This window comes from Lactuca serriola, chromosome 2 (assembly GCF_051521515.1).
Source record: "Lactuca serriola cultivar US96UC23 chromosome 2, Lser_US96UC23_V15, whole genome shotgun sequence".
Lineage (NCBI taxonomy): Eukaryota > Viridiplantae > Streptophyta > Magnoliopsida > Asterales > Asteraceae > Lactuca > Lactuca serriola.
Window position 1 is genome coordinate 205,715,524 of NC_136409.1, and position 72,089 is coordinate 205,787,612.

At 32.6% G+C, this 72,089-nt stretch overlaps 1 long non-coding RNA gene and 2 pseudogenes across 1 annotated transcript; 1 reads left to right on the forward strand and 2 right to left on the reverse strand.

Annotated features, from left to right (window-relative positions):
• Positions 1–35,207: 35,207 nt before the first annotated feature.
• LOC145089996 (agamous-like MADS-box protein AGL62 pseudogene) lies at positions 35,208–35,684 on the reverse strand (annotated as a pseudogene).
• A 2,584-nt stretch (positions 35,685–38,268) lies between these two features.
• LOC145090749 (uncharacterized) lies at positions 38,269–41,379 on the forward strand. The gene is made up of 3 exons (XR_013701744.1): positions 38,269–38,573; positions 39,463–39,537; positions 41,219–41,379. It is a non-coding gene; the product is annotated as an uncharacterized LOC145090749 (long non-coding RNA).
• Positions 41,380–50,418: 9,039 nt separating this feature from the next.
• Positions 50,419–51,003, reverse strand: LOC145089997 (agamous-like MADS-box protein AGL62 pseudogene; annotated as a pseudogene).
• Between the last annotated feature and the right edge of the window lie 21,086 nt (positions 51,004–72,089).

The following is a 72,089-nucleotide window of genomic DNA, read 5'->3' on the forward strand; positions in this document are numbered from 1 at the left end:
GGGGTTCAAGAAAAATTGATCACCAATGGAAGAACAATCTTGTACGTGTGATTCAGATCTTTGATGGCTTTTAAGAAAATTGATCAAAGGGTAGGTGGATACGACCAAGAAAGAACCAAGAATGTAGGTAGCATGGCTCTAAAAGAAAACAATGATGGTGCTTAACGGCCAAGAAAAAACGATCAACTCATAACGACCAAGGAAACACGATCAACTCGAAACGGCCAATGTCGATCACATACAAAATTTGGATATTTAAACACACTGATACCACTTGGTATAAATAGATCAACTATTACTGTGGAAAATCACGATAGAACAACCACACGAACAACACGATATAAAGTGGAAAACCTAAATCGGGGAAAACCACTATGAAATGACACTCTTATTAAGAGATTAGATTGTTGATAGATCTCCAAGGAGACGAGAGGAAAAAGACGCTAGAATTAATAAATAAGACATCTAGATTGCTTTATATAATAGCCCTACAAAGTGTCCTAAATAAACTCTAAAACCCTTATAAATAAGAAGGGTTGCACTGTTAGAAAAAACTCATTTCTGAAGACAGTTTCCATCACAAAATCGTTAATAAACCCACGAAGTTACACTTAATTCACAATTACCAGACTTTGTGATGAATTATCAACGGATTCGTGATAGATTTGTGACATATTTTGAGTAATTTTCACCAAATTTACATTTGACGGTAGATTTGTGACATATTTTCACGAATTTTCACCAAATTTACATTTGATGGAAAAATTTGAGAGGTAGCCCATGTTACCCGGTGCAACACAGTAAATTCGCCCATGATATTATGTAACACCCATAAAAATCAAGTCAATTTAAAACTTTATCAACCAATTAAATCCATTAATTATTACAAAGTGTTTTCAAAATAGGTTCATGTCAGAGTATCCTAGAAATCAAAATCATAAAATGTGAGGAGTTGTACGATCACGCCTTCGCCTTCCAGCGATCATCCGAAGTACCTGAAACCAAAACTGAAACTGTAAGCCTGAAGCTTAGTGAGTTCCCCCAAAATACCCATACATACAACAATATACACATAATCACAAATATCATACTATGGGTCTAATCAACCATCAGGTTGGAATACCCCAGGCCCTCAACCATCGGGTTGGAATGCCAACAAACTATGGGTCCAGTCATCCTTGGGATGGAATACCCTTGACCCACAACCATCATGTTGGAATGCCCACATACTAAGAGTCTAATCATCCTCGGGATGGAATACTCACGACCCACAACCATCGGGTTGGAATGCCCAGGTCTGTTGGCTCTCGCACAAAGCAGATAAGCCTTAACCACCAATCAAACATGTGCACATATATCATATAATTACATAATAGTCTATAGACAGACAAACCGATCTAACATATCATAATAGCATAATCGCATCCTATCTACCACGATACCGATCTAACAGATCATACTAGCATAACATCATCCTATCTACCAGGATACTGATCCAACAGATCATAACAACATAATAACATCCTATCTACCATAATACTGATCTAACAGATCATACTAGCATAACATATCGGGATAACAATCCAAAAGGGTCGGCCTTGGTGCCTTAGACCCTTGAGTATAGTGAGGAAAACTCACCTCACAAATGTCGAACTGTAGTGATAAGGTCAAACTCACGAATCACAGCCACAAACTCCACCACCTATATTCACCATAGGACCACTCCCATAAATTCCCAATTTACTAAAATACCCCCAGAAGTCAAACTGGTCAACCCTTGGTCAAAGTCAAAGTCAACAGTCAAGGTCAACATTCCATGTTGACCCAAATCGTCGAGTGCAGTTCACTGATTTGTTGAGTCCTTCCAGAACTCGAGAAATCGTGAAAACCTTAGTTGACTCGTCGAGTTTCCAGACAACTCGTCGATTCCATGTGTGTCTAAAAGTCGGGAAAACCCTACTGATTCGTCGAGTCATCTTACTGACTCGCTGAGTTCATGCAGAAGCCAACAACGGCCAATCTTCATCGGACTCACCGAGTTGACCATGTAACTCGTCGAGTCCCTTTAGTTCATTTCCCATTCAGACATTTTTAAGCTACCCCAAAGCTCCAAATTGTGGATCTAGTTTCCTAAGGCACATATTCCACATAAAATTTCAAACTTTACGTGCGTGCAAGGTCTTAAAGGCTTAGAACACCAAAACCAATTCTAGAATGAGGTTTAGGATATGGTGAGAGGTCAATGCAAGGTAAAGTTGATAGCTTTATAAATTTGGGACCTAGAGGAGTCCAGATCTGAAGTTACCCAAAATAACTCCATTATAACCTAGAAATAGCCCTAAACCTAGCATGAAGAGATCTAGCTTAGAAAAAAGTCAAGGTAACGACTTGTTTCCTTCAAAATGATGCCAAGATGAAGTAGAGTCAGATCTACAAGCTCTTCTTTGTTCCAAACTCCTTAGACGTCAAGCCTTCTTCACAAACACCACTTTCCAAGCTTCTTAACACACAAAGATGGAGTAAAATCGTGATTTGGGTTTTCTGAGATTAAGAGGGACGGTAAGGGAAGCTGGTGGAGGCTAATGACCCTTTAAATAGGGTGCAGAACCCTGGAAATTAGGGTTTCATTTTCCAGCTCCTACTCGTCGAGTTAGGGTCCTCTGACTCGTCGAGTAGGTCCAATAATCCACGCGGGCTAACCTTCCTCTACACGACGATTTGGGGCAACCAACTCGTCGAGTAGGTCCATGAAAATGTATATAAGGCTTTAAAACTTATACCTGAGAGTCGGGGTGTTACATATTAATACTTACTTATTACCCTCAAACTTATACTAAATTCACAATTATCAGACTTTATTTATTATTTATGTATTAACATTTCCGTTATTATATAAATTAGTTTTAGGAAGATATAACCAAGTGATCATTCAACTCAATTGGTTAAGGCTTTTGTAATATAAAGGGTGTAGGTCACGAGTTCAAGCCCTTCCCCTTCCTTTTGCCAATTAATTCACTTTTTTGAACAAACTTCAAAAATGGTCCCTGTGGTTTTACCTAAAGTCACGAATCCAGTCCCTATACTTGAAAAGACAGAAATGCCCTTACAAACTCAGTCCCTAATGGCTGAATACTAACGACGTTAGTAAAAAGGGCCATCTGTGCAAGATTTGCAAACCACAAGGTCCATTTGCATAAAAAATATTAATAGGGACTGACTTTGTAAATATTGGCAAACCATAGGGACCATTTTTATAATTTTTTCTTTTATATAAATAAAACAATCATATCATCATATCATATCATACTATATTATAAAAGAAGCATTTTTCCTTTTACCACATTCATTTGAAATTCTCATTACTTTTCAATTTCTTTCTAATAATAATTATAAGTTGGTTAATAAGATAAAATAAATATCAAACATAAAGTGTAATCATATATAAACTAAATTTAAATATTAAAACAATATCTTTACTTCTACTTATAAATTTATGTTTTTTAATTTTTAGCATATTATATTTAATTTATTATTTTTAATATATTGCTGGATGTAAACCATTATCATTTTAAAGATACAATTTTGGAACAATTTGTATAAAATACTTAAATTATTAATTTAAATATAAAATTACATGATCAACTTAAATATAAATTTGAGTTTAACTTAAACAACCCAAATAATATTTTGTAAATAGTTAAAAGTGATTAATTGTAGTCTTTTTCTAATAATGATTATAAGTTTGTTAATAAGGTTAAATAAATATCAAACCTAAAGTGTAATCATAAATAAACTAAATTTCAATATTAAAATAATATCTTTACTTCTACTTATAAAGTTATGTCTTTAACTTTTAACATAATATACTTAGTTTATTAGATTTAATATGTTATTGTATGTAACCATTATCAGTTTAAAGCTACAACTTTTAACAGTTTGGACAAAATACTTAAATTATTATTTTAAATATAACATTACAGTGTCAACTTAAATATAAATTTCAATTCCACTTAAAAAACCCAAATATTTTGTGAATAGTTAAAAATGATAAATTGTAGTGTTAAATGCAAAAACTAAATTATAATATCAATTTAACTAAAATATTTCCTAAAGATATTTGTATAATCATTAAAAGTTTTCAAATAAGTAGTTTAAAATAAGTTACAATAACAATAGTTAAAAATAACTCTATATAAATGATTATATTGTTACCTTTAAAATCAAAAAACAATGTCTGATGTTTTAAATAATTATAACGATAGAAATTCAAATGTTAAGAAAATAAATTTTAAAAAATTAATTAACAATAACAAAACTATAAATAACATTAAGCCATATATTATATTTTATTTTATTCACGAATAGTTCGCGGGTAGAAGTCATTCAAACAGATGAAATTATACAGTTGTAATAGATATATATATTATCACATTATTCAAAATAATCAATATATTATATCAATTTAGTATACGAATTATTATATCAAATTTAACAACAGTGTTATTGTTATATTTAAAAAAAACATATATTTGTAAAGATTTTAACTCTAAAGGAAACATTTTTACTTTCACCACATTCGTTTGAAACTCTCATGTATTTTTTCTTTCACCATATTCATTTGTAGCTCTTATGACTTTTCAATTTCTTCCTAATAATGATTATAAGTTTGTTAATAAGGTAAAATAAATATCAAACCTAAAGTGTAATCATATATAAACTAAATTTCAATATTAAAATAATATCTGCACTTCTACTTATTAAGTGATTTTTTTTTAAGTTTTAACATATTATACTTAATTTATTAGTTTTAATATATTGTTGGATGTAACCATTATCATTTTAAAGATACAATTTTGGAACAATTTGTATAAATACTTAAATTATTAATTTGAATATAACATTACAATGTCAACTTAAATATAAATTTTAGTTTAACTTAAATAACCCAAAAAATATTTTTGTAAATAGTCAAAAGTGATTAATTGTAGTGTTTTTCTAATAATGATTATAAGTTTGTTAATAAGGTTAAATAAATATCAAACCGAAAGCGTAATTATAAATATACTAAATTTCAATTTTAAAATATTATCTTTACATCTACTTATAAAGTTGTCTTTAACTTTTAACATATTATACTTAATTTATTAGATTTAATATGTTGTTGTATATAAACCATTATCATTTTAAAGTTACAACTTTTGAACAGTTTGGACAAAATACTTAATTTGTTATTTTAAATATAACATTAAAATGTGAACTTAAATATAAATTTCAGTTCCACTTAAAAAACCAAAGAATATTTTGTAAATAGTTAAAAGTGATAAATTGTAGTGATAAATGTAAAAACTAAATTGTAATCTCAATTTAACTATAATATTTCCTAAAGATATTTTTATAATCGTTAAAAGTTTTCAAATAAGTAGCTTATAAATACTTATAATAACAATAGTTAAGAATAAATCTATATAAATGATTATATTGTTACCTTTAAAATCAAAAACAATATTTGATGTTTTAAATAATTATAATGATAAAAATTAATACGTTAAGCAAATAAATTTTAAAAAATTAATTAACAATAACAAGAACTACAAATAACATTAAACCATATATTATATTTAATTTTATTAATGTCTAACTCACAGGTAAAAGTCATTAAAGCGATTAAGATTATGCACTTATAATAGATATATATATTATCATATATTTCAAAATAATCAATATATTATATCAATTTAGTATACGAATTATTATATCAAATTTAACAACAACGTTATTGCTATATTAAAAAAACATATATTTGTAAAGACTTGAACTATATAGGTGTTTATGTGCAACGTGCGGACATTCGCCTAATGATAATATAAACAAAGCAATGGAAATGTTGACTTGTAGGCTGTTGGCAAGTTGCTTCCAGTAAAAAAAAATTATATCTTTTTCAATTACTTACTCTCAAAACACATACAAACAAAAAGAAAAAAAAAACATAAACAAAAATTTAAAGACTTGGCTGGAGTTGTTAAGGGAAATCAGAAAAAATAACATTTTGGGTGATTGGTTTGATAGAAATCAGAAATCGATTTTGGCCCTTTTCAGGCGTCAACAAACTAATCGATTTGGGACTTATTCAGATATGGAGCTAATAGTTCCACTGTTATTTTTTATTCTTTCACATGTAATGGACAATTATACCCTTCTGCATAATTATTTTGTGACAAATAAAAAGAGTTTTAGGCTATATCTCCCCCAAATAAACTCACACTCACCTTTCTTCCACACCTTTTCTAGAGACCTTCAACCCACACCCAAACCCTCGTCGGCAACCACTCCCTCCCCGCCACCTATGAAAATCGACAACCATTTTAAGAAACCCACCACACCCTCGCCATAAACCACTCCCTCTCCGCCACCTGTGAGAAAACCAACTGCATAACCATTTCAAAATCACCAGCAAAATCGACAATGTCGTCTTCAACAAAAACTACTTGTAAGTACCAAAATCAAAACCCACTTTTAAAATCCGATTTTTTGGTCCATAGGGTTTTAAGTTTTCAAGATTTGATGTAGAAGAGTTAAATATTTGATTGGTTCAAGAGTTCTTTGAGGTTTCATCTTCGGTGACGAGTACGACTTCTATCTAATGCTTTGTATCGGCCGGGGTGGGAGGGTTTTTTTGAAGACAATGGGGGCAATGGTGGGAGGGCCTTTTGGATGAGTATGGAATCGATCAGAGATGGTTGTTTCTCTAGAGTGAGAAAATGGCACCTGTGTGTACACCCACAGATGTCGTTGACAACCCTCCGCTATTCTACTACCAGTTATTATACCTTTTTGGGTCTATTCGTCATCTCCATTCCAGGTCTTTGGCCCCTCATCAAACTGTCAGTTAAATCCAAGGTTTCATCGATTCAGTGAAGCATACTGATTACTCGTATGAAATAATAGATTCCAAACAATGCTTCATCGTTAGGTGGTGCAAAAGACGTAGATGAAGAAAAGGAAGGAAAGAATAAAGGGTGGGTTAATTTACGCTTTTTATTTAGGGTGGTGCTAAAAAACCCCATTTGAGGGTTTTTATTACTTGGTTTTCCGAACAAGTCTAATCAATCAACTTTATATATATATATATATATATATATATATATATATATATATATATATATATATATATAAAATCCCATTTTAATAAAAAAAATATATAATGATGTTTATTATTTTTTAGTGGACTCCTAAAAAAATATCCATTTACTATTTATTATAACTCTTTATGGAGTGTGACTATTTTGTGTATAACTCAAAACCTTTTTCAGATTATCTATAAATTGAAAAAGAACAAAATGTCAAAAAAAAATATATATATATATATATATATATATATATATATATATATATATATATATATATATATATATATATATATATTAAGCACGTATTTGAACAAAAGATCAGGCTTTTTTAATTTATTTTATTAACATTTTTCATGCTTTTTAAATAATACAGACAAGTAGTCGTTGGATTGCTTTTATTAAAATAAAAATGAGAAACTTATATAAAAAGAGTGGGTTAATTTAAGAAAAAAGAGGAGACCAATTTAGATTTAAAAGAAACAGATGATTTACTCTGAATCGGTTTTCACCAGACTTTAGCATAAAACATGAATTTATAGTATAACAATTTAGAGATTAACCTATAAAAGACGGGTATAATTGATTCTGAACCAATCAATATATAAGGATATAAATGAAATTTTACATTATAATTAAATATGAAAAAGTCAAGGCTAATTAATTGATTCCTAAATTTTGGGATTATGAATTCGGTTACCAAAAATATCATGTTAATTGACTTTTTGTTACCAAAAAACTTGGAATGCATCGATTTATTTTATTAATTTATTAGAAATTAAGAAAACCCTCATCTTGCAATATTGTTTTTAATTTTTTTATGAGACATGAATTTACCAACAATTTGAAAATTAATAATCTAATAATTGTTTGTATATATTTATTTCAATCATTATTATAATCAAATATGAACACAGTGCTAATTTTAAATGAATTACACATAACTTACAAATAAAAAACCAATAAAATTCTAATCATATATAAATAAAAAGCAAATTACATTAATAATTAGAATACACTTTTATGCATAAAGGAATAACATAAGAAGAAAAAAAATACAATATATTACTTTGCTATTTTCCTATAATCATAAATAAATACAAAAAAAGAAATAGAATACAATAATTTACTATTATTCTAATCATAAATGAAGAAGTGGTGATCATTTCCTCTAAACAGTGTTTTCTTTCATATTCGTACTCTAACATCACATTCAAAATTCTAATGAACTCTAACATTGCATTCAAAATTCTGATTTTCTGTGTACATTTTTAAATTCAAAATAAATATCAATACCATTAACTAAATCAACAAAAATGGAAAAAAAATAAATTACATTAACATGAATAGAATAGACCTCTAATCATAAATGAAAAGTAAGCGTCTAATCTTATAAAAATTCACATGAATAAAATAAATATTACATCTAAATGCTTACGCTTGTAGTTATATTCGTAAATGAATATACATGTATCGAGTAAATTTTACAAAAAGCAACAGAAAGTTACAAAATACTACTATAAACTAAAATTAACGATCTTGTAATCATAACTTAATAAAATTTTCATTTGTCTGTTGTAAACACAATTTTGGTCATGTATCAGTTCTTATGATCATGTAAACACAGTTATGGTCTTTGAAATATGTATCGCTTCTTATGATAAGTAATCATAATTAAATATGAAGGCTCAATTGCAAATACAAAATAGCAACAATTAATAAAGAAATACTCATTTAAACTATGTTATTAGTCATTGTAGAAAAGAAAAATAACAACGATTAATGCAAAAGGCTCATATAAACAAAAATAGCAACTATTCAACAGTAAACTTGCATCACAAAGGTAATTGTACCACAAAAACAATAACTTAGTAATCATAAATGATTATAAGAAACATTATTTGTATGTCATACAAATCAATCACCAAAGAAACAATAATCAGAATACTTAATTAAAACTTCTTTGCTAATAATGAATTCAATTTTAAAGGTTGCAGAAATGTACCATACAATAATCAAAGTTCCACAGATACAAACGTGTTATGTATCTGTGTTGTTTCTGTGTTGAGGGTTAGGGCATAACGATCCAGAAGAGACACAACAAAAATTTCGACCACCAGATTTTCCCTTGGATCCTTGCGTGGCCCTAATAACGTCGTAACATAATCACATCACCATCAACATGCCTCTGGTAGCGGAATAGAAGCAACAAAGTGATTGGTTAATCTGAAGAGGGACATCAACGACACCTTTACCCTAACCATAACACTGATCTTCGCTGGACTTTCTTCTTCTGAAGCGGAAGCCGATGTCGGATCGTCAATGATTGTCGTGGAACTAGAATCCAATGTCGCTGATTTGATACGTGGATTCAAACATGAAGTTGGGGTAAGACGGCAGTGGATCGATCGATGGGAAGAGAGGGAAGAAAAGAGAACCGAATTCATTGAGAGAGGCGTTTATTTTGAAACCCTAGAGAGAGGGAGCGAGGGAGATAAAGATACGGGATTATAAAAGGAAAGAGGAGAGAGGGTGAGAAATTGTAGGAAATAGGTAAATTTGTAGTTCCTATTATGCCCTTCTGGCAATTTAAAAGTTACACTTTAATGTCCGTAATTTTAGAATTTTTCATAAATCGCCCGTTTAATAATAACCATAGATCAAAATATTTAAATGACCCAGATCTGTTCTCGTGTTTTCAACCTTTTAGGTGTTTTCATTTGATCCTACTCCTATATATATATATATATATATATATATATATATATATATATATATATATATATATATATATATATATATATATATATATATCTTAAAATAAAATAAAATTAAAAAAACATAGTTCTTAAGGATTTGATGTGAAAGATGTGACACGAGGTTTTTTTTTTTTTTTTTAAGTGTTAAGGGTTTTTTTTTTTTTAAAAAAGCCCTTTATTTATTACAAAAAAAAATTGCTTAGAGGGTCATAAATGTCCATTGACTTTAAAAGCATGTGGATGAATAAAAAATAATCGTGACATTAAAAGTATGTGGATGAATCAAAAATAGCTGTGACAATATCATTTCCCATTAAGATAAAAAGGAAACAAATAAAGAATGATATCACTCAAATCTACGATTAATTAGAAACCTGTAATGATTAATGAGAAACAAAGAAACAAAGAAATAAAAGAAATCAGATTATCAAAACTCGATATTCTCACCGGATTGAGATCAACAGATGCTATTGCTTCCAAACTCAATCACTCGATGTTACTAACTGATTTCAGAGAAATCGATTTAACAAGAAATATATTCCAGTAAACAAGAATCTTGATAGAAAAGAAAGTGTCAATGAAGATGATAGATGGATGTTATTGATTATGCAGTCCGATCTACGTTAATGATTCATTGTAAATTTGTAATCGAATGCCATAGTTGAAGAGAGGAGGACCGATGCTTTTGAAAACTCAAGTTGCTTAGGGTGTGTGAAGGGAGCAAGAGAGACTAACATCACTTTTTTTCCTTATTATTCCAGAATAATTGAGTTAAATAGATGTAAAATACATCTATGGGCCATGTGTACATATATAGTAATAGACTTTTATAATGGGCCCTAATCAATTTTGGGGTTATAGGCCATCGCCCGGCGTATCCCTATTGGGCCGAGCCTGTAAATAATGAATCATTGTTGTTGCTAAACAAATATGAGGTGTTAATATAAAACAAATATAAAAAGGTTTCAGAACATATTCAACACAGGGAAGATTTTGTTTCAGGAAGTGATCTATGACTGTTTGAACAAATGGATAGCCAAATGATAATACCATTTTAGTTGGGGAAAACACAAAAACACCTGAATTGTCTCTTGGAGAAAACAATCAACACGTTCCTCATATTATTTATTCTTTTCATCTCGATCTTCTGTTGTCCTTTGCTTGGTCGATGCAGTTGTAGAGGATTTGATGAAGTTTTTTCAAGAGGGTAACAAATCATAGCTTCTTGGATATACGTTTTTGTTTAACATGGAAAAACTAATGGATATTTACAGGACTCATCCACTCATCCAACCTTGCAAGTCTGAAATACATTAATTGATCTTAATCTTTAAATGTAGAAAAATATATTTTTAGTTTTTTTATAGCCTCAACAAGTGTTGGGAAATAATAGATTTTAATGTAACGAAAATAATGAATGTTATTAGCATTACCAATAGATATTGATCCCAAATGCTCTCCATGAGAAAACTTATTACATACCATTAGTTAGAAATAAATCAAATAAGATTCATGAACAAATGTTTATGCCATTGTTTTATACAAATGTACATGAGTGAATCCATCTATTTTAAGGTTCATGAAAAAGTATGGAGTGTACCCATTGTTTAATTTTTACAGGGAAAATGACTTAAAATGTAACGAAGTTCCAAAAATGTACAAAAAAGACCATTGTCTTTTTTTAGTATACAAAATACCATTGAACAAACTATTATAGGTAACCACTAGGTTACGTGATTTTCAAAATGTTCAAAAAATACCATTGTTGTTTTCTTATAACAAAAAATACCATTTAAAGTATATTATTTGTACACAGAATATCAGCGAAGTACACATGTGTTCAAAAAACATTGTACTTTTTGTTAACTTCATTGTTTTCGGGTTATGTAGAACACAATCACCGGAGATCATGCACCATCATATCAATTCAAAACAGTAGTGCGATATCTTTCATTCCCTCACTCGATCGTTCTTGTGGTAACATGAGAAGTAAGTGGGTAATAATCTTAGTTAAACATTCTTGCTTCTCGATTGCATTATATGCCTCAAACTAATATACATATATATATATATATATATATATATATATATATATATATATATATATATATATATATACACGTTATATAGATAAACATATTATACATCAAGGTTAACCGTTCATTAGTGTTGCGGAACAAGAGAGACATAAAGGATAAACGAGTGTGACGTTATGTCATGAGAATTCCTAAATATGGATGTAGAGAGTAGGAGTTGCGTTTAATTCTCCGAGACTAATGAGAGATGAATGATCAGGAACACTCTGCGTCATGTGGCTGATTTGATGATGATTTGTGGTCAAGTAGAGAGATAAGCATATGTGTTGGAGAGCTTGAATGACTTACATCCTAATTGATGGATTCTTAGTTATGTGTTTTTCTTTGATTGTATTCAGATACAAACTGATCAAGTGAGGGGATGAAAAAAAGTACACAACTTGTGTGAACTGGTACGACGATGAATAATATCCAATGACTGTGTTCTACATAATCTGGAAACAACAAAGTTAACAAAAGATGATATGAAAAAAACAACAATGGTATTTTTTCGAACATTTTGGAAACTTCAATGGTATTTTTGGTACTAAAATGTGTACTTCGTTTGTATTTTGTGTACAAATGGTATATTTCAGTAATATTTTTTGTACAAAAAAACAATGATATTTTTTGAATATTTTGGAAAGTTCGTTACCTTTTTAAGTCATTTTTTCGTTTACCTGAGGTAACCGGTTACCACACGATTTTATTTGAACACATGCGTAATTTGTTGGTATTCTGTGTACAAAAAATACACTGTAATGGTATTTTGTATACTAAAAAAAAGACAATGGATATTATTATTATTATTATTTTATTTTATTTTATTTTTGTATATTTTTGGAACTTCGTTACCTTTTTAAGTCATTTTTCCCTATAGTATAATATCCAATCTACATGCTTACATGATTCAACTGCAATAACTTTTTTGTCCTAAGAATCCACTTCACATAGTGAATGTAAAAAACACATCATAAAAACCATACAACTTGACATATGACTTAAACACCGAGTAATTTCTCCGTCCTAAAAAGAATCAACATAAATAATTTAATACTTGAAATTCATCCAGGCAAACCAATCAGAAAGAAAGTTTATATCATTGGATTTCACAATCGTTGATCTTAATTTTTAATGTTAGAAAAAAGTTTTTTTTTAGAACAAATGCATATATAAGAGAAAATTAGCAAGAAGCTAGTGAGAAATTACAAAAACAAAACTAGAAAAGGGTTAATAAACCAAACAACCCATCTAGCCAAAATTTTATTATTCACATTGACAAACAAATTACATGAAAAATCTATAATTTCTTCAAAGATGATATTACGCTATGAGGTTTCATATTTAAAAATAAGACCATTATGGAATCTCTAAATCCACCATAAAGTGACAAAACTAGAAAAGTGTTAGCCAATAGTTAGTTTGGATAAAGGGTATCACAATAAGTAAAAGGTCACACAGGTTGATTTGGACAAGGGGGGTGTTGAAGACGATTCCTTGTTTTTCCCGATGTGTGGAGATCAACAAGAAGATTCAAATCATTTTTCTTTTCGGTGTCCATCTTTGGTCTCAGTACGGGGGGGGGGGGGGGGGGGGGGGGGGGGTTAGAGGAGTCAATACCGATGTTTTTACACTTGGCTGATCTGTTAGGCTGGCTGATCTTTGTTCTCATATCGGCTTTCTGGCAAGGCTAAAAGTTGGTTGGAATGTGTTTTCTTTTCGCTTTGGTGTCACATTTGGAATTTCAAGAATGCATGGATTTTTGCTCATTCTGGTCCAAGGTGGCTGTTTTGTTTCATAATTTCGTTACTCAAACTTTCTATTGGTGTAAGAGTAGGGATAAGAAAAGCATAAACTGGGTAGCTATTTGCTCTTAATGTACTTTTTGATGGACTAATTTCTTGCTAATCTTTTTTTCTTAATATATTCCAACTATTCTAAAAAAAAGGGTGTTGTGCTCCAGAAGGGAGATAGTTGATACAGTCTCTACAACTTTGATGTGGGTGCTTTAGACCTATCAAAACAACATGGTGTTCTGAGGAAAGACGTATAAGAATGATATTTTGTTTGATTCGGTGGTAACACTTTCCTTTAATGGTTTTTCTTTTAGAAATTGTAAGTCTAAGAGAAATTTTACGGCGTGGTTGCGTAACCCGCTAATGAATTAGTTGTGGATGGAGGCCGCCAAAAAAGGTAATTTATATAAATTTAGGTAAACCAAACAAGTAATTTATATAAATTTAGGTAAACTAAAAAATCATGATCCCGTCATTTTTCACATCTCTAGAAATAAGGTTTGGTTGATGGAGGTCCCCATTTAATGCGGTTCCAGTGTACCTTCTTCCAATACTCTTCTCAATCTAAGTTAGATTTTATGTTGATATCAAATATGGACAATACAATTTTCATCTTCATTCGTTACGACGATCTAAGTTAGGTCATATGATTTATTAATGAACGTTTACACTTGTTACAATTTGGAAACCATGAACTACTTAGGATAGAATTAGTAGCAAAAAAAACAACATTTACTATATATTTGACATAAAGTGTAAGGACTTTGGATATTTCCAAGTTTAAGATTTGTGTCTCTAAAATCAAAATTATTAACATGCTATTCTAAATTTTGTCATATATTAATCATGGGAAACTTAACATACACTTAGTCGACTAAGTACTCACTCTACTTAGATAAAGATCCTCTTAATTTGTCATCGTAAGCATATTAGATCACTAACAACACCTAATTATGATTACAACACGTTTAGGTGCTGTTTGTTTTTTTGTAAAAAATCTCTTCAGACCTCTTATTGTCGTGCGACACAGAACACGCGCAACACTTTCATCTCGCCGCCGTTTGTTTTTTAGAAATATTCAGAGTAAAAAACCTCTACATGTGTTCTATTTGGCGCAATACTTGTATTGCCTCTTCCAACCTCTTCTTCTTTTTTTCTTATTGAAATCTTGATTATATATTGTTGAAATTTTATTGAATTCTTGTTTCATCTTTTTTTTTGGTTTATTCTTGCTAAATGATTTTTTTTTGTTTTTTTATATTGCATAATAATAATTTGTTGCTGCAATATCATTATTTTTAGTCGAAATATCATTATTTATTTATTTTTGTAGAAATAACATAATTTTTTTGTTGAAATGTTATATATTATTAAATTTTCGTCATTAAAAACTATTTTTGTTATATAAAATCAGTTTATTTTATTTTTTTAATATCTACAGCAACATGCAGATTTAAAAAAAAAAAAAAAAAAAAAAAAACCACGTTTTTTATTACAGTCTGCAACAGTTTGGTCCACTTTTCTGCTGAAGAGGGTTGCAGAGGTGGTTCGCAGACTATGAATTTTTGCTTTTAAAAAAACAAACAACACCTTAGACGTTGCAATAAAACAAATAAAGCATCTTAAAAGAAACTTTAAAACATAAAAATATGAATTCAACATGGTGGCCATGCAACTATTCTATAAGACGCCCCAGACTTAAAATTGAAGAGTGGATGTACACACCACCATCCAAGACATCCATATACAACTTTTAATGTTTATTTATGATTTTTGACAAACTTTTGCCCCAAAACTCAATAGTTTCCATCCAAAGCTAAATAGAAAAAAGTTCATAAGTCTAGGGTTAATCTTAAGAATTAGTAATAACGAGCATCTAACACCTATTTCATCAACATTTAACAATAAAACCTCAAATTCCCAATAAAATCGATGATTAATCACCCATTTAATGATTTAATTCCCAAATCCCAACAAAGGCATGCAATGGTTTCTATCAAGCTGGATGAACATAGACCATTAGAAACAATGTTCTATCATTTATAAACCATAGTTAATCCATCTAATCAAGGATTTAATGGCTATTCCCCATCTGGTCCAATTTTGAGGGTCATTAAAACATAAAGCCTAATTTAATACAAATTGTACGCGAACTTCCTTTATTTATACATTTATGCGTGTTTACTATATCTTAAACGAGTTTATACGTGGAATCGATATATTGAAATGATAGCTTAAAATAGTTTAGTAGCAATCCTTCCATAACTTCCACGTGCATGCTAGTTTCTAATGTTTTTAAAAGCACCAAGAACCAAGGTCCATCTTATATAAAAAAAACTAAACAAAAATTTTAAAGTAGAAAAAATTTGAAATTTTGAGTTTTTTTCTATTAAAAATATTATAAAAATAAGTTTTTATTTAGCAAAAACAGGTGCCAAAAAGGATAATTTCAATAAAAAAACAATTTTAGTAAAATGGAAGCTAGTATCAACTTTCAAGTGGGGTCCATGGACCCCCTTTATTACATTGTGGATCCCAATGGTGCAAACTAGTATTGTTAGATTTGATTCATGAAAAACCATTCACAACATTAAAAGAAGGTCATTTAATTTCACGTACATGCTAGTTTCTAATATTTTTTAAAGTAATAAAAATAGTGCAAACTAAGTTTTTTGATTCGTTTGTTCATGAAAAACCATTCATGACATTAAGAAAAAGTTTATTATGGAAAACGACACCAATAAATAATCAATACATGGGACGAATCACCTCGAAACTTATGGATGTATGAAAAGAAATGACATTTATGTTCAACATTTGGAATTGTTTTATGTAATTGTTAGAGAAATGTAAGTGTGTTATGTAGAATATCTTAACATTTAATGTAATTAAAATGTTGATAATATAAAAAATAACTATGCCGTTGTCGTTAACATGGAAATAATAATGCTTATATCTTATTGTTATAAAACAATTTAATTATCATAATAATATAGGATACAACAGAAAAATATTTTTTTTGCATCATCTTAATAGTCTTTACATGTGGATTCCGCATGACAATAAAAATATTTTAATATTTGATTTATGGTAATTTTTACCTATTTTGAGGGTTAATCAATTTATATAAACATCTTTTAATATCATATCATATCATTTGTTAAATAATTAAAAAACTTCATGTTTTGGAATAAAGGATAATTATAAAAATATGTAATCACACAATGTATGTGTTCTTTTTCTTTTGGTTTAGAACACAATTTTTTCCTAAAAACATTATATATTTTTCTACTTTTTTTATTTACCCTTTACATTTTTCAGTATATATATATATATATATATATATATATATATATATATATATATATATATATATATATATATATATATATATATATATATATATATATATATTCGATTTAGCCCTCTTATTTTCCAATTGTTCGCATTTAACCTCAATATTGTTTTAGTTACCCTAAAAAAAACTCTTGCATCTCTGTTTAAACCGGAAGATTACCAATAGACATGCTAAAATCGTAACATTGAAAAAAAAAATAACGGTTTTTATGTAATTAACCCTTATAATAACTTTTTGGTTATTTGTTTTTGTTAAATTGGTATTTTGATTTAAGTTTTACATTTAATATTAGTATTGTTAATCAACTTAGATATACATCTTTTAATTTAATTTTAAATGTAATTTGATTGATAATTTATTAGTTTTTATCATGATTATTATTTCAAACATAAATTATTGTTTTCAAAGTAATTTAACATTTTTTAAAAGTTTATGTTTATTATAAATGTTATTATATAGATTTAATTAATAAAAAATCTTTTTAAATAATTTTAATAATATAAAAGAATAGTTTTTTAAAAAATTTTAAATTTGGATATTTTTTAAGTTTAATTTGATCTTTTGATTTATATTTTGAATTTAATATCATATTTAAATTAATAAATAAAGTAAATTAGATTAATAATTACAAAACGGTATTATTTAAAAAAACTTCACATCCCACTTAAATTAATAATAAATTATATATATATATATATATATATATATATATATATATATATATATAAAAGTTTGAAAATTAAAAAATTAATGTATTAGTTAAAACACAAATTAAAAGGTTTGGAAAGTTTGATTAATGTACAAGCATGTCTAACAAACTTGTTACATGTCAATTAACTACTTAACATTTCTTATATATTAAATCCAGGCAGAACATGAAAGTTTAGTTAACTTCATTGAAATTACATTGTGCTACTCATTTAAATTAATCCAGTGTAACGAAAAGATAGTTCAAATCATTCATGTTTACTAGCCACAGAAAGGGTTGGACGGCCTAAGCGATCCAACTCTATAATTAATTGACCTTGATTTAAATAGTAAATAAATAAAAGACAAAAACAACATCACTCTAAAAAGATCTATGACCTAAGACCATATGAGAATTCTTGAAAAATTTGTGCCCAGTGCTCTTCAAAGTTCACACTGAAGCACCCATACCACCTACCCTAGTAGAGCCACACATGGGCAATACCTTTGTAAGGTTAGCAGCCTCGGCCATAACGATCTTCTCTGCTTGATTTATAGAGCTATTCTTCAAGTCCAACATCATCACCTTCAATTTCTCTAGTTGTTCTACTCCTAGATTCTCTATTGGAGAATCCCACCAAAAACTCTCCTGCCTAGCTTTCCTTATCGTATTAAGTTCTTCACTGTTTCGGCTTCTAATTGAGCAAGCAAGTTGGTTAGCTCCAGGTTGAGTTCTTGGGTCTTGGTATTGCGATAATGCTGCACAAGCTGAGATGTCGTTGCACTTGGTGGAAGATTTTGTTTCAGGTAGCGATCTATGATCGTTTGAACAGATGGATGCCCAAACGAGAACATCTTTTTAGTTGGAGAAAACGCAATAATTGCCATCTCCCACCCCACAAAGCGTGCACATCTCATTAGCCTTTTTAAAGACACCTGAATGTCTCTTTTGGAGAAAGCAACCAACAAGCTACTCATATTATTTATTCTTTTCATCTTGATCTTCTTTCGTCCTTTACTTGGTTAACACATTGTTGAGGATTTGATGAAGTTTTTTCAAGAGGCTAAAAATGTTAGCTTTTTGGATATATGTTTTCTAGTTTAACATTGAAAATCTATAGTGGACATTTAAAGGACTCATCTATTGGGTGCATTAATGGATTTTAATCTTTAAATGCAGAAAAAAAAAACAAAAATTTACAGCCTCAGAAAGTGTTGGGAATTAATGTTTTTCACATGTAACGGAAGTACTAAATGTTATTAGCATTAACAATATATATAGATATTGCTCCCAAAATAATTTGGTGGAAAAATCTATTAGAGTGCACTAGATGGAAATAAATTGAATAAGGAACAAATACTTTTGCCATGGTTTTATATAAATGCACATAAACTAATATTGAATAAATCTGTTTTATTTTAAGGTTTATGAAAAAGCTGTCGGGAGTTTAGCCATTGTTTAATTTTATATATACTACAATATATTTATAATATCCAATCTATGATCCTATGAAATCAAACAAAGACTTCGTATAGTGGATATAAAACAAGTCAACATAAAGTCCATGCAATTTGACATATGGGGCTTAAACACGCAGTAATTTTTTCGTCATATAAAATCAACGCACATAATTTTATACTTGGAATTTATGGAGGCAAAACTAATTGGAAAGTTTATATCATAATCGTCAATCTAATTTTTAGTGTCAACCACAACAAATAAAAGATATATATATATATATATATATATATATATATATATATATATATATATATATATATATATATATATATATATATATATATACGTAAATGTTCAAATAAGAACCACTAAATATTAAGAACCCTAATAACCACTAATTTTAACTAATCAATAAATATATATTTATCACTAGGTTATAACTCGTGGAAACCACGGGTGGTATGTTTATAATTATTATACACAAGAAAGAATATTGTTAATAACATTTAGAACATTTATATATATATATATATATATATATATATATATATATATATATATATATATATATATATATATATATATATATGTAAATGTTCAAATAAGAACCACTAAATATTAAGAACCCTAATAACCGTTAATTTTAACTAATCAATAAATGTATATTTATCACTATGTTATAACTCCTGGAAACCACGGATGGTATGTTTATAATTATTATACACAAGAAAGAATATTGTTAATAACATTTAGAACATTAAAGCATAACCAAGAGCCATCATTTTTCATAGGTCATGAAATAAACAATATTGTTACTTGAAAATCTTAATCATTAATCAAAGATTTGCAAAAAATTATTAATTTAGAAAGTTAAATGTTTTTATTTAGGTTAATACTTAAAAATCTGATTTTTTTTTTGTGTGTATTAAACAAAACTGTGATGAAGTTAAAAAATCTCACCTTTTACGTTTAGGTTAAAATTTAAAAATCTGATTTTTTTAAAATACCCATGGTTTCTAAAATACCAATGAAAAAAAAGGCCCAAAGATAACATTACCTCTGATCTTTAACACATGTAGGATAAAAAAACTACTAAGATTTACTAAATGTGTGTTGTTATTCATCGCATTTTGCCATGTACCAAATTATCATAAATTACAAATCTAAGTTATGATAACGTTCTTGCAACTCTTTATATTTGTATTGTGTAAGAAGCTATATATGAATGAATAATGCATGCATCAACTGTCTATGTTCACAAATTCAAATTCGCTTAGTTTATATGATGAATGAATGATGCAACTAAAATTGTTCCTCTTTAAGATATTAATAAAGCATATTTAAGTATGTTATCGACGATCTCTCAAAGTACCTGCATCACTACCCTAAATAGGAAATAACATTTTCATATATTTATGAAGAATTGTGTATTAATTATAATTGATAAAAATAAATAAATACATATTGATATACATGGAATCATGGTTGAAACCAACTAATGTGTAGGACATTTTTCTACACCAACTTACATCTTTGTTTACATTTTGCTCCATTTTATTTACATGTGCTCGTCACAGAGATAGACATGGGGAGTTTGAAAATACGGTGTCACAATTGGATAATATGTTATAAAAGTTAGCATATAAGTAAGAAAGATACCTTTAGTACAATGGATTTTCTCCAAAAAAAAATCTCCTCCTCTATAGGAGGTCCATCATCCATCTTTTTTGAAAAAGAATATATAATAACCTACAATTAACACTAAATACATACTAACAAATATCAATAAAATACCAACCTCCCAGCAAGTGAGCATGCTAAGGATGGCTTGATGATATTCCATCTTGGGTACTAAAAAATACCAATAACCCCAAGAAATACAAATAGATAGATTTTGAAGCAGTTATAGAAAGATACAATCCATGTAAATGTTTAAGAAACCCCAAAATCCTCAGAAATATGGCATACTCAGATCATACCAGGGCCAATGGTTTCCGGTTAAAATTCTGCCCTAAACCTAAAACACAAGATCTATATCTTAAAAATGGATCAGATTTCATCATTTACAGTTTCAAGACCCTAATAAAGCCTCTTCGTTTGTAGACGGAAAATTATAACAAAAATGTAGGTTGAGGGACGTTAAAGGCGCCACCACCATCTCTAAGAAGAGAGAGAAAGAGAGGCAGACTGGTTTTATCGTTGTCAAAAATTAGCTTAAGATGAAAGTATAATGTCATAATTGCATCTAGTCGTACACACTAATTAATGGTTCTCTTAGGCATTTTATCGAACACATGGCATCCAAAATAGATTTATCAAGAACTCAACAAATAATATATCCAAACAAACTGTTGTGAACTGTGCAATCAGAAGAGAATGAGAGAGAGAAAGGAGGGGTTTGCTCGTTACCTTTCGCAATTGTTTTCACACATTTATAATCTTAATAAGAGAATCATGATCATCTTTATGATTATGTGTTCATCTTCTTGATTTTGCCCATCAAGATTTAAATGCAATGTGATTTTTCTTTCCAATCTTTTCTGATGTTGTTTGAATCTTCCTTGATCTAGTGATATGAAGCTTCCAAATTCGAATCTAAAAATGCAGTAGTCTATTGATATGTATTCAAAAATGCATCGTTCAGTGTATATAAAATACACATGGAGTTTTCAATGGAATATATGTAGTTACCGATTTCAAATGAGAAGACTTGCTAATTTCTCATAGAATACATTGATTTGAATGGGTTGTTTCCTAAATAAATACAGGGCAACTGATATGATTCCCAAAACATCAGGTATTAAAATACTGATTAGAAAACGAAAATTATTTAGATTTCAATTTTGACTTTTTAGGTTATAGAGCGTTAATGATGCTTTGGGCAGGAAAGTAAAATTATAAAGGTCTAGAAAAACGCCACGTGGCAAAAGAATGGTGTAAAAACATGCCATGTGGCACCTTAGAGAGGTTTTTATTAGGAAGAGAGATTTCTGAAAAGATGAATGACATTATTGTAGATAAAGATAATTCGTAGCCTAGTTTTATAAACAAATATATCAGATCTAACACACCCTTCATGTTTTTTTTCGTAAGGTGCAATCTGAAATTCTCTCTTTCCCCCTCCTTTTACCACCTACAACCACCTTCCACACCTGTCATCGCCACTACCGGCGAGACCATCACCACTGTTGTCATTCTTGCTTATGTGTTCTACTATCACTCCCGCTTGTCCATTCGGTGTGTCCAAATTCGAAACCATCAGCGTTGTTCTCTCCCGCCTCCTAATTTGTCTCCACTGCCAGCACCACCGCATTCCGCCACCGGAAACCTAAACAGAGCTCAAATGGAAGCCATGTGTTTCACTCCTTATGTCAAAATCCCTAACAATGATGTCATATTGCAAAATGTCAACACAGCCAAGAGAAGGAGACCTTCCGTCTCCACTACCATTTCGAAATCAAAGGCGGATATCGATTTGTTAACAATAGAGGCTAGGTCAATGATTGCGGTGTTGTGGACCAGAGAACAACCACCGCCGGTGCTTCGAGTGTCTCTGTCTTCATTGCAGTACGAATATGTCCAGTTGGACGTTGTTGTGAACCATAAGGTGGAGGAAGGTAATGGTGCTTTGAGTTAAATGGAGTATTTGACGAATATTTTGTCTTCAAATCGATTTTACGAGTTGCAATTAAATCTCTGTTATCGCACGTCCCTAAGCTTTCAGAACGGTTACGTGTCAACATTTGGCTTAAACGAGAAGATCTTCAACATGTAAGCACACATATAAACACGATTTCACACATATTTCAATTCAAATTAGTCATAATAAACTTTCACAAACACCAAGATGTTCCTATTTATGCTATTCATCTTTGTTTCTGTTATGTTTCATGTTATTTATATTGAAAATTTCTATTTTAGCATAGTAAATCATGATTTATGTTGTTCATCAGCCAAATGTTTCGTGGAGCATACAACATGATGGCAAAACTCCCAAAAGAACAATTATCACATGGAGTTATCTCTTCATCAACAGGAAATTTTGCTCAAGGTGTTGCATTAGCAGCCAAAACACTTGGTTGTGATGCTGTGATTGTTATGCTAGTTACCATACGTCGAATCAAGGTTTGATTATGTTGTAATTTGCCAATGTTTGCTTGATTTTTTCAATCTATACTGATTCCACCATTGTTGAATGTTTGCCTAACACCAAATTTGCATATGTTTTTCTCTGATCTTCAGTGAAACCACCGGATCTTCCGCCTCCGTCGCTTTCTATCGCATCAATCTCTTCTTCTTTGATATCCGACAAAACATCTCCACTTGATATATTTCAGGTTAGATCTATGTTGCCCTCCTCGGTTCCAACGAGCATTATCGATCGATGCTACTTTATTGACGATGATGGTTTTAGATATGAATTGTTTCGGTAAAGATCTACATTCTCTGACGGTAGATCTAAGATCTCTGGTATGTCAATTTTTATATTGGTTTTTGTTATTAAGCTGTGAATTTAAGGTTTTAACCTCTATTAAAATCATGATAAAATTATCAATGATAATATAGTGATATATGTTCCAGAAAAAATAAGCAAAGAAATATAAGACACAAAAATGCATTGTATCCGCCTTAGCTCTTGGCGGCGTAATAAAAATGAAAATGCGATGTCCTTTTTTTCTTCTACTTGACGTATCTATTCCAATGCCCACACACATGACCTAATGGGCTTAATATTGGACATCTCTAATTCATTATTGGCTGCTGAAAAATCATAAATGGGTTGTTGGATTAAAACTTTGGGTTGCTAGCAAATATAATTGATTTTCTAAAAAAAGTGTATTTGTTTATTTATTTGTTTTAACTATGAACTGTAATGTTTTAATGTTTCAGTTATTGTTTAATTCTATTAAAGTTACTTTTAATTGTTATTAATAAGAAATTTAAACTTTTAAGCCATAAATGCATAATTTGTTATAAGTTTCAAATTATGAATCCAAGTTTCTTTTCTTATTTGTTATAATATTTTAATAGAATTGTTGCTCATAATTTAGGTTTTTTAGTTGTTATGTTGTGAATTGTATTTATAATATATTATTTTGTAGATGTTTTCTCAAATAATATGAATTTAGGTTTTTTTAAGTTGTGAATTGTGATGTTTTAAGGTTTCATAAATTATTTAGTTATGTTAATGTTAGTTTTAACTATTATTAATAAAAAAGTATAAGTTTTATGTTGTCAATACATGACTTTTTTTAATTAATTTTAATCTAAGAATATATTATTTTTAATAAGTTTTAAGTTGTTTTTTAAAATTGATCATCTGGATATCTTTTTATAGAGCATACAAGGTGTTTGATTAAATTGTGAATAAGAGTCTTGTAATGCTTTATTAAACTGTGAATTCTAATCTTTTTATCCAGATTTGAATTTTATACCTATAAAATAGTTGTGAATGTAGTGTATTAAAGTGTGAATATGTGTTTTTATGCATTAATTTGTGAATATGTAAGTTAAGTTGTGAATGTGTTTTTTAGTTCACTAAGTTGTGAATTAGTGTCTGAAATATTGACTTAAGTTAAGAATTAGTGTCTGAAATATTAAATTAATTTGTGAATTAATGTCTAAAATAATGAAGTAAACTGTCAATTTTGTTTTTTTTATTTAATCCTTATCTGATTTTTTAGGGAATAATGTTGGTGGTGTTGACATTGATGCTTTATGGTGGCGATGGTTGATGGCAACGAATGGTAGTTGACAGTGTTAATGGTGGTGATGGTGGTAGAGTAATGATATATTCTATTTCTCAATCATCTTCGTTGATTTCAAATAAGTTATCCTCTTTTATGATTCATGTATATATTTTTCTTTTGATGTTTGCTTATGAAGTACGGGATAACCTATGTATGTATTAAAATATAAATGAGTTTTTTATACACTAAAATAGGAGATTACTTGTAAATAAGTTGTGAATGTATTGTATTAAACTATGAATTTGTTGTGTTAAGCTGTAAATTTTTTCACAGCTTAGTATAGCAATTTCACAATTTAATAGATAAAAATGACTCTAGATATGAACATATAATTGTTAGTATTAAGTTAAATATATATATATATATATATATATATATATATATATATATATATATATATAGTCGTGTATACATATATTTTGTGTATTAAAGTATGAATTACTACATTAAGTTGTGAATTTTATGTATTAAACTATGAAATGATTGTATTAAGTTGTGAATTGGCTTTATTAAGATTTGAAATTTTTATGAATTTTGATTTTGCTTCTGAAATATGAGAAGAAAGAATCATTATATATATATATATATATATATATATATATATATATATATATATATATATATATATATAATTTTCTCTAATTTTAACAAAATTATATTAAATTTAAATTGTGAATATTATGTAAATTAAATTTTGAAAAAACACCAACCTCTAGATCTAAATGTGTAAATGTATGTTTTAAGTTAAGAATATGATATTTTTATGTATTAGAGTTTTAATTTTTTATATTAAGATTAAAATTTTATATATTAAATGATAATTGAGTATATTAAATTGTGAATTGACTGCATGTTGCTGTGATTTTTTATATAACTTCTGTAATAAAATATGAATGATTTATGTAAAAAATTTGTATTAATTTCTTGTGAATTTATTTATTTTTATTGTTGTATAAGTATGTAAAAATGCCTTAGTTTTTATAATTATTTTGCATTAAATTCAAAATGGATGAATAAATCACTTTATTAAATTATGAATGTAGTATTTAACATGTCATTGTGTGACTTTATATACAGATCTCATTTGGAAGAAAGAATTGTTGCAATGTTGGCACACATGTTTGGTGGCGGCATGTGGTGGTGGTAAAGTTTGGGTTTGATTTCAATGAATTTGAGAATTAATGTAAAATAAGTTCTGTTAAGTTGTGAATTTTAAGTATTAAACTGTAAATGGACTGTATAAAGTTGTATTTTATAAAAGTTTTGTGTTCAAATATAAATGAATGCATGCATGAAAATATTAGACTAAAAAAATTACGATTTTGCCATTTTCTTACCAAAAAGACAAAAATCAAGATTTTAACATACTTGATAATATTTACAATGTATGTATTTAGTTATTAAATGAGGTTCTTAAGGTTCTTAATCTTTTGTGGTTCTCATTTGAACCACTCCCTATATATATATATATATATATATATATATATATATATATATATATATATATATATATATATATATATATATATATATATATAGGTAGGTAGGTAGGTAGGTAGGTTGGTTCCGTTGAAATTAAAAATAAAATAGAGATCTTGAGATTTAACCTCAACCACATATTTCACATCTGCCGCTCTAACCCTTCGGCGTAGCGCGACAGGCCTGGTATAATTCTAAATGATTATTCAGTGCCACCCTTTCCTTTCTCCTCTGCCTACATCCCCACCACCAAAACCGTCACCGCCACCACCATTACCACCACCTCTGACACCAGCCGACCCCACCACTGTCACCACCGTTACTTATACAACCGCCACCTCTGTCACCACACCTCTTCTGCCACCTTTCATAATCATTTATGATTACTCCATTTGTGAACATACATATATGTATAATCATTTATGATTAACCATATACGTATAAAAATGTAATCATTTATGATTAGGCATACGCTGTTGCTGCATATAATCATTTATGATTACGCATATGTCGTTGCTGCAGGTACGTTGGAGCATTAGAGCGGCAAATGAGAAATATGTGGCTGAGGTTGAATCTCAAGATCTCTACTTTTTTTTAATCTCAAGTGAACAGTCCCTTATATATATATATATATATATATATATATATATATATATATATATATATATATATATATATATATATATATAATCAAGATCAAATAATAAGGAAAATTTTGGTAGAAACACTACAAGAAAAACGCGATTTTGCTAGGGAAGATCGCTGTGGAACGTATTTTCGTTGTTAATCTGCAATGGATCGTGTTATGGAATGTCGTCCCATAGCAATGTTGCTACCACATTGTTTACGGATTTTATTTCTGGTAGCGAGAGTGGGAGTTGCTAGGGAAAATGCTATCGATAGTTCTATGGAACAAAAATTCATAGCAATTTTCCAACGATTGTTACCAAATCACTTTCCGTTGTACTGCTGCTATAGAATTCATCATCGTGGTTACTATGCAACGGAGTTTGTGACGGAAACCAATTCCATAGTTGAATTGCTATGGAAGTACCATTCGTAGGTATTTGTTAGGGAATTCTGCTAGGGAATATGATTTCCTATGCTTGTTTTGCTATGGAACAAAACACATAGCTAATTTGTGACAGCATTTATTGGGATGTTGTATGCTTAATTAATTTTGTTATACTATGGATGAATTATTATTATGATCAATGGAATTTGTAAGATATGGTTTGAATGAAATATTTTTGAATTGGTAATATGTGGCATAAACTAATGGCTAAAAAATGTAAAAATGAATTATAAAGTAGATATTGCTAGCAAACGGACTTGAACTTAAGCTTATGCTAGAAAAGGGCGCGGTTAAGCCAGTTGTGCTAATCAAGTTGTGTATAATTTCTTAAAAACATAGTATATAATGAATAACTAACAATGAATTCATTACGAACTTATTTTTAATTACATTAACCGGGCATGTTAAAGTATATAATCTATGTAGATTTTTTTTCCTTAATAACGAATTCATTACAAACTTATTTTTAATTACATTAAGTATACTTCATCACAAAAATAACATGGGCTTTACATATACTTCAACCAAAATAAAACTATAATAGTACTATACAACTTCATATACAATAATACAATAAGAACAATAATATTCAATGTCCAATCTATTATCAACCATTAATATTTTTAAGAAATATACAAAACCTACCATACTCTACATACCAACGACAAACCGTGCAATATCTTTGTCGATCCTCATCCTATTCATGGCCTATTTCAAATGCACCTTTAACAGAATGTCGTGGGTCTTCACATTGGAATGTGATGTTATTCGTTGTAAGTCTATGAACAACATCAACAGCCCGCAACAACTCTTTGGCACTATCAACAACACCCGTGTACTCCCCATCATCCGGAACTACCCAGCCAAAATAGGTATCAAGTAATTGTAAACCTACACATTAAAATATCCATCAATTAATCCAATATATCCTTTTCAATACAACAATAAATATTATACAACACAACACAGCTAAATACTAACCCCAAACTACAAACATGCCTTTAATTAACTATATATAAGTTAATTTACATATATACCATATATACATACCTTCATCACATTGATGAGGCCGTATTGAAATGTAGATCATTCCAAGCAAATAAATTGCCTCAAGATGATCTTCATTTGCTGCTTGTCTCAACAATGGCAATCCTAAATCAAAATGGCCATAATAGATGCACTCTTCCTGTTGACAGAATAACAATATCAATATATAACATCAACGACACAAAATATTAATAAATGGTATAGATTTCATATAATTAATGAAATTACATATACAATACCCTGTCTGAACATGGCTTCAATGTTATTATGCAATGCACATGTGCGTATAAATGAATTAGCATTCATATTTTTAGGACCCATTTCAATCATGCCAATGCATGATGTTCTGAACACTTAAGGGTCACCCCCTGCTTCATACATCTTCTTTGAACTTCAAAAATATAAATACACTGTAAATAACAAATAAAGAAAGTTGTATTTCATCAAATATACATTCATTAGTTGATGTTTATTGAGAATTACCAAAGTCTCGCAGAGACGATGACTTTCGCAGATTCTGACCCTAATACTACAAATATCCAACTCAAAATCTCTAATGGAGATCATCTAACGAACGGAAACTTCTAGTAATCGACATTCTACTAACAAAATAGACATTGGAGTAGTTGATTTCGATTTCTTTTTAAAATATAAGCGTAACTTTGAAAAACAGTGTAACAAGGTATGGAAAAAAATTACTTACTTTATGTTGATCTGGTCGCGAGGTGTACAAGAGTGTCTATTATCGGAGAAAATCGATTTTAAGAACGATTACCCTACGAAAATTTGGGGGTTTTAGTGTTTCTGTAGAGATTTATCGTCTGGAATAGTTGAGACGTTCTCAATGGTTGAAGAACTGATAACGCCGGTGTGACGTTAGAGGTATGATGGCGCCTCAACTCTTTAGAGTGCAAAAAGACCAAAGTGCCCTTGAAATCATTTCAGATATGTGAATATTGAGGATATTTGTGTCAAAACACATTATTCAAATATTATAATCTTTTGTAGGTAACAGTGGAATTTTGATTGTTGAAATGGAAAAGACAAAAATAACATATATATCATAATCTCTAATGTAATACATTAGTGTGTGTGTGTGTGTCTATATATATATATATATATATATATATATATATATATATATATAAGCACAAAAGAGTTAGCAATAGAAACTTTTTGGGCATTAAGATTTTTGCCACATTTTTTTGGTAACTTTGACACTTTTGGCCATTGGAAACAAAACTTTTACATTTTGGTAAAAAAACACAATAAAAACTTTAGATTTTTGCCACAATTTTTTAGCCAGTTTGACACTTTTAGTCTTTATTATAAAAAATATACATTTGGCACAATATACACGAAAAATATTTAGGTTTTTTCCACAATTCTTTAGCCACTTTGACACTCTTGGGCTTTACAATCAATAGTTTTACATTTTGACATAAAAAACACAAAAAAAACATCCCGGGCGAAGCCCGGGCTTTCTTCCTAGTTTACATTTATGTATTGATATTAAACCAAATTACAAATTAACTTCATCTCAAAAAACATTAAACACAAAAACATATAGTCATTATCTTCTTCCTCCTCTTCTTCTTCATTGTTCGATGTACTATACTCATAACTACCCTCGCTGTCAGGAATACCATCATTGTCGTCCTCATGAATTTCACCTTCTTCATCAGTATTATTTTCATTATCTGAACCGTTGCTTGACATTTCGTGATAATCATCATAATTGTCTGTATCGGCTAGACTTGGTATAATGATTTCATTTGATTCAACTTCATCTTCTTGGAAAGCAACGTCTTTCTGAGGATGATTTTCATCGGTCTAACCATGAGGTTTAACTTTAAATACAACCCACCAGTTCGAGTTGTTTGTTTTCGAACTTGGGTAAGGAATGTGACATACTTGAGTGGCTTACATGGCTAAAACAAATGGCTCGAACTTATTGTATTTTCTTTTGACGTTTATCTCGACCAAGTTATATTGTTTGTGAACCTTAACTCCTATGTTAGGTGTTGGATCGTACCAATAACATTTGAACAAAACTATGGTTTTAATTGGGTAACCAGGGTACTCGACTTCTAAAATTTCCTCTACCTTACCATAATAATCACCTCCTTGGCTACTAACACACAATCCACTATTGGTTATTGATTTGTTCGGACTATGAGCTTCTGTGTGAAACTTGTAACCATTGACAACGTATACACTATATAATTTCACTTTTTTGAATGGCATTTTGGATATGTCAGATATAGACTTGTTGTTTATCGGGATCTTACGTGCCTATATGAATAATGGTAAAACACTTAAATAGAGTTAATTATAACCATAACAAAAAATAATAAATTTTAAAAAATACAAAAATAACACCCACATAGTTTTGAAACCATAATGCAAAGTTCTTCTCAACTTCAGTTGCAAGGACCTGCTCATCCATATCCCCCATAAGTTCATTCAAATGTTCTTCCGATATTATGTATCACCATTTCAATAACATTTTAAAGTTACTATGAATGTAATAAACAAAATTATGCATGTAAATGTTATTCAATCATAGGAATTACACAACAAATGATTATTATAATTAAAAGTGATGCATATGTTACGTACAAACTTGATGTAATGCTTGATCTTATCTTCTTTAAGGAGTATGTAAGTTTGGGCAGCATGCACTTCCTCATTAGACATCATTCTATTCGTGAATCTTCCATAATGACACCCAGGATATGAAAATATATCTAACATGTCGTTGTTAGCATCCGCTTTCTCATCTTCTCCTCCATCATCATTTCGAGGCAACTTTTTATTACGTGTGGGGACACCAGTCTCGAAATAATGAGAGCAAAATATTGATGCTTCACGTAGCAAGTACGTGTTAACAACGGACCCTTCCACTCGAGCTTTATTTTTCACATCTTTTTTCAACTGATTTAGATATGTATAGTGAAGATTGTTCAAATTAGCTTACAAAAATAGCAACATACACTATGATGTACCATACAAACCTTTCAAATGGATACATCCACCGATATTGGACAGGACCGACTATCTTCGCTTCGTATGGAAAATGTACTGGTAAATGTTCCATGGAGTTAAAAATATCAAGGACAAAGATGGTCTCTAATTTACATAATATTATTTGGATCTCGGTTTCAATCCTTTCCATGTCTTTTTTTTTGTGATTGATGTTGTTGTTAATGTTTTGAAGAAAATACTCAACTCTGTTAATGCTTCCCACACTTGTTTTGGCAACATCTCATGAATTGCAATTAGCATTAATCTTTGCATAAAAACATGACAATCGTGGCTTTTCATTCCGAACAGTCTACACCCTGTTAAATCAACACACCTCCCCAAATTAGAAACATAACCATCGGGGAAACGCAATTTTTCCACCCATTGGCATATGACTTTCTTTTGATTCTTGTCCAGAGTGTAGTATGCTCTTTCATTATCTTTGACTCGTTTTCTCTTCCTACAATAGAGCTTCAGATCTCTTATGGCTGTTACATTGTCCTTCGTCTTCCTTTTGACATCTATTACAGTGTAAAAAAAGTTTTCAAATACATTTTTAACAATATGCATAACATCAAAATTATGTCTAATGAGGTTTGTTTTCCAATATGGTAAATCTCAAAATATGCTTTTCTTTTTCCAACCATGATTGCCACATCTTTTGTTTACATCATCAGCATTTAGTTCAGTCACTTTTACCAAACCTAATTGTTCAATCTCCCTTAAAGTTTGTTCACCATTCTTACTTGGAGGAGGACCTTCTATCACTTCGAGATTCTTCTTGAACTTATTTTTATCCTTTCTATATGGGTGATTTACCTGTAGAAATCTTTTATGGCAATCAAAACATGACATCTTATTGCCATTCTTTAGTCTGAATGCTTCTGTATGCTTCCCACAATGTGGACATGCTAGCTTACCTGCTGTAGAGAAGGTGTATTTTGGAAAACGACACTAATACATAATCAATACATGGGATGATCATCTCGAAACTTACGAATGTATGAAAAGAAATGACACTTATGTTCAACATCTTATATGTGTAATTGTTTTATCTAATTGTAAGAGAAATGTATGCGTGTTGTGTATAATATCTTAATGTTTAATGTAACTAGAATGTTGACATATAAAATGTAACTATACCATTGTCGTTAACATTGAAATAATAATGCTTATATCATATTGTTATAAACCAATTTAATTATATTAATAACATATGATACAATAAATAAATATTTTTGTTGCATCATCTTGATAGTCTCTACCCATGGGGTCCACAGGACAATAAAAAAATATTTTAATATTTGATTTATTGTAATTTTTAACTATTTGAGGGTTAATCAATTTATATAAACATCTTTTTAAGATCATATCATATCAATTGTTAAATAATTAAAAATGGTTCATATTTTGGTATAAATATTAGTTATATAAAGATGTAATTACAAAAATACCCTATATGTTTTTCTTTTTTACTTTCGGTTTAGAACTCAATTTTTTCCCTAAGAACACATTATATTTTCCTAATTTTTTTATTTGGCCTTTACATTTTTTCAATATTTTCATCTGACCTTTATGTTATATATATATATATATATATATATATATATATATATATATATATATATATATATATATATATATATATATATATATATATTCGATTTAGCCCATTCATTTTCCACTTTTTCGTATTTAACCTTAGTTTTATTTTAGTTTCACTAAACAAAACTCTTGCATCTTTGTTTAAACCAAAAGATTACCAAAAACACATGTTAAAATAGCCACACTGAAAAAAATGTAAGGGTTTTTATGTAATTAACCCTTATAATAACTTTTTGGTTATTTATTTTTGTTAAATTGGTATTTTAATTTAAGTTTTACATTCAATATTATTATTGTCAATCAACTTAGATATACATCTTTCAATTTAATTTTAAATGTAATGTGATTGATAATTTTTTAGTTTTTATCATGAGTATTATTTCAAACATAAATTATTGTTTTCAAAGTAATTCAACATTTTTTAAAAGTTTATGTTTATTATGAATATTATTATAGAGTTTTAATTAATAAAAAACATGTTTAAATAATTTTAATAATATAAAAGAATAGTTTTTGGTCAAAATCTTGAAATTTGGATATTTTTTTAAGTTTAATTTGATTTTTTGATTTATACTTTGAATTTACTACCATATTTAAATTAATAAATAGAGTATATTAGATTTATAATTATAAAATATTATTTAAAAGTACTTCACATCCCACTTAAATTATTTTGAAAATTGAAAAATTAATGTATTAATTAAAACACAAGTTGAAAGGTTTTGAAAGTTTGTTATATCAAATGACTTTTAGTATAACATATATATATATATATATATATATATATATATATATATATATATATATATATATATATATATATATTTCCAAAGTGTGTTTTATGTGTTTTACTTTCCAAATAATCTTCACTTAAGACTTTGATGTACAAGCATGTCTAACAAACTTATTGTCAGTTAACTACTAAACATTTCTTATATTAAATCCAGGTAGAACAGGAAAGTTTAGTTAACGTCGTAGAAATTATTACACTGTGCTACTCATTTAAATTAATCCAATATAACAGAAAGATAGTTCAAATCATGCATGTTTAGTAGCTACAGAAAGGATTGCATGGCCTAAGCGATCCAACTCTATAATTAACTAGGTGTAAGACCCATGTATTACATAAGTTCATTTTAAAGAAAAAAATATGAAATTCTAAACATGTCAGAAGTTTGAATTTATAAGAAAAAATAGAAAAATATTGAATTATTAAAATTAGATTGTTTATTTTTCTTTTAAATTAAACAAATAATTTAGATAAATAAACAAAGGAAACTAATGAAACTTTAATTTAGAAAATTTGAAATTAGAAAAGAATTCAATTAATGAAATTGATATGTATTTATTATTACATTGATTGCGATTATTAAATTTAAATATTATGGGGAAATTAATAAAATGAAAAAAAAAACCACAAATGCCATGTGGAAAAATATTAATTGAAAATTACAACAAAATGACATGTGGCCAAATCAATGAGAGTATGACATGTGACAAAAAGTTATTTATTTATTAGAGAGGATTGACCTTGATTAAAATAGTAAATAAATAAAAGACAAAAACAACCTCACTCTAAAAAGATCTACAAGCTAAGACCATATGAGGATTTTTGAAAAATCTGTGCCCAGTGCCCTTCAAAGTTCACACCGAAGGACCCATACCACCTAACCATGTAGAGCCACACATGCACAATACCTCTGTAAGGTTAGCAGCCTCCGCCATAACGATCTTCTCTGCTTGATTTATAGAGTTATTCTTCAAGTTCAACATCATCTCCTTCAATTTCTCTAGTTGTTCTACTCCTAGATTCTCTATTGGAGAATCCTACCAAAAACTCTCCTGCCTAGCTTTCCTTATCATATTAAGTTCTTCACTGGTCTTTTTTTCAGCTTCCAACTGAGCAAGCAAGTTGGTTAGCTGCAGGTTGAGTTCTTGGGTCTTGGTATTGCAATAACGCTGCTCAAGTTGAGATGTCCTTGCACTTGGAGGAAGATTTTGTTTCAAGTAGCGATCTATGATCGTTTGAACAGACGGATGGCCAAAAACTCTCCTGCGTAGCTTTCCTTATCATATTAAGTTCTTCACTGGCCTTTTTTTCAGCTTCCAATTGAGCAAGCAAGTTGGTTAGCTGCAGGTTGAGTTCTTGGGTCTTGGTATTGCGATAATGTTGCTCAAGTTGAGATGTCCTTGCACTTGGAGGAAGATTTTGTTTCAAGTAGCGATCAATGATCGTTTGAACAGATGGATGGCCAAACAAGAACACCTTTTTAGTTGGAGAAAACACAATAATTTCCATCTCCACCCCACAAAGCGTACACATCTCACTAGCCTTTTTAAAGAGACCTGAATGACTCTTGGAGAAAGCAACCAACAAGCTGCTCATATTATTTATTCTTTTCGTCTCGATCTTCTTTCGTCCTTTGCTTGGTCGATGCATTGTTGAGGATTTGATGAAGTTTTTTCAAGAGGCTAACAAATGTTAGCTTTTTGGATATATATATTTTCTGGTTTAACATTGAAAACCTATAGTGGACATTTAAAGGACTCGTCCATTGGGTGCATTAATGGATTTTAATCTTTAAATACAGAAAAAATATATTTTACAGCCTCAGAAAGTGTTAAGAATTTATATTTTTCACATGTAACGGAAGTACTAAATGTTATTAACATTAAGAATATATAGATATTGCTCCCTAAATAATTTGGTGGAAAAATCTTTTAGAGTGCATTAGATGGAAATAAATTGAATAAGGAACAAATACTTTTGCCATGGTTTTATATAAATGTACATAAACTAATATTGAGGATTTGATGAAGTTTTTTCAAGAGGCTAACAAATGTTAGCTTTTTGGATATATGTTTTGTGGTTTAACATTGAAAATCTATAGTGGACATTTAAAGGACTCATCCATTGGGTGCATTAATGGATTTTAATCTTTAAATACATAAAAAATATATTTTACAGCCTCAGAAAGTGTTGGGAATTAATATTTTTCACATGTAACGGAAGTACTAAATGTTATTAGCATTAACAATATATAGATATTGTTCCCTAAATAATTTGGTGGAAAAATCTTTTAGAGTGCATTAGATGGAAATAAATTGAATAAGGAACAAATACTTTTGCCATGGTTTTATATAAATGTACATAAACTAATATTGAGGATTTGATGAAGTTTTTTCAAGAGGCTAACAAATGTTAGCTTTTTGGATATATCTTTTCTAGTTTAACATTGAAAACCTATAGTGGACATTTAAAGGACTCATCCATTGAGTGCATTAATGGATTTTAATCTTTAAATGCAGAAAAAAAAATATTTTACAGCCTCAGAAAGTGTTGGGAATTAATATTTTTTACATGTAACGGAAGTACTAAATGTTATTAGCATTAACAATATATATAGATATTGCTCCCAAAATAATTTGGTGGAAAAATCTATTAGAGTGCACTAGATGGAAATAAATTGAATAAGGAACAAATACTTTTGTCATGGTTTTATATAAATGCACATAAACTAATATTGAAAAATATATTTTGTTTTAAGGTTTATGAAATTAATATTGAAAAATATGTTTTGTTTTAAGGTTTATGAAAAAGTTGTCGGGAGTTTAGCCATTGTTTAATTTTATATATACTACAATATAATTATAATATCCAATCTATGATCCTATGAACTCAAACAAAGACTTCGTATAGTGGATATAAAACACGGCAACACAAAGTCCATGCAATTTGACATATATAGCTTAAACATGCAGTCGTCCTATGAAATCAATAAAATCAACGTACATAATTTTTTACTTGGAATTTATAGAGGGAAACTAATTGGAAAGTTTATATCATAATCGTCAATCTAATTTTTAGTGTCAGCCACAACAAATAAAAGCTAATTATATATATATATATATATATATATATATATATATATATATATGCTTAGGTTATTATATTCAAAGTAATTATTGTGTTATTGTATGCATAAATGTGGGTCATTCATTTTACATATTTTAAGAAAGTGATTAATACATATTATTGAATTAAATATAATTGAAAAATATCATCTAATTTAACTAGAAGGGTATTTTAGTCAATTAACATAGATTTAATAAAGGAAATTTGCATATTTTAAGGGATCATATATTCTATTAATTTTAAAAATCTGATTTTACGAATTATAAAGTTTTTAATTCGGACATTCTGACAAAATATGTTTGAGTATGTTCAAAAATAAAAAAAAATTCTTGAACCATAAAATAATAATAATATTATTGAACATGTTTGTTGATCATGACTTTAAAAATTTCTTGTAGAATAACAAAATTCTCAAACCATCAATTGAATAATTAAAACCAAAATTACATTAATTCTTATAAAATACATGTAACAATTGCTAAGAATTACCTTTATTGTTAAAGAATAAAACTAAAAAAACTTTCAAATCTGGAAAAAAAACATCAAAATCTAACAATGACACTACTACATTTTAAAAGAATAATGTTGCTAAGAGGCGTCATTCAAATTTCGTGGTCCGTTATTCAAGCATCAACTTCTGTAGAAACAAATCCAATAATAAATTAGCGAGAAAATATCCATATTCCATTCCAAAATAATTTGAATTCGTGATTCCATTCTGATAGAATTGGAATTCATTTACCAATAATTATATTAATTCGGGGAATTCTAACAGAATATGTTCACGATTATCATAAAAAAACATTCTTTTATGATAGAATACTATAAACGAATAAATACCATTCAGTTGAAACATTTTAGCGAGCGCTTGGTGTGCATCACAACAACTTTCAATTTCGGATGAGAGGGTGATACAACCGTTGCAATAAGAACCCTAACCCTAGGAGGGTGCTATAGCTGCTGCTTATACCGCATCCTGCACCCGCCACTTCCTATCCGCCATTGGAGCCGGAAATCTGTAGCACCCGGTTCCTGGTACGTAAATGTTATTTGAGTATTTCCTTTCTTTTAGCCTTGGACTCGGCGAGTCATAGGTCCGACTCGCCGAGTGGATGCGGGACCCGGGACACGTTTAAGTTGGCGACTCGGCGAGTCCATATCCTGGACTCGGCGAGTCATAGCTGTTGGATGAAACCCTAAGTTTCAGGGGTTTGCACCCGATTTAAAGGACTTATCAGCCCCAAGCCGGCCCCCATTGACCCTTAAAGCCCTGTATCTCTCGTTCTAAGCTATTCTTTGAGAGTTTGAGGTTAGTGTGTGTGTTTTTGAAGGTTTGGAAGGAGGAAGGAAGTAGATCCAGAAGAAGGGAAGCCATCCAGGCATTATTTGTGTTCTTCCAGCAGTTCCTTTGAGGTATAACCCGTTTTCCCCTTGATTCTATGCTTAAAACTTCATTTGGGTCCTTCTTGGTCAAACCCCCAAGCTTGTATGTGCATTGTATGTCGTAATAAGATGTTTGGCCTCTGGATCTAGGCAAGATTGAGCTCCAGGAGCTCAGATCTGCTAGCTTTATGGCCCCATGTTGCTTGTTAGCCCTAGATCTACCCTTTTGGGACATTTTGAGCCCTAAAATCCATATTGGTGAATATCCACACGTAAAGTTGGAAACTTTACGTGTGATTCGTGTCCTAGAAGCCCAGATCTGTGAATGGCATGGACTAGATTCGAGCAAATCTGTGTATTTAGTGGATGCATGGCAACGACTCGGCGAGTCGTTCATATAACTCGGCGAGTCTGTTCGCGAGTCTCCGAGTTTGTCCCTTTTTCGTAGTGTCGAGTGAGCAGTAAGTCACGGGGTGTGGCTTAGTGAGTCGGAAGCTTGACTCATCTATGGAGGTACTCGGCGAGTCAATGCCCTGACTCGGCGAGTTCAAGGCAATCTCCTTAGATCAAGAACAGACTCGGCGAGTTGTTCATACAACTCGGCGAGTCTTAGCATCAGTGTTCATCGGATGAAGATGAACTCGACAAGTTGTTCATACAACTCGGCGAGTAGGATGAAGGACTTGAATATTGGTTAAGAAGGTAAACCCGTCGAGTCGTCGCCTAACTCGACGGGTAGGACCGGGATTCAGGGCAGTCGTCTGGATAGGGACTCGGCGAGTTGGAAAGCCAACTCGGTGAGTCAGGTCAACTGAAAGTTGACTCTGACTATGGCTTAGGGCATGGTCAGGGGTAAAATGGTCTTTTTACCCAAAGGTCAGTGCGCAGTGTTTGATTGGGTATATTGTGGGAATTGCAGCCGGAGGATTTCCGGAGCAGCAGCAGTAGCAGCAGTAGGCAGTCAGTTCCCGATCAGATCAGCAGCTACTTCGAGGTGAGTTACCTTCCAGTAGCGGTGGGTTTAAGGCCACAACGCCGACCCACCAATAGGAGACGCATGGTAGATGATTGTCTTTGTGATATCATCTAGGTTTACTACTACCTGATATGTTATATGCTAGCATGATACGTTGTATGTGATAGTAGTCGAGTTCGGTTGTTAGGACCGATGGGTAGTCAGACACCCCAGATACCTCTGACAGTATATGATGATATGTTTGCATGCTGGCTTGTTATGCGATAGAGGTAGTATGAGGGGACCAGTCCCTGTGGTCGGGTGTTAGGACCGACGGGTAGTCAGCACCCCAGAATGGATTGACACGGGTAGGACGGCACCCCAGAACGGCCGTACCGGGTAGTCAGGCACCCCATAATAGCCTGGCAGTATGTATGTTACGTGTTTGTATGGTATGTGGTACGACGGGGGAACTCACTAAGCTTTGTGCTTACAGTCTTCAGTTTTGGTTTCAGGTACCTCCTCAGCTAGGGGAAAGGAGCCGGCGCGGTAGCAGCATGTCACACACACACTCTCCGGTTTCCGCATTTACGAGCTTCACTGGGATTTGTACTTTGATATTTTGATTGAATGTATGAATTGGCTTTTAGACATGGTTCACTTGTGTTATGATTTGATTAGACAATGTTTTTAGCTTTTAATATTTTCTAAAGTAATGTTTTTAAAACGAAATTTTTGGTCATGAAAATTGGGTCGTTACAAGTTGGTATCAGAGCCCTGGTTTGAGGGATTCGGACACACCTTCGGGAGTGTCTGAACTCAAATTGAGGGATTAAAAGATTTTCTAAAAGAAAATGTTTTCTAAAATTGAGAAAAGAGTTTTGAGAAAGAACGAAGTGTGTGATGTGCGCGACCGGCCGAGCTCAAGTAAGTATCCCCAAAGTACCCATACAAGTTTATGTTATGTTTATCAGCTTTTGTAGAACGGCATGCTAGAATAGGACTAAGGATCTAGGAGTGATGCCTTATGTGCCTGCTTAATGTGTTTCAGTTGTATGAGAACTTGCATGCTAGTTATTGAGTAGATAGTAAGTAGGATAACCTGATTAGGTTATGCCTGGTAGTATGAGCTTAGCACTTTATGCTAGCTCAGTTCCTGAAAGTGGATAGAGTTAATTGAGATTGTTACCCTTATCTGAATGCTGCTTGCTTCGTGCTTCGTGGGACTCTGAATAATGGGAGTTAACCATTAGGCGAATGCGTCACGTCACATGTGATCAGGGTTGAATAATCTTAGAGTGCCGGATTTGATCCTACTGCGCAGCTCTTGTTTGAGTCCAACCGTTGTAGGGACGAGTCCGATACTCGAAGGATTATCTGAGCCTCGTCACATGTGATGGTATTCGGGTAATGGCTAACTGGCATTACAAGGAGGCCTGCAGCAGCTGAGGACTGGTTAGAGTGGAACTAGAGATTTCCCTAGGGCAAGCCTAGGATGAGTATAGCAGTAATCAGCAGTAGTGAAAGAGATCTGGTGGAGTCGAGGCATTCCTTGAAGAAGGTACGGATAGATGTGGAAGGTAGTATGGGCCCGTACTACTGAAAGCAGAGGATCCGTACCCGAACCAAGGATGGCCAAGATAATACCAGGGAACTTGTAAGTAGATGTGATCCCTCAGAGAGTATCAGTATCACTAATGATTGTTGTGATGTATTGCAGAATGGTGGTACTTCGATCGAGGCCGGTAGATGGCGGTTCAGGAGAGGGGTCAGGTTCGGGATCAGGTTCCGAGCCGGTTGATGAGGGACTACGCGAGTTCATCGCGTCAGAGATTACCAGGGGTATCCTTGAGTCGACTCCCATTATCTTCGGGTCGATCAAGGAAGGGATCATCGAGTTGATAGAGGATCACCTCAGGGCGTTCAGGAGCGACATGACATCTGGCTAGTCGGGGTCTCGCACACTGTCCTTTATGGACTTCAGGGGCAGTGGTGCGCCGGATTTCCATGGGGTGAAAGACCCCATTGCTGCCAGGCGATGGATTGCAGACATCGAGTCTGCCCAGTTGACTAGCTTCTGCCCCGAGGGGTCGAAGGTGAGGTATGCAGCAGGATGTTTACGGGACCGAGCCCGGGATTGGTGGGAGTCAGTGGGTGACTCGTTGGGAGCCTCAGCTATCAAGGCCATGACCTGGTCGGACTTTGTGACCAGGTTCAGGGCAGAGTTTGCGACGGCGGTCGAGCTTCAGCAGCTGGCCAGGGAGTTTCTTGACATGAGACAGACGACGGAGACTGTGGCGGAGATCACCACCAAGTTCCGGGAGAGGGCTTTGTTGGTGCCCCAGTATGCCGGTGACGAGGACATGAGGAGGACTCGTTACCATGATATGCTACGAGCTGACATCCGGGAGCATGTTAGCTTTTCGGCCTGCCCTACCTTAGACTCTATGATTGCCAGGGCGATGGAGAGGGAGATAGATTTGGAGCACATCCGGAAACGGAAATTGGAGGAGGGACAGGCAGGAGGGGCTTCGGGGAAGAAGCCCAAGGGATCAGATGGTAGGCCAAAAGGCCAGTCAGGACCGAGTCGCTGCAGGAAATGCGGCAGGCCGCACGAGGGGGAGTGCAGGATGGGATCATCAGGCTGCTACAAGTGCGGCAAGTCCGGGCACATCAGCAGGGATTGCACTGCTCCGACAGCAGTTATTCAGACATCAGAGTTGTTGTGTTTTCACTGCAACCAGAGGGGCCACAAGAAGGCCAATTGCCCCCAGTTGATAGTTTCAGCGCCGGTGAAGGCGCCAGCTCCAGCGACCCTGCGGATCACGGATGGCCGGCAGGGCAAGTCAGAGGCTCCAGTGGTGAGGAGCCGAGCATTTCAGCTGACTACCGAGGAGGCACGCGCCGCACCCGATGTGGTGACGGGTATGATTCTTTCCCTCTATCTTATTTTTATAATGTTATGTTATTGATATGTGCTCTGTATGTATACGTATGCATTAGGATCGTTCCATGTGAACGGCCTCCCAGTTCAGGTGTTATTTGATTCGGGTACGTCCCGATCATTCGTTTCCCTTGCACTTAGCAAGAAGTTTCATGAGCCATCAGGCGAGTTAGATTGCCCTTTGGAGGTGGAGATTGCTGATGATCGATCGGTGCGAGCATCGATGGTATTTCGAGATTGCGTGCTGCGTTTGTTTGAGGAGCGCTATTTGGTAGATTTGGTTCCCATACCGTTGCGTGGGAACAAGGTGATTATAGGCATGGATTGGCTGAGCCCTAATGGGGCTGTGATAGATTGCGCGCAGCAGCTAGTGCGGGTCAGGACCCCAAGTGGGGGAGAGTTAGTGATTCATGGAGAGAGGCCCCTGTGTGGACCCGCTGTATGTTCAGCAGCGAGGGCTAGGCGCTACCTTCAGCAAGGATGCGCAGGATATGTCGCGTATGTGATGGATACCCGGGAGGCGGGTAAGTCGACAGTGAGCGAGGTTCCGGTGGTCCGAGACTTTGCAGATGTCTTCCCAGAGGAGCTTCCTGGGATACCTCCGGAGCGACAGGTGGAGTTCAGGATTGACCTTGTTCCTGGTGCGGCTCCGATTCTGTTTGTGAAGAAGAAGGACGGGTCGCATCGGATGTGTATAGATTATCGGGAGCTGAACAAGGTAACAGTGAAGAACCGTTACCCGCTTCCGAGGATTGATGACCTCTTTGACCAGCTTCAGGGAGCATCTTGGTTCTCCAAGATTGATTTGCGTTCGGGTTATCATCAGATGAGGGTCAGGGAGGAGGATATGCAGAAGACCGCGTTTCGGACACGCTATGGCCATTATGAGTTTGTGGTGATGCCGTTTGGGCTCACCAATGCTCCTGCTGCGTTCATGGACCTCATGAAGCGCGTATGCAGACCGATGCTGGATCGGTCTGTGATAGTCTTCATTGATGACATCTTGGTTTATTCCAAGACTCGGGAGGAACATGAGGAGCATCTGAGAGAGGTGTTAGAGACCCTGAGGAGGGAGAGCTTGTATGCCAAGTTCTCCAAGTGTGAGTTTTGGTTGCGCAAGGTGCAATTTCTTGGACACCTCGTCAATCAGAACGGGATTCTGGTCGATCCAGCCAAGGTCGAGGCCGTGATGAGATGGGAGGTTCCGAAGTCTCCATCTGAGATTCGGAGTTTCCTGGGATTGGCAGGCTACTATCGGAGATTTATCCAGGATTTCTCCAAGATAGCCGTACCCCTGACGCGACTGACGAAGAAAGTCGTGGTCTTTCGGTGGGGACCCGAGCAGCAGGCTGCATTTGAGATGCTGAGACAGAGATTGTGTGAGGCGCCGATCTTAGCCCTGCCAGAGGGCGTAGAGGATTTTGTGGTTTATTGTGATGCGTCCATTTCTGGGTTGGGCGCGGTACTGATGCAGAGGGGGCATGTCATTGCCTACGCTTCGAGGCAGCTCAAGCCTCACGAGGCGAACTATCCGACACACGATTTGGAGTTGGGGCGATAATGCTCTGGATGTGCTCCTTGTCCCCTGGAGCCGTTATCCTTGGACTGTAGTGGAAGGCGACCCTTGGTGGGAATGGGCATTCCAGGCGGTCGTCCTGCTAGGGCGCCTGGCAGTTGGGGGTTCCGCAGGGGCGCCTAGCAGTTAGGACGGCCAAGTTGGGCCTGGCCGGGCCTTGCTGAGGATTCCTCGTTGGGGGTTCTCTAGTTCCTGGCCTGCTCTGAGGGGCGTGTCATTAAGTCCCCCAGTATAGTAATCATAACGTTTGCTAGCTAGCTATGATGTTGTGGACTTAACTATTGGTATACGTGTCGCACCCTTGTTTAGTCGTCGCTTCATTTTCGGCGATGTGACTATTCAACGTGCATAACGGTTACGTCAGCCATGTCAGAGATTTTTGAAAATCCCGCTCTTTTCCATCTATAACTTATAGAAAAGGTTTCCCTGGTTTTTTCACCTTCTTCTTTCGTTTCTTCTTCCTTATCTTCTTTTCTGATATCTCCTTTATGGCTTTCTCCATGGGTTTGGTCCCCAGTTCTTTCGAGTTTGCCACTCTCCAGGAGGCTTACGGCCTTACTCCAGCCGACGAAGTAGAGTTCCCGACAGCTGGGGCTGTGATTACTTCGCCGCCGCCTGGAAAAGTGGGCATTTATCTGAAGGCTTTTGATGCCGGTCTCCATCTTCCTTTAACCGACTTTCAAGAAGAATTGCTCTGTCGCAAAGACTGCATCCTTTAGATGCTGAGCCCTAGTGTTGTTCACAAGATGATGGCCTTTGAGATGATATGTCAAAACAAAGGCATTGTTCCCGATTTCTTTGTCTTCAAGTTCTTTTTCGAATTTGCATCTAACAATGACAAATACACTTTTACTGCTCGCCGTGGATGTCACAACCTTGTTCTTGACAGCAAACCGCCAAAGAACTAGCAGGACAGGTTGTTGTGGGTTAACCAGGAACTACATGGTTGGGAGTACCACTAAGTAAATACTTTGTCAGATGTTACTCCCAAATTATTTCCCCATAACCATGCGTCCGCCGATACACCCTTCAAGTTCACATTGATGTGTTATCGGAGGTGTTGCTTGTCGGCATTGGAATGAGTCCTAGTTGGCGTGCCCGAAGGGAGATGCCGGTCTTCTATATTGTCTCTAATGATGATTTTTTCTTACTTTCCTTCTTCCTCACCACCATCTTTTTTTCGGGGAGAAAGAAAATGTCTTAGTTTTTCGTTGTTGTTCTTTGCAGGTACCGAATGCTCTGTCTCCATGGACTCCGTCCTGCGAAAGCGGTCCAGGGGAAGTTAGAGCACCAGGTGGTACCTCTTCACGAGGTTCTGCCTCCTCCCCGTCGCTTGAGTACCCCTATTGTGGCATCGCCACAACCAATGGAAAGCTCCTCTGCGATGGGGGACCAGCCGGCTCTAGAAGTTTCCTTATCCCCTGCCCTGATACCTCGCCCATCGGGTGAGCCTTTGACTGAGGATGTGGTGGATAGCAAGGATTGGATGATTTCCAATGTCCTTCATTTTGCAGAGAAACGGAAAGCTACTTAGGATATAAGTGAGCCGGTGTTTGGGGTCAGTTCTGGCCAGATTAGTAGGGATGTGGTGCAACACCGTGAGCTTATGATCCTGCTATCTTCTGTGTCGTCTCATCATGGAGATGTTTTGGTAATACCTGATGATGACGTTCAGTAGTCTGAGGGTGTTGAAAGGGCGTCCCAGCAGCCCCTTGTTCCTGTTGTGATTGCTTTGAGTCCTTATTCCAGTCCTCGATCTTTAAGGGATAGTGCCGAGCGGTTGCACCATGATTCTTCCGCTGCGGAGGCTTTTTGTGGTGCCTCTGTCTTTTTTCCGGGGCGGAGTCTTCGTGCAGATTCCCTTTTTTCTGTTCGTTCTGCTGCTTTGGAGTTTACCCAACATGCCCTTCCTCTTGTTACTATTGAGGATATTGATGCGATGAACAATGCCGACCTCGTCCACAACCTGGCTTATGCTGCAATGCAGGCCATGATTTATCTGGCCGCTGGCTCTCGGCATGTGCAGCGTTTTGACAATTTGGAGCGTGCACATTCTGCTTTGGTGGTGAGTGAGGCGAGTTTGAAGGGTCAGGTGGTGGAGTTTGAAGTTGCTGCTCATCTATTGGACCAGAAAAACAAGTCGTTGGTGTCAGAGAAATTAGTTTTGGAGGATGTTCGGAGCTCGTTGGAGGCTCGTGTGGAGTCGCTAATGCAAACGAATGAGGGTTTGATGATATAGAACGAGAGCCTGGAACGCAACCTTGTTGATTGTGATCGCGAGTTACAAACATTGAAAGCATATCGCGATTGGCTACTTCTGGTCAGGCTTGTGCGTGTAATGGATAAAGCTCATAGAACCTCCTGAATTTGAATTTTCTGGGGGTATCAACCGCATTCTTCATGATGCGTTTGTTGCAGGTGAGGAGTCGGGTCGAGCAAGTTTGAAGGTGCAGGTTGACGTTGGGACATATGATCCATCTGCCAGCGATTCTTGCTTGAGCCATTCCTCAGCTCTAGATGATGCCTTGCTGGCTTTTGAAACTATGGATTTTGCAGGTTTACTTGGGCTAGGTCAGCTTGATGTGGATGCAGTGAGGGCGTTGTGTGTATTTGACGAGGGTGAGGATGTTGTGGGGGATGCGGCGGCGGGTCTTGTTGGAGGAAATGGTGTCGATGCAGATGGTGGGGGTGGTTGGTAGTGTTGGAGATGGTGATAACGGTCCCAGTGGTTTTTGAGGTTGTTTAGAGGTACCCTTCGGGGTGTGAAAAAATTGGTGAAGCTTTGTTTCCCATGTGTCTATTTTCCTTTGTTTCCTAGTAACTTGTGGCCTTCAAGGCCTTTTGTTGTGTACGCTTTGGGCTTTTGTGATGGGATTTTGCTTATATATTAATTGGCAATAGTTGTGCTTGCTTTTATTTGCTTTGGTGCTATCATGTATTGCATTGCTTTTTTACGGATTAAGCATGTTTGTTTGCTCTTGGGCGTTTTTTTGTTAAGATTTTGGGCATGCTAAGCCTCCTGTATAGATTTTTTGTTGCTCATTACGACTTTATTCTGAAACTTGTCGTTTTGTTGCTTTGTATGTGAATATGTGATTGTGCGCGCGTGGATTCACTAAGTATCTTTTGTGTTTCATTTTAATTCATCATACATGCCCATGGTGCATAACATATTAAAACTAGTTCATTTTTTCTATTTTCGTTATGTAATCCTGATACATGCTAGTTTTTAATGCACTAAAGTTCCCTATCGTACTACACTGAGCGTCCGCTTGTCGGTACAGGTGATCAGTCCGGCCGTGGGATGTTTTACTAGAACTATCTTCCCTTATATGTAGGGGCTTGCGGGTTTACTCAAAAGTGGAAGTTTCTTAAGTTCCTTGCGTTCCATGTTCTCGGGATCTGTCTTCCCTCTGGTGTCTCCAAAGAGTATGACCCATTACGGTGTGCCTCTACTACCTTGTACGACCCTTCCTATGTCTGGCTCAGTTTTCCGCGGGGATGTGTATGGATGGCCTCGGTTTTCCGTAGGACGTAGTCCTCAACACGAAAGGCCTTGTGTTTGACTCGTTGATTATAATACCCATCTGCTATTTTTTTGTATGCGGCCTAGCGTATGCTTGAGCATTCTCGGTGTTCCTCCAAAAGTTCTAAATTCAAAATGGTGGTTATGCAACTACTCTATAAGATTCCCCATACTCGAAATCGAAGAATGGATGTACACACCAACATCCGAGACATCCCCATATAATTTTTAATGTTTATTTGACAAAATTTTGCGCTAAAACTCAATAGTTTCCATCCAAAGCTAAGGAGAAAAAATTTCATAGGTATAGGGTTAGTCTTAAGAATTAGTAATAACGATCATCTAACACCTATTTCATCAACATTTAAAAATTGAACCTCAAATTCCCATTAAAATCGATGATTAATCACCCATTTAATAATTTAATTCCCAAATCTCAGCAAAGGAACCAATTGCAATGGTTTCTATCATGTTGGATGAACATAGACCGTTAGAAACAATGTTCTATCATTTATAAATCCATAGTTAATCCATCTAATCAAGGATTTAATGGATACTCCCCATCTGGTCCAATTTTGAGGGTCATTAAAACATAAATCCTAATTTAATACATTCTTCTAAACATAACTTGTGCCGAGGACACACTAGCTACATAATCTTGCTTTACTTACAAAGGAAATTGCAGATTGTACACAAACTTCCCTTATTTATACGTTTATGCATGTTTACTATATCTTAAACATGTTTATACATGGATTTGGTATATTTAAATGATAGCTTAAAGTAGATTAGTAGCAATCCTTTCATAGTTCCACGTTGCATGCTAGATTCTAATGTTTTCAAAAGCACCAAGAATAGTGCAAACTAATGTTGTTAGATTTGAGTATTTGACTGTTCAAGAAAAACCATTCAGGACATTAAGAGAATGACATTTAATTCCATGTGCATGCTAGTTTCTAATATTTTTAAAAGCACTAAGAATAGTGCAAACTAATGTGGTTAGATTCGTTGGTTCATGAAAAACCATTCATGACATTAAGAGAAGGTTTATTTTGGAAAACGACACTAATACATAATTAATACATGGGATGAATCATCTCGAAACTTACGGAGGTATGAAAAGAAATGGCACCTATGTTCTACATCTTATACGTGGAGTTCTTTTATCTAATTGTAAGAGAAATGTATGCGTGTTGTGTAGAATATCTTAATGTTTAATGTAACTGAAATGTTGACATATAAAATGTAATTATATAGTTGTCGTTAACATTGAAATAATACTGCTTATATCATATTGTTATAAAACAATTTAATTATATTAATAATATATGATACAATAGATAAATATTTTGGTTGCATCATCTTAATAGTCTTTACCTATGAATTCCACATGACAATAAAAAAAATATTTTAATATATACTTTATTGTAATTTTTAACTATTTTGAGGGTTAATCAATTTATATAAACATCTTTTAAGATCATATCATACTAATTGCTAAATAATTAAAAAAAACTTCATATTTTAGTATAAAGATTAGTTATATAAAGATGTAATTACAAAAAAGACCTTATATGTTTTTCTTTTTTCTTTCGGTTTAGAACTCAATTTTTTCCCTAAGAACATATTATATTTTCCTAATTTTTTGATTTGGCCTTTACATTTTATCAGTATTTTCATCTGACATTTATGTTATATATATATATATATATATATATATATATATATATATATATATATATATATATATATATATATATATATATATATATATTCGATTTAGCCCTTTTATTTCCACTTTTTCATATTTAACCTCAATTTTATTTTAGTTTCACTAAACAAAACTCTTACATCTTTGTTTAAACCGAAAGATTACCGATAAACCTGTTAAAATCGCTACATTGAAAAAACATGTAAGGGCTTTTAGGTAATAAACCTTTATAATAACTTTTTGGTTATTTATTTTTGTTAAATTGGTATTTTGATTTAAGTTTTACATTCAATATTATTATTTTTAATCAACTTAGATATACATCTTTTAATTTAATTTTAAATGTAATGTGATTGATAATTTTTTAGTTTTTATCATTATTATTATTCAAACATAAATTATTGTTTTCAAAGTAATTTATCATTTTTTAAAAGCTTATGTTTATTATAAATATTGTTAGAGTTTTAATTAATAAAAAAAACCTTTTTAACTAATTTTAATAATATAAAAGAATATGTTTTGGTCATTTTTTAATTTTTAATTAGATCTTTTGATTTATACTGTGAATTTACTATCATATTTAAATTAATAAATAAAGTATAATAGATTAATAATTATAAAATGGTAATATTTAAAAGTACTTCACATCCCACATAAATTAGTTTGAAAATTGAAAAATTAATGTATCAATTAAAACACAAGTTGAAAGGTTTTCAAAAGTTTGTTAAATCAAATGACTTTTATTATAATATATAGATATAGATTTCTTTCCAAAGTGTGTTTTATGTGTTTTACTTCCCAAATAATCTTCACTTAAGACTTCGATGTACAAGCATGTCTAACAAACTTATTGTCAGTTAACTACTAAACATTTCTTATATTAAATCCAGGTAGAACAGGAAAGTTTAGTTAACGTCATAGAAATTATTACACTGTGCTACTCATTTAAATTAATCCAATGTAATGGAAAGATAGTTCAAATCATTCATGTTTAGTAGCTACAGAAAGGGTTGGATGACCTAAGCGATCCAACTCTATAATTAATTGACCTTGATTTAAATGGTAAATCAATAAAAGACAAAAACAGCCTTGCTCTAAAAAGATCTATGACCTAAGACCATATGAGGATTCTTGAAAAATTTGTGCCCAATGCCCTTCAAAGTTCATACCAAAGGACCAATACCACCTAACCAAGTAGAGCCACACATGGGCAATACCTCTGTAAGGTTAGCAGCCTCGACCATAACGATCTTCTCTGCTTGATTTATAGAGTTATTCTTCAAGTCCAACATCATCACCTTCAATTTCTCTAGCTGTTCTACTCCTAGATTCTCTATTGGAGAATCCCACCAAAAACTCTCATGTCTAGCTTTCCTTATCGTATTAAGTTCATCACTCGTCTTTTTTTCAGCTTCCAATTGACCACGCAAGTTGGTTAGCTGCACGTTGAGTTCTTGGGTCTTGGTATTGCGGTAATGTTGCACAAGTTGAGATGTCCTTGCACTTGGAAGAAGATTTTGTTTCAGGTAGCGATCTATGATTGTTTGAACAGATGGATGGCCAAACGAGAACACTTTTTTAGTGGGAGAAAACAAAATAATTGCCATTTCCACCCCACAAAGCGTGCACATCTCACTAGCCTTTTTAAAGACACCTGAATGCCTCTTGGAGAAAGCAACCAACAAGCTGCTCATATTATTTATTCTTTTCATCTCGATTTTCTTTCGTCCTTTGCTTGTTCGACGCATTGTTGAGGATTTGATGAAGTTTTTTCAAGAGGCTAACAATTGTTAGCTTAATGGATATATGTTTTCTGGTTTAACATTGAAAACCTTGTGGACATTTAAAGGACTCATCCATTGGTGCATTAATGGACTTTATTCTTTAAATGCAGATAAAATATATTGCCTCAGAAAGTGTTGGGAAGTAATATTTTTCAAATGTAAAAGAAGTACAAAATGTTATTAGCATTAAAAATATATAGATATTGCTCCCCAAATAATTAGCTGGAAAAATCTATTAGAGTGCATTAGATGGAAATAAATTGAATAAGGAACAAATACTTATGCCATGGTTTTATGTAAATGTACATAAAGTAATTAATATTGAAGAAATCTATTTATTTTAAGGTTTATGAAAAAGCTATCAGGAGTGTAACCATTGTTTAATTTTATATACCACAATACTAGGTGTGAAACTCATGTATTACATGGGTTCATTTAAAAGAAAATTTAAAGAGACTAATAAATATTAGCTTATTGGATATATGTTTTTGGTTTAACATTGAAAACCTAGTAGACATTTAAAGGACTCATTCATTGCGTGCATTAATGGGCTTTAATCTTTAAATGGAGAAAAAATATATTGCTTCAAAAAGTGTTGGGAAGTAATATTTTTCAAATGTAACGGAAGTACTAAATGTTATTAGCATTAACAATATATAGATATTACTCCTCAAATAATTGGCTGGAAAAATCTATTAGAGTGCATTAGATGGAAATAAATTGAATAAGGAAAAAAAATACTTATGCCATCGTTTTATGAAAATGTATATAAAGTAATTAATATTGAATAAATCTGTTTTATTTTAAGGTTTATGAAAAAGTTGTCGGGAGTGTAACCATTGTTTAATTTTATATACCACAATACTAGTTGTGAAACTCATGTATTACATGGGTTCATTTAAAAGAAAATTTAAAGAGACTAACAAATATTAGCTTATTTGATATATGTTTTCTGGTTTAACATTGAAAACCTAATGGACATTTAAAGGACTCATCCATTGGGTGCATTAATGGACTTTAATCTTTAAATGCAGAAAAATATATTGCCTTTGAAAGTGTTGGGAAGTAATATTTTTCAAATGTAACGGAAGTACTAAATGTTATTAGCATTAACAATATATAGATATTGCTCCCCAAATAATTGGCTGGAAAAATCTATTTTAGTGCATTAGATGGAAATAAATTGAATAAGGAATAAATACTTATGTCATGGTTTTATGTAAATGTACATAAAGTAATTAATATTGAATAAACCTGTTTTATTTTAAGGTTTATGAAAAAGCTGTCGGGATTGTAACCATAGTGTAATTTTATATACCACAATACTAGGTGAGAAACCCATGTATTAAATGGGTTCTTTTAAAAGAAAATTTAAAGATACCTACAATTGTTAGCTTATTGGATATATGTTTTCTTGTTTAACATTGAAAACCTTGTGGACATTTAAAGGACTCATTCATTAGGTGCATTAATGGGCTTTAATCTTTAAATGCAGAAAAAATATATTGCTTCAGAATGTGTTGGGAAGTAATATTTTTCAAATGTAACCGAAGTACTAAATGTTATTAGCATTAACAATATATAGATATTGCTCCCCAAATAATTGGCTGGAAAAATCTATTAGAGTGCATTAGATGGAAATAAATTGAATAAGGAACAAATACTTATGCTAGGGTTTTATGTTATGTACATAAAGTAATTAATATTGAATAAATCTGTTTTATTTTAAGGTTTATGAAAATGTTGTCGGGAGTGTAACCATTGTTAAATTTTATATACCACAATACTAGGTGTGAAACCCATGTATTATATGGGTTCAGTTAAAAGAAAATTTAAAGAGACTAACAAATGTTAGCTTATTGAATATATGTTTTCTGGTTTAACATTGAAAACTTAGTGGACATTTAAAGGACTCATCCATTGGGTGCATTAATCGACTTTAATCTTTAAATGCTGAAAAAATATATTGCCTCAGAAAGTGTTGGGAAGTAATATTTTTCAAATGTAACGGAAGTACTAAATGTTATTAGCATTAACAATATATAGATATTGCTCCCCAAATAATTGGCTGGAAAATCTATTAGAGTGCATTAGATGGAAATAAAATGAATAAGTAACAAATACTTATGCCATGGTTTAATGTAAATGTACATAAAGTATTAATATTGAATAAATCTGTTTTATTTTAAGGTTTATGAAAAAGTTGTCGGGAGTATAACCATAGTTTAATTTTATATACCACAATACTAGGTGTGAAACTCATGTATTACATGGGTTCATCTAAAAGAAAATTTAAAGAGACTAACAAATGTTAGCTTATTGGATATATGTTTTCTGGTTTAACATTGAAAACCTAGTGGACATTTAAACGACTCATCTATTGGGTGCATTAATGGACTTTAATATTTAAATGCAGAAAAACACCAAGCTGTGATGTTGTGATTGTTATCCCAGTTACCATACCTCGAATCAAGGTTTGATTATGTTGTAATTTGCCAATGTTTGCTTGATTTTTTCAATCCATACTGATTCCACCATTGTTGAATGTTTGCCTAACACCAAATTTGCATATATTTTTCTCTGATCTACAGTGAAACCACCGGATCTTCCGCCCCCGTCGCTTTCTAGCACATCAATCTCTTCTTCTTTGATATCTGACAAAACATCTCCACCCGATGTATTTCAGGTTAGATCTATGTTGTCGTCCTCGGCTCCAACGAGCATTATCGGTTGATGCTACTTTATTGACGATGATGGTTTTAGATATGAATTGTTTCGGTAAAGATCTACATTCTCCGACGGTAGATCTAAGATCTCTGGTATGTCAATTTTTATATAGGTTTTTTTATTAAGCTGTGAATTTAAGGTTTTAACTTCTATTAAAATCATGATAAAATTATCAATGATAATATTGTGATATATGTTCCAGAAAAAATAAGCAAAGAAAGATAAGACACAAAAATGCATTGTATCCTCCTTAGCTCTTGGCGGCGTAATAAAAATGAAAATGTGATGTCCTTTTTTTTCTTCTACTTGACATTTCTATTCCAAACCCCACACACAAGATCTAATGCGCTTAATATTGGACATCTCTAATTCATTATGGGCTTCTGAAAAATCATAAATGAGTTGTTGGATTATAAACTTTGGGTTGTTAGAAAATACAACTTTTAAGTTGATTTTCTTAAAAAAGTGTATTTGTTTATTTATTTTTTTAACTATGAATTGTGATGTTTTAGTGTTTCAGTTATTGTTTAATTCTATTAAATTTAGTTTTAATTATTATTAATAAGAAAATTTAACTTTTAAGCCAGAAATGCATAATTTGTTATAAGTTTTAAATTATGAATCCAAGTTTCTTTTCTTATTTGTTATAATAATTTAATAGAATTGTTGCTCATAATTTAGGTTTTTTAGTTGTTATGTTGTGAATTGTATTTATAATATGTTATTTTGTAGATGTTTTCTCTAATAATATGAATTTAGGTTTTTTTAAGTTGCGAATTGTGATGTTTTAAGGTTTCATAAATTATTTAGTTATGTTAATGTAATTTTTAACTATTATTAATAAAAAAAAGTAAAAGTTTTATATTGTGAATACATGACTTTTTTTATTAATTTTAATATGAGAATATATTATTTTTTATAAGTTTTAAGTTGTTTTTTAAAATTGATCATTTGAATATCTTTTTATAGAGCATACAAGGTGTTTAATTAAATTGTGAATATGAAACCTGGAATGCTTTATTAAACTATGAATTCTAATCTTTTTTTATCCAGATTTGAATTTTATACCTATAAAATAGTTGTGAATGTAGTGTATTAAACCGTGAATATGTGTTTTATGCACTAATTTGTGAATATATAAGTTAAGTTGTGAATATGTTTTTTCTTATGCACTAAGTTGTGAATTAGTGTCTGAAATATTGAATTAAGTTGTGAATTAGTGTGTGAAATATTAGATTAAGTTGTGAATTAGTGTTTGAAATAATGAATTAAGTTGTGAATTGTGGTTTTTTATTTAATCCTTATCTGATTTTTTAGGGAATAATGTTGGTGGTGTTGACATTGATGCTTTGTGGTGGCGATGGTTGATGATAACATATGGTAGTTGGCAGTGTCAATGGTGGTGATGGCGGTAGAGTAATGATATGTTCTATTTCTCAATCATCTTCGTTGATTTCAGATAAGTTATCATCTTTTATGATTCATGTATATATTTTTCTTTTGATGTTTGCTTATGAAGTATGAGATAAATTATGTATGTATTAAAATATAAATGAGTTTTTTATACACTAAAATATGAGATTATACTTCTAAATAAGTTGTGAATGTATTGTATTAAACTGTGAATTTGTTGTGTTAAGCTGTAAATTTGTTCACAGCTTAGTATAATAAATTCACAATTTAATAGATAAAAATGCCTCCAGATATGAACATATAACTGTTAATATTAAGTTAAAAAAAATATTGCCATGCATATATATTTTTTGTGTATATGAAATTATTGTATTAAGTTGTGAATTGGCTTTATTGAGATTTGAAATTTTTATGAATTTTGTTTTTGCTTCTGAAATATGAGAAGAAAGAATCAATGTACATATATATGATTTTCTCTAATTCTAACAAAATTATATAAAATTTAAATTGTGAATATTATGTAAATTAAATTTTGAAAAAGCACCAACCTCTAGATCTAAATGTATAAATGTATGTTTTAAGTTAAGAATGTGATATTTTTATGTATTAAAGTTTTAATTTTTTATATTAAGATTTAAATTTTATATATTAAACGATATATGAGTATATTAAATTGTGAATCGAATGCATGTTGTTGTGATTTTTTTTATATTTTTTGTAATAAAATATGAATGATTTATATAAAAAAAATTGTATAAATTTCGTGTGAATTTATTTATTTTTAATGTTGTATAAGTATGTAAGAATGTCTTAGTTTTATAATTATTTTGCATTAAATTCAAAATGGATGAATAAATTAGTTTATTAAACTATAAATGTAGTATTTAACATGTCATTGTCCGACTTTATATACAAATTGTTGGAAAATATTCATTTATTTCAGCTCAGATACCAATTATTGGAAATATAAAAATCTGATCACCACAACTAAAGGCTCGGATACCAGTTACTGTGTGATAGATATGTAAGTTAAAGATATAAGATGTAAATATATATATATATATATATATATATATATATATATATATATATATATATATATATATATATAAAGAATAATAATTGTGGAATAAGTATAAATATGATAGCTATAATAATATAAATGATTGTATTTAAATGACGTAAAGTTATAAATAATATAAATGACTATTTAAATGACATAAAGCTAATATATATATATATATATATATATATATATATATATATATATATATATATATATATATATATATATATATATGTTAAGTAGGTTCGTCAATCGATTAACTCAACTGGACTGATGGAACAACTGGTCGACATTTGGACTCTTGGAATGACCGGTCGATATTTGGACTCTTGGAACGACAGGTCGATATTTGGATTCTTTAAACTTAATAGACTTTGTTTCAATTTGTTCAAAGATCAATCCGGTGTTTGATAAGTAACAAAAGGTCCATTCAAATCTCGGTTTTATGTAAAACAACTTGTTTACATAAAAGTACAAAATACATGAGTTTATGTATTTATATTTGAGGTATTTTTGGGAAAACACATGCATACGGGTCGTGTAAGATAAGGCACAAGTGACATGGGTCGTGTAGGAGGGTTTAGGAGGGTTTCTTGATCAGACTTCTGAACACGGGCCGTATCGAATTAGGCTTGGATTAACACGGGGAATGTTCGAGGATATCAGTGGGAAAAAGATGAGTACATGGGCCGTGTCTAGTTTTAGGCATGCTGAACACGGTCCATGTTCACGCAGAAGTCAGTTTCGGGATTTTTGTCGTTTGAAGGTAAGGTTTGTTTGAGATGTTTTGGATAAGGTAATGGTGTTTTGGTGTTTTGAGGATGTTTTCAAGGTTGTTAAGAGGTTGGAAGAAGGTTGATACAAGGTGGTGATGGTAATGAAAGTTCTATGAAGATGATGATGAATAGTGATGGGTTTTGTTGTTGATCTTGATGCAGAAGGTTTTAGGGTGTTTCATGGTTGTGTTTTGGTGTTTTGATGTAAAAGAAGTGTTTGGTGGTGTATGGTGTGATGAACAAATATGATGAAGATGAAGAACCTTGAGTTTCAATGAAGAAGATGAAGATGGTTGACGATGTTCTTCATTTAGCTTGTTAATGATCTTGATGTTCTTCACTTCATTGTTGTTGATCTTGGTGTTCTTCACTTTCTCCAGGGATTTATCTTGTTCTCGAAGAAGATAAAGATGGTGATGTTCTTGGGGAGTATTTGGTGATGTTGTAGGAAGTGTTACAAAAATAACAAATGAACACACGCCCACACACTATATACTCACGTATACATATATAGTGAAAACCAATATCTTCATCTACTTGAGTAGTAAGTTGAAAGGGATGGCTGCAAGTTGTAGTAGGAGCTAGTAGCAAAAACGTGTGTATGGGTTTGCTTCTTAATTTCTTTGACTTTTCCTTTTGACTATTCCATTTGTTGACTGTTCCACACAACATACATATATAATACATATATATGTACATATGTATGTATATATATATATATATATATATATATATATATATATTGTTAAAACTGTTTAGTCGCACATCTAAATTTTCTCGTCTATACGTTTTCTGTCATTCACGTGTTTTCGTATTTTCCGTTTTGATTACGAATTTATGCAACCTGAAATAACCGATAATATTTGTTAAAAAATAGTTCGTATTATTTCAGTGATGGTCACATACAAAGTCACATACAAAAACATTTTTTAACAATTTCCCCCTATGTGATCATTGCTGGAATAAGGACATTTATGATTTAATCATATTGACAGTTTTGAAGTTTTGAAGATTCAAGATAAACAATTTGTTAATAGATAAGATATATAAAACATAGTGATTCTTTTGAAAGTTTGTGTCTTGGTTGAACATATCTTATGTAAAAGATTTTCAGAAATTTATTTCCAAATCAAAGTCTCGGGTTCAGTTATCAAAGGGTAGCCCGTAGCCATATATGTATCTAAAGAAATTCCCTAAGATTTTATAGCATTATTAATGACGACAAGTGGTCTAACAGGTGGATTCAGATGAACACTCATAGGTATAGCTCACACTTCACTTGGGTGTTTGGTTGTTCTGGTAGCAGAACAAGTTAATGATCACTAAAACTGAGTGATATCTCTCTCTGACGACTCACACTCATATTGGAGGTGTTCAGTTATGCTTTTCCTGAAAGGTCACTTAGTCTCATTATTAGATAATCAATCACATAAGACTGGTTTCAGCATTACTTAGCGGGTTTCTTCATTCATGCCAGTAACGTTCACTCTCTCTTCATCGGGAAATACATGTAAAGGGGTTTAGCAATTTTCGTAGTGCAGTTTGCAGCTAAGAATCTTCAGTGATGAATGCTATAGTATCCCGGGAAATCAATTATTGTTGCAACTTGTTCTTTGATGGTATCCTTTTTGTTGATCAATATCGATTTATTTTAAAAAATATATTTTGTTTTAGCATTGGGAATTTACTACATTTGAGAAAATTGGTTTTGTTTAGAGTGTTTGTCTTGAGGGATAAATATATCTCCTTTTGTGAAAAATGGTTAAAAACATATCATAGGATCTTAACCATTTGGTTGAAAAGTTTGTTTGAAAATACCAAATGTAGAATATCCATTTTTTTGTTTGGTACTTCTTTAGTGAATGATTTGGCTTTCTTGTTGATTTGTCTATATCTTGATTCGTCTTTGACGATTGGATATGGATAGATCTTTGTTTTTCTTTGCTAAGTGATTGTTGAAATCATTTTCATTTCATCTTTTCTTGTTGATGGATCACGGGATCTCAATACTTCATTTTTGGTTGGCTTATATCTAGGTAGGGAGTGGTGGCATAAAAGATAGTTTGTCTAGTATGTAAGAAATGAATGTATCATCCCTGATCATTTTGATATCTGAGCAAAAATAAGACCGTGACAAGGTATAATTGGGTATACCTTTTAAGAAATAGTGACACACCTAAGCTCACAAGAAATGAATTCCACGGTGATATAGATAGACGAGGCACACATTCTTACATTGGTTTTTGTTTTCATCTGAACCTCCTAACCTTATGTCCCTTGATTGTTTAAAATCGTCAATAATGAAATGAAATCGAAGGAAATAAAGTTATATACATTATTAAAAGTAGGAGATTTGAACCTTCACTCCAATTGAGAATCAATATGACTTCAAATCTTCATCGAGCATAAGCATCTGAAAATTAAGTCAAGAGACGATTAATCACAAGGTTCTATAAAAGCTTATTATGGCAAGTCTTTTATTATACTTTTGAAGATTTGTTTTTCTGAATGTTTTTGGTATTTTTGAAAAGAAAGCAATTTTCAAATGTTTTTGAATTTTCTTTTTAAATGAAAGTAAATATAATTTTGTACAAGCAAAAAGTAAAAGTTAAATGATGGATGTTATCTGGATTTAACATTCCTAGACGGCCTAGGAAGTATTGAAACTTTGTTTCATCGAGAGCCTTAGTGAAGACATCGGCAATTTGATCTTTGGAATTTATGAAGTGTAGTTCTATATGACCCTTTTGAATGTTGTCTTTGATAAAGTGATATCGAATGTCGATGTGCTTTGTCATGGAATGGTGAACGGGATTGTGAGAAATGGCAATTGCACTGGTTGAGTCACAAAATATGGGAATTTATGAGATTTTGAAGCCATAGTCACGCAGTTGCGTTTGCATCCATATGACTTGTGAACAACCGCTGGCAGCAGCAACGTATTCAGCTTCTACTATTGATGTGGATACACAAGTCTATTGCTTTGAAGTCCAACTCACTAGTCTACCTCCTAGGAATTGACAGCTACCAGATGTATTCTTCCTATCTAACTTTCATCCTCCGTAGTCTGAGCCGATGAAAGCGTTCAGCTGAAAATCGGATTTAGCTGGATACCAAAGGCCAAGTTTAGGAGTGCCTTTAAGGTATTTGAAGATGCATTTCACAACAACTACATGGGATTCCATAGGATTTGCTTGGTATCTGGCACATACACATGTAGAAAACATGATGTCAGGTCTGTTGGTAATGAGGTATAAGAGTGATCCAATCATTCCATGATATCTTTCTGGTCAACGGGTTTGCCATTTAAGTCTGCATCGATTTTGTATCCAAAAGCCATTGGGGTTTTTGCGGTATTGGATTTGTCCATTGAAAAGCGAGTGAGTAGGAGTTTGACATAATTCTTTTGGTTGATGAAAATGCCATCAGTTGACTGTTTGATTCGAATTCCTAGAAAAGTAGTCATCTCCCCCATCATGCTCATTTCAAATTTGCTCTTCATTAGATATGCAAACTTAACACTCAAAGATTCATCAGTAGAACCGAAAATAATGTCAACAACATATATTTGTACGATTAACAGATGTTTATTAAATATTTTATGAAAGAGGGTTTGATCGATTGAACCTCTTTTAAAACCTAATTCTTCTAGAAATATTGACAACATGGCATACCAGGCTCGGGGTGCTTGTTTCAAGCCATAGACAGTTTTCTGCAATTTAAAGCTGTGATCTGGAAATTTGGGATCTTCGAAACATGGTGGTTGTTGAATGTAAACTTCGCGATCTATCTCTCCGTGTAGGAATGCACATTTAATGTCCATTTGAAATACTTTGAAATTCTTATGTGCATCATATGCAAGAAAGATGCAAATTGCTTCAATTCTGGCAACTGGAGCATATGTTTCATCGTAGTCGATTCCTTCTTGTTGTGAATGTCCTTTGACTACAAGACGTGCCTTGTTTCGACAAATGATTCCTTGATCATCAGTCTTGTTTCTGTATACCCATCTTGAACCTATAACAGTAACATCGGGTGGAGTAGGAACAAGATTCCATACGTCGTTTCTTTAAAATTCTGCTAGCTCTTCTTGCATAGCTTTTACCCAGTCTAGATCTATGAGAGTAGAATGTATGGTTTGGGGTTCAGTCATAGATAAGAAGGCTCCAAATAAACATTCATTTGTGGATGCTGCTCTAGTCTGAATGCCTGAGTTGGGATCTCCGATGATTTGGTCTGTAGGATGATTTCTTGTCCACTTTATTAAGCGATTCTCTTCCGATATAATAAATTGAGTTTCAATATACCATTGTTCTTCTCCGAGTGTTTCATATTGGAATAGGTTTGAAAGTTCCCCCATAAATGATGCATCGGGATTGTTTTGGCTATTTGGGGATGGGGTATTCAAAGGAGGATTTGGTGTTTGTTCCAAGGAGGAAGTATGTGTTGGTGGTTCCCCCTCAAATCGATCAGCATCATTTTAGTTTGGTTGAGGAGTTCCATCAATGAATGGGTGTTCCTGTAGGATCAATTGAAGTAGTTAGAAGATCAGAATTGTAAGCGGTTTTGGGTTGTTCAAAAAGTAAATCAAGATCGATTTCAATGTCTATGTCAGGAGAAGGTGTTTGTTGAATTGGATTTTGAAAAATATTATCAATCATTTTAGAACCAAAATGTTTACGATCCAATTTCCTGACATAAAATTCATCGAAATGAACATCGGTACTTTCTTCAATTACTCCGATACGTTTGTTCAGTAATCGATAAGCAGCTGAGGAAAACGAGTAACCAAGGAAAATTCCTTCGTCTGACCTTGATTCAAATTTTGAAAGGTGATCTTTATTGTTCTTTACGAAGCATCGACAACCAAAAATATGGAAAAATTTGATGTTTGGTTTTCGGTTGTTAATGACTTCATATGGTGTTTTATGAAGATGTTTATGGATTAAGGAACGATTTTGAGTGTAGCAAGCTGTGGCTATTGCTTCTGCCCTAAAGTATTGTGGCAAATCAGCGAAGATAAGCATTGATATTGCAGATTCACATAGGGTTATGTTCCTTCTTTCGATAACACCATTCTGTTGTGGAGTGTATGGGGGATGAGAAGTTATGTTCAATTCCTTTGTCTTTGAGAAATGAATCCAGAGTCTTGTTTTTGAACTCTAAACCATTATCACTTCAGATTCTTCGAACAGGTCGTTGAGCTTCAGTTCGATTTGTTTGATGAAGTTGATCATCTCTTCAGGTGCTTCTGATTTTAGTCTTAAGAAAAGACCCAAGTAAAGCGTGAGAAACCATCGACGACAACAAGAATGTACTTCTTCCCTTGTATGGTTTGGGTTTTGGCAGGGCCACAAAGGTCTATGCACAACAATTCTAGTGGTTTGGATACACTAGATTTGGAGATGATTTTGTAAGTTGATTTGGAAAGTTTTCCTTTTTCACATGCGGCACAAAGAGTTTCGTTATCGAGCTTCAGAAGTGGTAGCCCTCGAACAAGATCATTGCCGATTAATTTGTTGATGTACCCAAAGTTTAGATGGGAAAGGCGGCGGTGCCATAACCAACTAATATCTGTTGGGGCTTTAGATAGCAGACATATATCGGGTTTACCATAAATAAGATTCATGTCAAGCAGATACATATTTCCGGTACGGTCAGAATCAACTATAACATCTTTGGTTTTGGCGTCCATGCTCAAGCTTCGTTGTTTGGTGAACAGAACTTCAAGATTGTTATCACAGAGTTGAGAAACACTGATGAGGTTGTGTTTGAGGTCATCAACGTAGGCAACTTTCTTTATGGGTGAAATTACCATTTGTTACGTTTCCATAACCCTTGATTTTTGTTGTCATGTTGTTGCCGAATGTAACATCTTGATTGGTTTGTGTAGGTTTGAATTCACGTAAGTAGTTTCGGTTTCCTGTCATATGCTTGGAGCAGCCACTATCAATATACCATGTATCATCATTTGGTTCGCCAGCATTAAGTACCTGCAATTAGACAAAAAGCTTAGGTACCCAAATCTGAATGGGCCCTGATTTGTCAGTTGTTGTTATTTTGGGTGTTTTTCTTAATGAATTTATTTTAGCATTTAACTACATGTTGTTGTAAGAGTTTGGTTTATGAGGACGGAATGGTTGAGGTTTTATTTGATTTATCAAGTTTACCCAAAACGTGATTTGTTTTTGAAAACCCGTGGGTTGATAAGATCCGTGATTTGGTGAAAGATATCCTAGATGTGAAGGTTTGTTTGAAAAGTTTTCCTCATATTTGGGATCTGAGGAAAAGTTTTGAAAAGCTTTTTGATGATGATGATTTGAAACTTTCTGATGTGATGGTTTTTGAAAGTTCTTTGAATGATTAAAAGTGATATCTTGAAAGCGGTTTTCAAAAGGTTTTGGTTTTTGTTTGGAAACTTGTTTATGAGATATGATGCAGGGTTGAACTGGTTTCTTTGGTTTGTTTTCAAAAGCTTTTGGTTTGAAAAGTGGGGTTTTGTTGACTTGAAGGGATTTTTTGCTTGTTTGTTGTTTCTTGGAGTATTTTTGTCCCGGACTAGTTTTTCCAACAATTGATGAACTCATTGTGGGAAAAGTAGTTGGTACAGAAGTACTACCATCCTCATAAGAGAAATTTCTCCATTCAAAAAGTTTTTGAGTTTGGTGGTTTCGTCAATATGTTTGATTTAGTGAGCTAAAGAACTAGTTGAGTTTGTTTTAGAATTTACAACTCTTTTGGAAGACTTTTTGAAAACAGTGAAAGCAGTATCATCCAGGCTACAGTTGATAACTGTTTCGTCATCTGAATCTTCCTCATTAACAGATGTGAAAATATCTGGTAGAGTGGATTCAGAGTTTTCACAATTCGTCATGTTTTCTAGTTTTGCTTTTTCAATTTCAAAGGATTCTCTTCCAATTCCTGGTCTGTAATTCGTATCAATTTTGCCAGTTCCTAAGGTGTTTGCCTTGGTGAAAATATCATCACTTAATTTTCTAGCAACTTTGATAGAATCCATATTCCATATCAGTCTTTTATTCTCGGTTTCAAGAGAATTGATTTGTTTTAAAGAATCAGTCAGTTTTTCATTTAAAATATTGTATTTGTCAATTGATTCTTGAAAGTCTTGTTTCAGCTGAAGGATTTCCATTTCTAAAACATCTTTTATTTCCGAAGAAATGACTGACTGATTTTTTAGTTCCAAATCCCTTTTCTGAATTAGTTTCTGATTTAATTGTTCCAAGACGTGATTATAATCTTTCGATTTTCTTTCAACATCTCTTTCATATTTTCTTTTTGTTCTTGTTGATTCTCCAAATTTGAGTTGCAACGTTTGTAACTCAGATTTGCAAATATTAAAATTGACCATTATCTCATGATATGTTTTGAGATCAGCTTCCAGACTTTTCTCAATCTTGGTTATGTGGGACTCAAAATTTGTTTTGGAAAAACCAAGTTCAGAGATCATAGACCATACCTGTTCTATGACGTTGGGTGCTCTTGAAGGTATGTCAACACCAGCTACGAAGCATAAGTTAGATTGTTTTGATTCATTGTCTGCTTCGTCAACAGAAGTTGGCCAGTATTCCACGCTTGGTTCATGGATTGCCATCAATGCTCTTTGTTTTTCTTGGTTTTCTAGTTTCTTCAATTCATCGGCTCTTTGAGCATAGTATGCTGAGTCTTTGATTTTGGTTTTGTTTTTGGCTTGACATTCTCTGGCATAGTGATTTGTTCCTTTGCAGTTATGACAAATGATCATTTCTTCATCACTTTCATCCTTTTGACTCTTAATCGGAAGTCTTTCAGGTGCTTGAGTTTGGGTTTGTTGGGACGGCTGAGAATGGTTTTGTTGGAATCCAAAATTTTGGGTGTTTTGAAAGCCATTGTTTTGATTGTTGTAACCTTGATTTTGGAAAACTCTATTTTGATTCTGAAAACTGTTGTTTGGATTATTATTATGACCGGAGTCGGGATTGTTTTGAAATCCCTGGTTTTGAAAACCTTGGTTTGAGTTGTTATGAAAGGAAGGTCTTTGAGAATTTTGTCCAAAGTATGGTCTAGGTTGAAAACCTGAGTTGTTTTGTCCAAAAGATGGTCTGTTTTTAAAGTTTGGTCTAAATTTTGATTGACCTTGATTTCGGAGAAATCTTTGGAGATTTGTGTTTGCAACCAACGCACATAGTTGTTGATAGTCTGCTTCATCATTTGAATCAGATTGCAAGGCTTGGTTTTGAAAAGATGTAGTCTGATTAAAATGATTAAAGTTTTGATCATTGAAAGGTGTTTGGTTCTGAGAAGATATGGACACAAGAGCAAGTGGTCCTCCAAAGGCGGTAGTGGTTGGTGGGTCAATCGAGGATTCATATGATTGAAGTTCTCCATACAAATTGTACAAAGTTTCAGTATGAATAGTTGGATTTCCCTGAATAATGAGTTTAACCATTTTCCAGCTTTCGAAAAAAAAATTTAAAAATTTGAGATTTATCTCATGTTGTGTCTTTTTGATACTCAAATTGTTCATTTTGACCATAATAAGATTGAACCTATCGTGAGCATCATGGATGGTTTCTGATAAAAACATTTTGAAATTATCGAATTCATTCAAAACAAATGTTCTTTTTTTTCCGATAATTCTTTTATTTCCACCAAAACGATTTTTCAAATTTTCCCAAATTTGATTTGCGGTTAACAGTATAATGTCATCCATTTGACTTAGAATACTGTCAGGTATTCTAGAAACAAGTTCCTTTTTGGCTTGGAGTTCCAACTTTTTTCTGATTTCAGCTTCAGTGGCTTCATTTGTAGCTAGAGTAGCCATATTTTCTGGAGTAATATATGTTCATTCTACGCACTTCCAAACGTCTTCACTTATAGCGTTAAGATGAAGATTCATACAGCCAACCCACGAATTATACTCTTCAGAAATAAGTATGGGTGCCCGTGAACCAGATCCTAAGCTATTAGCAATGGAGACACAGTTCATGTTGGAGTAATTTGCAGAAAGCATTTTTTTTTTGATTTTTGATTTTTTGATTTTTTTTGAAAGAATTTTGAACAAGTGATATTAAAGTGAAATATTTAAAGAAAAGTTTATGGGACGTTTATAAACGCTAACCAAAAGTTTTCGACAAAAATTTCAAAGTAAATCACACAAGCTCTGATACCAATTGTTGGAAAATATTCTTTTATATCAGCTCAGATACCAATTGTCGGAAATATAAAAATCTGATCACAAAAACAAAAGGCTCGGATACAGGTTACTGTCCTGACAGACATGTAAGTTAAAGATATAAGATGTAGATATATATAAAGAATAATAATTGTGGAATAAGTATAAATATGAAAGCTATAAATGACTGAAAGCTATAATAATATAAATGATTGTATTTAAATGACGTAAAGCTATAAATAATAAAAATAACTATATTTAAATGACATAAAGCTATAATAAAATATATAACTATATATATATATATATATATATATATATATATATATATATATATATATATATGTTAAGTAGGTTCATCAATAAATTGACTGAATTGGACTAATAGAACGACTGGTCGATATTTGGACTCTTGGAATGATTGGTCGATATTTGGACTCTTGGAACGACTGGTCGATATTTGGACTCTTGGAACTTAATAGACTTTGTTTCTATTTGTTTAAAGATCAATCCGGTGTTTGATAAGTAACAAAAGGTTCATTCAAAGCTCGGTTTTATGTAAAACAACTTGTTTACATAAAAGTAAAAAATACATGAGTTTATGTATTTTTATTTGAGGTATTTTTGGGTAAAAAATGCACACGGGTCATGTAAGATAAGGCACAAGTGACACAAGTCATGTAGGAGGGTTTAGGAGGGTTTTCTTGATCAAGCTTCTGAACACGGGTCGTGTTGAATTAGGCTTGGATTAACACGGGGCGTGTTTGAGGATATCAGTGGGAAACAGATGAGTACACAGGTCGTGTCAGGTTTTAGGCATGCTGAACACGGGCCGTGTTCACGCAGAAGTCAGTTTCGGGATTTTTGAGGTTTCAAGGTAACGTTTGTTTGAGATGTTTTGGCTAAGGTAATGGTGTTTTGGTGTTTTAAGGATGTTTTCAAGGTTGTTAAGAGGTTGGAAGGAGGTTGATATAAGGTGGTGATGTTGATGAAAGTTCTATGAAGATGATGATGAATAGTGATGGATTTTGTTGTTGATCTTGATGCAGGAGATTTTAGGGTGTTTCATGGTTGTGTTTTGGTGTTTTCATGTAAGAGAAGTGTTTGGTGGTGTACGGTGTGATGAACCAATATGATGAAGATGAAGAGCCTTGAGTTTCAATGAAGAAGATGAAGATGGTTGATGGTGTTTTTCATTTAGCTTGATAATGATCTTGATGTTCTTCACTTCATTGTTGTTGATCTTGGTGTTCTTCATTTTCTCCAGGGATTTATCTTGTTCTCGAAGAAGATGAAGATGGTGATGTTCTTGGGGAGTATTTGGTGATGTTGTAAGAAGTGCTACAAAAATAACAAATGAACACACGCCCACACACTACATACTCACGTATGCATATATAGTGAAAACAAATATCTTCATCTACTTAAATTGTAAGTTGAAAGGGATGGCTGCAAGTTGTAGTAGGAGCTACTAGCAAAAACGTATGTATGGGTTTGCTTCTTAATTTCTTTGACTTTTCCTTTTGACTATTCCATTTGTTGAGTTTTCCACAGAACATATATATATATATATATATATATATATATATATATATATATAATACATATAATACACATACACACACACACACATATATATATATATATATATATATATATATGTATATATATTGTTGAAACTGTTTAACCGCACAACTAAATTTTCTCGTCTATGCGTTTTCTGTCAATCGCGTGTTTACGTATTTTCCGTTTTGATCACGAATTTATGAAACCTGAATAATTGATAATATTTGTTAAAAAACAGTTCGTCTTATTTCAGTGATGGTCACATACAAAATCATTTTTCAACAAATTGTTGTAATGTTGGCACATGTGATTGGTGGCAGCATGTAGTGGTGGTAAAGTTTCGGTTTGATTTCATTGAATTTGAGAATTAACGTAAAATAAGTTATGTTAAGTTGTGAATTTTATGTATTAAATTGTAAATGGGCCGTATAAAGTTGTAGTTTATAAAAGGTTTGTGTTAAAATATAAATGAATGCATGCACAAAAATATGTGACTAAAAAAACTACGATTTTGCCATTTTCTTACCAAAAAGACAAAAATCAGGATTTTAACATACTTGATAATATTTACAATATATATTTAGTTATTAAATGAGGTTCTTAGGGTTCTTAATCTTTTGTGGTTCTCATTTAAACCACTCCCTATATATATATATATATATATATATATATATATATATATATATATATATATATATATATATATATATATATATATATATATATACACACGTTCCGTTGAAATTAAAAATAAAATAGAGATCTTGAGATTCAACCTCAACCACGTATTTCACATCGGCCGCTCTAACCGTCCGGCGTACTGGCACGACATGCCTGGTATAATCATAAATGATTATACAGTGCCACCCCTTCCTTTCTCCTCCGCCACCATCCCCACCACCATAACCACCGCCACCGCCATTACCACCACCTCTGACACCGGCCGACCCCACCACTGTCACCACCGTTACTTATACCACCGCCACCTCTTCTGCCACCTGTCATAATCATTTATGATTACCCAATCTTTGAACATACATATATGTATAATCATTTATGATTAAACATATACATATAAACATGTATAATCATATATGATTATACCTCTCTGCCATATGATCATTTATGATTAGGCATACGCCGTTGCTGCCGGTACGTTGGAGCATTAGAGCGGCAAATGAGAAATATGTGGCTGAGGTTGAATCTCATGATCTCTACTTTTTTTTTTATATCAAATGAACCGTCTTTAATTAGTTAAACCCTAGAAAACCAACATCCCTTTATCAGTCAGTCGCCGCTCATGAAATTATTACGCCTCCTCACCGCCGTTTCTACGATTTCGCCACTGTGCAACACCGTCAGTAGCAAGCAGCGACACACCACTGGTATTTCGCTCCGGCGCAATAGGGTAGTGAGTATAGTCTTTTTTCTTCCAGTGACATCCCCATATTATGGCATCACACCACTCCTTGACTTCTCATTCTCTAATCGATTACCAAGATTCCAGGTTCGGACCATGATGATTCTCCTTCTCCAATCTACTAGTAACTTTCTTTGTTCCTTTTATTAAAACATTTTTTGATTTAATCGATTATATGTACTTCGTTTTGGGTAACTGATTTTGTGAACCCCCTTTTAAAAATCGCTTATTGCAATCGTTTGAACCTCACTTTCTGAAATCGCTTATTGCACTATTTGAATCGAGTTCTGTATAATTTATTTGAATTGATTCTGATTTTGAAATAATCGATTTTGTTCCTTTTTTGAATACGATTTCTTTGCACTTCTGTAACGATGACCCTTATCTCAAAACATTTTCATATATTTTATTCTTGCCTTCATCTACGGACCGAACCAATAACTCACCGATGTTGGTTGATTGAAGACCATCAATCAACTATTTGTGCTAATAATTCCATTCAGGTATCCTCATCTCTCTTTTTTTTTTCTTTCTTTGTTTGCACGTGCATATCATCAATAAGGTGTTGATTTCATTTATTCTGTGGGAAATTGTGGGAAACTGAATGTATGTTTCATTTACAATAAGGTGTCGATCATTCTGCTAGAATGGAATATCGAATTCTAATTTTGTTAGAATAGAATCTTGAATTCCTTGTCAACTTAAGCAGTGAATTACCGTAACCAATTCTATCAGAATAAAATTGGTTTATATTCTTGTTATTGGTCTCGATTCTTATGGAATAACATCCTAAATAATGAAACATTACATTCTTTCAGCATAATATACATTGCAAGTTTAGGGATGATTGTTAATGTTGGGCACGAGACTGCATTTTAACACCGCATATCATCCTCAAACAAAATAGGTAAAGTGAGCAGACCATTCAGATAATCGAGGATATGTTGAGGGCTTGCGTCATCGATTTCGGTGGGTGTTGGGACTCCTACCTACCCCTAGTCGAGTTTTCTTACAAGAACAGCTATCACTCTAGTATTGGTGCACCGACTTTCGAGCTTCTCTATGGAAGGAAGTGTCGTACACCAGTTTGTTGGGGAGACGTCGGCTAGGATCATGGGTAGGACCGAGGTGGTCCTTCAGACTACATAACTTCTTCAACAGATCATGCAGAGATTGCAGATAGTCTAGAGCCGACAATAGAGTGATGCTGACCGGGGACGATCCGAGATAGAGTTCCAGGTCGAGGATATGGTTTTACTGAGGTTATCACCTTGGAAGGGTTTTATACGCTTCATGAAGAGGAGCATGTTGGGACCCCGATTTATCGGACCATTCCGAGTGGTGGCCAGGTTAGGCAGGGTGGCCTATCGATTGGATCTTCCTGAGGAACTTTGGCAGATTCATAGCACCTTTCACGTTTCCCAGCTCTAGAAAAGTATAGTCGATGATTTAACAATGATTCCACAGGATGACATTCAGGTTGATGAGCACCTGAATTACAGGGAGAGGCTCGTGGGTATTTTCTATAGTTCGTTAAGTAGTCTAGTTGGTAAATAATAATTGGTAGTATTTTGGATAAATAAATAAAAATCTTTATTTACTTATATAAGTTGTTTTTTGAAATTTCATTTTTTTTAAAAAAATTGAAGAAAATAAACAATACATGAAGATATCGAGTGATTTACGAAATGAATTGTTCGTATATTCACATTAATATTTATAAAATATTAATGAAAAAAATATGCAAGTTTTCAATGAATCAAGTTAATTTTACGAAAATTTAAACATTTTCAAATATTAAATAATTCATGATTGGATATTTACTTTTGAACGGTGGACATTTTTTAATTTTACATTTCATATATTTACATTTAGGATTGAAGATTTTATAAGTGTTCATAGTCAACGTTTGTATTTTTGTCCAAATTACGATTGAAAGTTATAAAATGAAAATAATATTTTGGTGGATTATTCTATACAATATATATTTTAATATTTATCATATAATACCTATAAAAGAAAATATGTCTTGGTAAAAAGTTTCATATGTTTTGCTATAACATCCCGATTTTCAGAATAAAATTTTCACTTTAAAAATAAAATAAACATCAATTTTCATAAAAATACATCGAAGGCAAAACCATTTATTCATAAACAATAATTCAAAATCAGAGTTATAAGGAAAAGTAACGCGAGATCTTGATTCATAAAATTGCTGATGTGTATGTGTATACAATCACATTTTCGTATCCCCACAAACTGATAAAGTACCTAAAAAACATTTCATCCACAACTATAAAACATTTCATCCACAGCTATAAGCCAAAGTTTAGCAAGTTTCTCAAAACACCACATACCATAGTATACATACAAGCATACATGCAACAGGTCCACACCAACCTAATGAGTATCTAGGCTCACAACACTTTAGTTGATCTTGCCATCAACTCGACCCTTGTGAATGTCTAGACTCACAACACTCCTTATTCGTCTTATCATCAACTCACCCCATGGCCCTCAACATAAAGCTGGTTCACCCGTATCTTGGCTATTCGTACAAAGCTGGACGCCTTAGCCCGCCACAAACATGTCGACATATACAAAACAACATTACAAATAACAGTCTACAAGTCTACCTTTCTAACAACATACCATAGTCTAACCACATCCTAGTACACCACGACACATACTGTAATATATAGTTTAGTGAGAAAACTCACCTAAACAAAAAAATCTTAAAAACACTCTCAACAATAGATAAGATAATACAAGCTACCTAATACCAAATCGAGAACAATCCTTAATCAAATACTCAATACTACCAAGTTTGACCAAAAATCAAACCGGACAAAACCTCAATGGTCAACCAACACTGACCACCACGTTGCAACCAATCCCTTTGACCGTGTT